Here is a 72089-nt window from a genome sequence, read left to right as displayed (position 1 = left end):
TTCTCCCTTGATTAGTCTGTTTGACCGGGCGGCCAGCTCTAGGAAGAGTCTTGGTGTTTCCAAACTTCTTCCATTTAAGAATGATGGAGGCTACTGTGTTCTTGGGGACCTTCAATGCTGCAGAAATTGTTTGGTACCCTTCCCCAGATCTGTGCTTCAACACAGTCCTGTCTCAGAGCTCTACGGACAATTCCTTCACTCTCATGGCTTGGTTTTTGCTCTGACATGCACTGTCAACTGTGGGACCTTATATAGACGGGTGTGAGCCTTTCCCAATCATCTCCAATCAATTGAATTTACCAGATGAGACTATGGACTTACTAGTAAAATGCACAAGGGGGTACTTCAGGGGTACTCCTGGCAGAGCAAAATTCAGTTGTTGGTACAGTAACCGAAAAAGGTTTGGAATCACTGGTCTAAATGATGAATATTGTTTATCCCCTTCCTGGTCTGAGGTCCAATTTGTTTGTTCAGTCTTTTGGCAAAATATTCCATCTCAGATATAGTAAGTCAGTGAACTTGTGTTGACTCTGTTAGACTGACAGGGCAAATGTAATAATTGATGTGTACAACATTGATCCTGTATAATGTGAAGTGAGCTGCCATCCTTTTAATCAGAGCAGAACAACAGAAATGTGTTTGTTTTTGTGGTCAGAGTAGCCAGTCCAACCACACAATTTCTAAGTCACCTGTAGATGCATGCAGGAGATGTCTCTGACCACGTCATGGAGAGATCCGACCAACGGTTATAAGCAGAGGGGGGCCGTGGTGTGCTAGCAATCAACTGATACGTAGTGACGAACAGTGGCATTTCAACATGTAGAATCATCTGGAAATGTACAGAAAATGACGGCTGGTATTCTGATTCAGAGACAATAGCACGCCAACCTGCACCTTCTAATCCTTTTACTCTATGATGTGGTTTCCAAAATGTTTGTCCCTTCAGAACTCGGGCATAGAGAAGGCCATTCTGTTTGACGCGGTCAGCAAGATCTATATCGCTTCAGACAGTCTTGTGGACATGCAGACCTACGAGCTGTGCTGTGACATGATTGACTTGGTCAGAGACATCTCCTGCATCTACAGGTGACTTAAAAGTTGGGTGGTTGGACTGGCTACTCTGACAGCAAAAACTAACACATTTCTGTTGTATCCTACATATAATGGACCAACAAAGATGGTGTTGTCTTGAGTCTCACAGTCACAACCAGACCTTCACACAAGGCAGAGAATTTTAGTTCTGGTCTTGGGGACCCCAGGCTTTGCAGGGGTTTGTTCCTGTGAGGTGGTACGGTTGGACCCAGATACAGAGAAGAGACCAGATGAGGAATCATTGGTTAAGGAGAAACACAATACTTTCCTGAGAAACGGTAGCAGCAGGATCACAGTACACCTAAAAAAAACAAAAAACAAGTAGGCTTGAATACCAACAATGATGAGACAGCCTACAGGGAGGAGGTGAGGGCTCTGGGAGTGAGGTGTCAGGAAAATAACCTCTCACTCAACGTCAACAAATCAAAGGAGATGATCATGGACTTCAGGAAACCACTCACTCAGGAACCGACTGCACACGGTAAACAATTCACACTTCTGCAAAGGACAATGGAAAACACACCTCTTTTAACAGGGAAATCATAATGAGTAAAATTGGACACACCTCCGTGTCGTTAATGTCTCTAGGATGGTCTCTGCCGCCCTCTGGTGACAGGTGGAACCATGACAGTACCAGACAAATTCTGATAATAAAATGAGCATTTATTCAAAGTGACTGAAGGCACTGTCAAAACAGACAGTAGATGGGACCCATGCAGGCATTAAACCCACCACCCTGGAATTGCCAGCAACACTATGCCCCAACCCAAGCCATTTGAGCAATCTGACCCATCAGTATATGTATAGCCGACCTCCAAAATGGATTGTATATTCAAAATCATTTGTCTTCCATCCGGAAGTTGATGAAAATTGAACTCTATGTCTTATTCAGAGATACCCAGGCAGGGAGTGTGTGTGAATCCTGGTCTGTGTGATCTGTGTGTCTCTGTTCAATTTCACTCCAGCTGAGACACTAATTAGAACATAATCTTAAATCCCAGTCTGTTTTAGTAGAGTTATTGTCTGTCTGTCTGTCTGTCTGTCTGTCTGTCTGTCTGTCTGTCTGTCTGTCTGTCTGTCTGTCTGTCTGTCTGTCTGATACACACCCGTCTGAAATGAAAAAATCATGAGTACAAGCACATCCTCATCAATATTATTACTCTCACGAATGACTACATTCGTGTTGACATTTCTATTCTCTAAATCCAGCCTTTATTGATATTGGGTAAAAGAGAGGGAGTGTGTGTGAATCCTGGTCTCAGACTCTGTGTGTCTCTGTTCAATTTCACTCCAGCTGAGACACTAATTAGAACCTAATCTGAAATCCCAGTCTGTTTTAGTAGAGAGTCGTCCTCTCTCTCTCCTATCTATCTATCTATCTATCTATCTATCTATCTGTCCGTCTGTCCATCCGTCTCTCTCTCTCTCTCTCTCTCTCTCTCTTTAACTCTCTCTTTCTAGCTCTGTCTTTGTCTCTGTCTCACACAAACACATCTGAAATGAAGAAATCATGATTACAAGCACAACTCCATCAAAAGTATTTATCTCACGAATGACTGCATTCTTATTTGACATTTATTTTCTATAAATCTAGCCTAAATCTCTAAATCTAGCCTTTATTGATATTCAGTGTCTCCCCTATATTCAATTATTTAAAGATAATGGAGCTAAGACATCTTTGAGAACTACAGTAACAATCACCAAAATAAAAACTAGACAGATATCTAAAATTTTAAAAAGTAATGGCATGATTGATTTAGTTATAATGTTTGAATCACTGAGCTAGCATAAGAACACTGCATAAGCCATGGGAAAATGTGTAGAATTGTATGAAATTAGCTTTAAAACAACAATATCTTGTCTCTGCAGCAAAGAGGAGGGCTTATAAAAATGTTGTCTCGGAGACTGTGACATTGGCCACGTCCACTAACACAACCCCCACCCCACTACGCTAACTTTGCCACCGCTGATGAAAAGAATCCTAGGGAAAACACATCATGTTGGGAAAGAGACCGAACAGGTACATTTAGGTCCTTCTTATCCAGTCACTTACAGTTAGTGCATTCCACTAAGGTAATTAAGACAATCACATATCACAGTCATTACAAGTAAAAGACAAACACACCTTTGCACTCTCAGATTTGATTTACATCAAAGCAAGTCACATTTTATTTGTCACATGCACCGAATACAACAAGTGTAGACCTTACCGTGAAATGCTTACTTACAAGACCTTAACCAACTATGCAGTTCAAGAAATAGTATTACGGAAATATGTTTTTTAAAAATTATAAAACATAATAAAATAACAATAATGAGGCTATATACAGGGGGTGCCGGTACCGAGTCAATGTTAGTCGAGGTAGTTTGTACATGTAAGTAGGGGTAATGATGAATAACTGTGAGTAATAGCAGTGTAAAACGAAAGGGAGGGAGGTGTCAATGTAAATAGTTGGTGACCATTTGATTATTTGTTCAGAAGTGTTATGGCTTGGGGCTAGAAGCTGTTAAGGAGCCTTTTGGACCTAGACTTGGCGCTCCGGTACCGGTTGCCATGCGGTAGCAGAGAGAACCATCTATGACCTGGATGACTGGAGTCTTTGACAGTTTTTTACACTATCTTCTGCCGAGCAGTTGCCATTCCAGGTGGTGATGCAAATGATCAGGATTCTCTAGATAGTGCAGCTGTAGAACGTTTTGAGTATCTGGGGACCCATGCCAAATATTTTCAGTCTCCTGAGGGGGAAAAGGCATTGTTGTGCCCTCTTCGCAGCTGTCATGGTGTGTTTGGACCACAATAGTTTGTTGGTGAAGTGGACACCAAGGAGATGTTAATGGGGACCTGTTCGGCCCGCCTTTTCCTGTAGTCCACGATCAGCTCCTTTGTCTTGATCACATTGAGGGAGAGGTTGTTATCGTGGCACCACACAGCCAGGTCTCTGACCTCCTCCCTATAGGCTGTCTCATCGTTGTTGGTGATCAGGCCTACCACTGTTGTTTTGTTGGCAAACTTAATGATGGTGTTGGTGTCATGCTGGGCCATGCAGTCGTGGGTGAACAGGGAGTACAGGAGGGGACTAAGCACGCACCTCAGAGTGGCCCCCATGTTGAGGATCAGCGTGGTGGATGTGTTGTTACCTTCTCTTACCAACTGGGGGCGGCCCATCAGGAATTCCAGGATCCAGTTGCAGAGGGAGGTGTTTAGTCCCAGTGTCCTTAGCTTAGTGATGAGCTTTGTGGGCACTATGGTGTTGAATACTGAGCTGTAGTCAATGAGCAGCATTCTCACATAGGTGTTCCTTTTGTCCAGGTGGGAAATGGCATGGTGGAGATTGCGATTGGGATTGCATCATCTGTGGATCTGTTGGGGCGGTTTGCGAATTGAAGTGGTTCTAGGGTTTCCGGGATGATGATGTGGATGTGAGCCATGACCAGCCTTTCAAAGCACTTCATGGCTACCAATGTGAGTGTTACGGGGCCATAGTCATTTAGGCAAGTTACATTCGCTTTCTTGGGCACAGGGACTATGGTGGTCTGCTTAAAACATGTAGATATTACAGACTCGGTCAGGGAGAGGTTTAAAATGTCAGTGAAGACACTTGCCAGTTGGTCAGCGCATGCTCTGAGTACATGTCCTGGTAATCCCTCTGGCCCTGAGGCCTCGTAAATGTTGACCTGTTAATTAAAGGTCTTTCTCACATCGGCGATGGAAAACGTGATCACACAGTCGTCCGGAACAGTTGGTGCTCTCATGCATGCTTCAGTGCTGCTTTCCTCGAAGCAAGCATTAAAGGCATTTAGCCCATCTGGTAGGCTTGCGTCACGGGGCAGCTCGCGTCTGGGTTTCCCTTTGTAGTCCGTAATTGTTTGCAAGCCCTGCCACATCCGACGAGCATCAGAGCCGGTGTAGTAGGATTCAATCTTAGTTCTGTATTGACGCTTTGCCTGTTTGATAGTTCGTCGGAGGGCATTGCGGGATTTCTTATAATCTTCAGGATTAGTGTCCTGCTCCGTGAAAGTGGTAGCTCTAGACTTTAGCTCAGTGCGGATGTTGCCTATAATCCATGGCTTCTGGTTGTAATATGTACATATGGTCACTGTGGGGACAATGTCGCTGATGCACTTATTGATGAAGCCGGTGACTGAAGTGCTATACTCCTCAATGCCATTGGATGAATCCCTGAACATATTCCAGTCTGTGTTAGCAAAACACTCCTGTAGCTTAGCATCCGCGTCATCTGATCATTTCCGTATTGGGTGAGTCACCGGTACTTCCTGCTTTAGTTTTTGATAATAAGCAGGAATCAAGAGGATAGAATTATGGTCAGATTTTCCAAATGGAGTGCAAGGGAGAGCTTTGTATGCATCTGTCTGTGTGGAGTAAAGATGGTCTAGAGTTTTTTTTCCCTCTGTTTGCAAATGTGACATACTGGTACAAATTAGGTAAAACATATTTAAGTTTGCCTGCATTAAAGTCTCCAGCCACTAGGAGCGCAGCTTCTGGATGAGCATTTTCTTGTTTGCTTATGGCCTTATACAGCTCGTTGAGTGTGGTCTTAGTGCCAGGATTGGTTTGTAGTGGTAAATAGACTGCTACGAAAAAATAGATGAAAACTCTCTTGGTAGATATTGATGGGTACTCATGAGGTGCTCTACCTCAGGCGAGGAATATCTTGAGTCTTCCTTAATATTAGGCATTGCGCACCAGCTGCTATTGACAAATAAACACACACCACCACCCCTCGTCTTACCGGATCACCACCCCTCGTCTTACCGGATCACCACCCCTCGTCTTACCGGACGTAACTGTTTTGTCCTGTATGGAAAACCCAGCCAACTGTATATTCTCCATGTCGTCGTTCAGCCACGACTCGGTGAAACATACGAAATTACAGTTTTTAATGTCCAGTTGGTAGGATAGTCTCGAACGGAGCTCACCCAGTTTATTCTCCGGTGATTGCACGTTGGCCCATAGAACAGATGCAGAGGCACGTTACCCACTCACTGACAAATCCTCACAAGGCTTCAACACCAAAACAGCAGGTGATCAACCCTTTCTTCTGTTCTTCCTCACATTCTTTACCCTAGCCCTAAACACACAAGCGTGCACACACGCACGCATACACACACACACACACACACACACACACACACACACACACACACACCCACACACACACACACACACACACACACACACACAGAGAACTAGGCCTAGCCTCACCTCAGTCTACCCCTCTGTCCTGTCCTGCCTGCATGAATCTTGTTCTGGAGGCAGCTCTGCAGAGTGGTCACTAGCTGGCACAGCCATAAAGTAATACAATCTGTTTTTAAACCTTAACCCTAACATTAACCACACTGCTAACCCTAATGCCTAACCTTAAATTAAGACCCAAAAGCTCTTTTTTTTTTTCATGCATTTTTACAATATAGACAATTTTGACTTTGCATTTGGCCTATCTAGCTAGAGTGGTGTAAAGTACTTAAGTAAATACAGTTGAAGTCAGAAGTTTACATACACCTTAGCCAAATACATTTAAACTCAGTTTTTCACAATTCCTGATATTTAATCCTAGTAACAATTCCCTGTCTTAGGTCAGTTAGGATCACCAATTTATTTTAAGAATGTGAAATGTCAGAATAATAGGAGAGAGTGATTTATTTCAGCTTTTATTTCTTTCATCACATTCCCAGTGGGTCAGAAGTTTACATACACTCAATTAGTATTTGGTAGCATTGCCTTTAAATTGTTAACTTAGGTCAAACGTTTCAGGTAGCCTTCCACAAGCTTCCCACAATAAGTTGGGTGAATTTTGGTCCATTCCTCTTGTAACTGAGTCAGGTTTGTAGGCCTCCTTGCTCACACACACTTTTTTAGTTCTCTAGGAGACAGAATTAGTCTCTTTCCTGAGCAATATGACGGCTGCGTGGTCCCATGGTGTTTACACTTGTGCACTATTGTTTGTACAGGTGAACGTGGTACCTTCAGGTGTTTGGAAATTGCTCCCAAGGATGAACCAAACTTGTGGAGGTCTACCATTTTTTTGGGGGCTGATTTCTTTTGATTTTCCCATGATTTGATATGATTTGATTTGATTTGATTCGGATCTCTTTTAGTCCCCATTTGGACTAATCTTCCAAGAGTCCTTAAACATTAAAATACAATTTATAATACGAACACATTTTTACATGTAACACACTGTTACAAACATACATAATATAGTACTAACATAATAGCCCAATAAATACTCAATCTAAAAAAAATCTACTATAGTCCCACAACATTTCTATGTATTATATTTAAATGGTTTAAGAATAATGTTTACATTTATATATTGAAAGGTTTCTGATTTGATGATGATGTCAAGCAAAGAGGCACTTAGTTTGACGGTAGGCCTTGAAATACATCCACAGGTACACCTCGTCTCAGATGACGTCAATTAGCCTATCAGAAGCTTCTAAAGCCATGACATAATTTTCAGGAATTTTCCAAACTGTTTAAAGGCACAGTCAACTTATTGTATGTAAACTTCTGACCCACTGAAATTGTGATACAGTGAATTATAAGTGAAATAATCTGTCTGTAAACAATTGTTGGAAAAATTACTTGTCATGCACAAAGTAGATGTCCAAACTATAGTTTGTTTACAAGAAATTTGTGGAGTGGTTGAAAAACGAGTTTTACTGACTTCCGACTTCAACTGTATACTTAAAGTGCTACTTAAGTAGTTGTAATTTACTTTACTATTTATATATATTTTTTACTACTTTTCCTTTTATTACACTACATTTTATTTATTTATTTATTTGTTTATTTGTTATTTTACAAGGTAAGTTGACTGAGAACACGTTGTCATTTGCAGCAACGACCTGGGGAATAGTTACAGAGGAGAGGAGGGGGATGAATGAGCCAATTGTAAACTGGGGATTATTACATTCATAAAGAAAATAATGTACTTTTTACTCCATACATTTTCCTTGACACTGAAAAGTACTCATTACTTTTTACTCCATACATTTTCCTTGACACTGAAAAGTACTCATTACTTTTTACTCCATACATTTTCCTTGACACTGAAAAGTACTCATTACTTTTTACTCCATACATTTTCCTTGACACTGAAAAGTACTCATTACTTTTTACTCCATACATTTTCCTTGACACTGAAAAGTACTCATTACTTTTTACTCCATACATTTTCCTTGACACTGAAAAGTACTCATTACTTTTTACTCCATACATTTTCCTTGACACTGAAAAGTACTCATTACTTTTTACTCCATACATTTTCCTTGACACTGAAAAGTACTCATTACTTTTTACTCCATACATTTTCCTTGACACTGAAAAGTACTCATTACTTTTTCAATGCTTAGCAGGGCAGGAAAGTGCTCTAATTCATGCACTTATCAACAGATAACAGTTCATTCCTACTGCCTTTGACAAGGTAAAAATCTGTCGTTCTGCCCTTGAACAAGACAACCCACTGTTCCCCGGTAGGCCGTCATTGTAAACGACAATTTGTTCTTAACTGACTTTCATAGTTAAATAAATGTTACATTTGACATTTTTTTTAATCTGTCTGACTCACTAAACACACATGCTTCGTTTGTAAATTATGTTGAAATGTTGGTGTGTGCCTCTGGCTATCCGTAAAATAAGAAAATTGTGCCATCTGGTTAGCTTAATATAAGACATTTAAAATGATTTACACTTTTACTTTTACGTTTGATACTTAAGTATATATGAGTAATAACATTTACTTTTGATATTTAAGTATATTTTAAACCAAATTCTTTTCGACTTTTTCTCAAGTAGAATTTTACTGGGTGACTTTTACTTGTTGTTCTCAATTAAGTTATCTTTACTTGTACCCAAGAATGATAATTGGATACTTTTTCCACCACCGCCTATCTAAACTAAACTGGAACATTATTAAAATCCCAGCTATCCTACAATCTAAGCTTGATGCCCTCAATCTCACACAAATGATCAATGAACCTACCAGGTACCACCCAAAAGTCGTAAACACGGGCACCCTCATAGATATCATCCTAACCAACTTGCCCTCTAAATACACCTCTGCTGTTTTCAACCAAGATCTCAGCGATCACTGCCTCATTGCCTGCATCCGTAATGGGTCAGCGGTCAAACGACCTCCACTCATCACTGTCAAACGCTCCCTCAAACACTTCAGCGAGCAGGCCTTTCTAATCGACCTGGCCGGGGTATCCTGAAAGGACATTGACCTCATCCCGTCAGTAGAGGATGCTTGTTGTTTGTTTTTTTAAATAAATAAGCATGCCCCATTTAAATAAGCATGCCCCATTCAAGACATTTAGAACCAGGAACAGGTATAGCTCCTGGTTCTCTCCAGACCTGACTGCCCTTAACCAACACAAAAACATCCTATGGCGTTCTGCATTAGCATCAAACAGCCCCCGTGATATGCAACTTTTCAGGGAAGCTAGAAACCAATACACACAGGCAGTTAGAAAAGCCAAGGCTAGCTTTTTCAAGCAGAAATGTGCTTCCTGCAACACAAACTCAAAAAAGTTCTGGGACACTGTAAAGTCCTTGGAGAATAAGAATACCTCCTCCCAGCTGCCCACTGCACTGAGGATAGGAAACACTGTCACTACCGATAAATCCACTATAATTGAGAATTTCAATAAGCATTTTTATACGGCTGGCCATGCTTTCCACCTGGCTACCCCTACCCCGGTCAACAGCACTGCACCCTCCACAGCAACTCGCCCAAGCCTTCCCCATTTCTCCTTCTCCCAAATCCAGTTAGCTGATGTTCTGAAAGAGCTGCAAAATCTGGACCCCTACAAATCAGCCGGGCTAGACAATCTGGACCCTTTCTTTCTAAAATTATCTGCCGAAATTATTGCAACCCCTATTACTAGCCTGTTCAACCTCTCTTTCATGTCTTCTGAGATTCCCAAAGATTGGAAAGGGGGGGGGACACTCTTGACCCAAACTGCTACAGACATATATCCTTTCTAAGGTCTTCGAAAGCCAAGTCAACAAACAGATTACTGACCATTTCGAATCCCACCATACCTTCTCCGCTATGCAATCTGGTTTCAGAGCTGGTCATGGGTGCACCTCAGCCACGCTCAAGGTCCTAAACGATATCTTAACCACCATCGATAAGAAACAATACTGTGCACCCATATTCATTGACCTGGACAAGGCTTTCGACTCTGTCAATCACCACATCCTCATCGGCAGACTCAACAACCTTGGTTTCTCAAATGATTGCCTCGCCTGGTTCACCAACTATTTCTCAGATAGAGTTCAGTGTGTCAAATCGGAGGGCCTGTTGTCCGGGCCTCTGGCAGTCTCTAAGGGGGTGCCACAGGGTTCAATTCTTGGACCGACTCTCTTCTCTGTATACATCAATGATGTTGCTCTTGCTGCTGGTGAGTCTCTGATCCACCTCTACGCAGACGACACCATTCTGTATACTTCTGGCCCTTCTTTGGACTCAATGTTAACAACCTTCCAGACGAGCTTCAATGCAATACAACTCTCCTTCTGTGGCCTCCAATTGCTCTTAAATACAAGTAAAACTAAATGCATGCTCTTCAACCGATCGCTGCCTGCACCTGCCCGCCCGTCCAACATCACTACTCTGGATGGTTCTGTCTTAGAATATGTGGACAACTACAAATACCTAGGTGTCTGGTTAGACTGTAAACTCTCCTTCCAGACTCACATCAAACATCTCCAATCCAAAGTTAAATCTAGAATTGGCTTCCTATTTCGCAACAAAGCCTCCTTCACTCATGCTGCCAAACATACCCTTGTAAAACTGACCATCCTACCGATCCTCGACTTCGGCGATGTCATTTACAAAATATCCTCCAATACCCTACTCAATAAATTGGATGCAGTCTATCACAGTGCCATCTGTTTTGTCACCAAAGCCCCATATACTACCCACCACTGCGACCTGCATGCTCTCGTTGGCTGGCCCTCGCTTCATACTCGCTCCAGGCCATCTACAAGACCCTTGTAGGCCATCTACAAGACCCTGCTAGGTAAAGTCCCCCCTTATCTCACCTCGCTGGTCACCATAGCAGCACCCACCTGTAGCACGCGCTCCAGCAGGTATATTTCTCTGGTCACTCCCAAAACCAATTCTTACTTTGGCCGCCTCGCCTTCCAGTTCTCTGCTGCCAATGACTGGAACGAACTACAAAAAACTCTGAAACTGGAAACACTTATCCCCCTCACCAACTTTAAGCACCAGCTGTCAGAGGAGCTCACAGATTACTGCACCTGTACATAGCCCACCTATAATTTAGCCCAAACAACTACCTCTTTCCCTACTGTATTATTTATTTATTTTGCTCCTTTGGACCCCATTATTTCTATCTCTACTTTGCACATTCTTCCACTGCAAATCTACCATTCCAGTGTTTATTTTTTATTTTATTTTTTAATTGCTATATTGTATTTACTTCGCCACCATGGCCTTTTTTTGCCTTTACCTCCCTTATCTCACCTAATTTGCTCACATTGTATATAGACTCATTTTTCTACTGTATTATTGACTGTATGTTTGTTTTACTCCATGTGTAACTCTGTGTTGTTGTATGTGTCGAACTGCTTTGCTTTATCTTGGCCAGGTCGCAATTGTAAATGAGAACTTGTTCTCAACTTGCCTACCTGGTTAAATAAAGGTGAAATAAAATATAAAAATAAAAACATTAAAGGGGAAATCACTTAGTTCTGCCTTCAGGACAAGACCCATGACAATATATGTAAACCTGTGTCCTGTCCTGCTCTGCCATACCCTGCCATGGTCTGTCTTGCCCTGCCTTGTCCTGACTCGCCCTGTCCTGGCCGTCAGGCTGACTGTAGCAGACCCTTCCTCGTAGCCATGAGAGGATGATAGTAAACAAGCCATGTGGTAACGTCAGCCCCCTCTGGGTTGCCCCAATATTACCCAAGTCTGCTGTTGGACTGCTGTGCCCTGGCAGAGAGGCTGCTGCTGGGGATGTAGGCCTGTCCCTGGGCACTGTGGGTCAGAATGGAAGAGGATGGAGATATGCAACACTAGGCCTTAGGAGGGCTGAGCTAAGGAAGGCTGTTGACTGTGTTTACGCCTCAGGGCAACTACACTCTAGATGAAATGAGCTCTGACGGTATATCAGACTGGCACACTGTGCAGGCTTTAGGATACTTTATTTTCTAGTGTGTGTGTGTGTGTGTGCGTGTGTGTGTGTCATGTGTGTCATGTGTGCGTGTGTGTGTGTGTGTCATGTGTGCGTGTGCGTGCGTGCGTGTATGTTTTCTTGTAAGTAGGTAATTGTGTTTGAGTGATTATGCAAATCGAGTGAGGAGCTCTCAAGGTTTCATTGGACCAGTTGATTGAGCTCTCCCCCAAATACTGGGATTACTAACATGAGGTTGGACATCATTATCAGGGTCTGCTTCCCAAATGGTGCTCTATCTCCTTCATAGTCTAGACTATGTATGGAATGGGTGCCAAAGATGGTGGATAAATTAAGATAGTTCACTCAAGCCGTTTACCATTGTAAAGAATATTCAATGTTCCTGTCTGTGTAAGTAGACGTTTCCTCTCTCGTGTGAGCATGCTTTTCCGCATGAGTCCAATGTAACTCCATAATATCTGGCATGTTCACGAGAAGGAGGGAATTGCTGGCTCTGGTCTACTTATTGTCCCTCCCTCCCCGCTCGCCACACCCACCCTGCCTGACCAGAAAAAAATTGCCAGTGAGATGTTTCGCTCTGGGGCGCCCCCTCAGTAGGGCAGAGCCAATAAGTAGACCGGAATGGCCTCGCCCTGATTATAAAAAATGAGGGAGTGGGACGTCTTGCTTTCTCTGTCTGCGTAGTGCTATTTGGGATGCAGCCCATGACAAAACCGCTGGGTTATTAAAATTAATTAGAGGTTTTAGCAAATGGAGAATTTTTCACCTCATTTAGTTAATGAAGCTCTCTGGTATAGTGTGCAACTTGGCATGCTAATCATTTGGCTTGCTGCTCAGATGGCACTGAAATGTCCCCTGGCCACCACATTGAATGTCCGCTTTTTTCGTAATTACATTTGACATTTTAGTCATTTAACAGATGCTCTTATCCAGAGCAACTAATAGTCAGTGCATTCAACTAGTAGTGGAAACATCCACATATCAGTCATTGAAGTAGGCCATTATTTGAAAGGGTCTTTCTTGATTGGGGTTATCTTTTTGCTCTTTTCACAAATCATAACTACTTGTTGTATCCCCTCAGTGACATGCAGTGAGAAGCTATTCTTAACTTGTAGAACGCATGTCAATGCATTTCCTCCTAGAGCTCACGAAAGCATGGGGTTAAGTTTGTTTATGTTCATTTGGATTATTCCCATTTGATCCAGCATCTGTATATGTTGCGGGCAGGGATCACAAAGGTAGAAATGTATTTCATTGTTTTAATGCATGGGGGAATATACCGTATTTCTATCCGTACATCATTTGGGCCATAACTGCTGATGCTACAGTATGTACATCACTTTCTCAGTGGATAAATCAAGATGGATGCCTAAATTGTTCTTTTTGTTCGCACTGATTACACCGATACTGTCTATTTTAAAGGTTTTACTGTACTTGCAATGATGGTGATATGTGGTTGCACTTATTGTCAGTTGCTCTGGAAAAGATGCGATGAATTACCTAAATGAGTTTAGGCATACATGTAGTGCCTTCCTCCCCCAAAAATACTTATTAAAAATGATAATGTACTTCTAAATCTTCTAAACTTGAAATATGAAATATCCTTGTTCATGGTACTGAGGGAGAGAGGGGACATTTTGTCAGAACATGTTATTGTTAGACATCAGGTATCCTATGGAAGGGTTTGGGTTGTAATTTGAAATACTTGCTACACCAGAAGTGAATGGTTATCTGTTGGAGGAATGTATGTGGTGGGGTCAATTAAGGTTGGATATGAGCCAGCGGCTTGGAATGTTACTGAGTAAGGGAAAGGCCATCACATGGTTATGGTCACTGATAAGGGTGGGGGGCTGTGGATTAGTGAGGAATGGGGGCCCAGGTCAGGTCACATTAAGGGAGAATGAACAGTTTATTACACACATCACTTGCCCAGCAATAAAGATGTGATGTTTAGAGGAAGGGAGGAGACTCCATCTAAAGTGGGGTATACAGTATATGCTCGTGCTGGTTGGAACATGTCTTTGCCTTATGCAGCTGTGTGACCCAGGGAGTGAATAAACTTGGTTTGAGCTTTACTAATCGTTCGTGAGTTTTTACTCTGTTTATTTAGAACCAAACAAAATGCAACTATTGTATTCAACAACGTGTGGGTGGCTACTGTCTTTTCTGGTTGTTCTTTGGTTAACGAAATAAGACGACAAGACGAGACAGAATTACTTGACACATTGGAAAGAATTTACTAATTAAACTGAGCAAACTAGAAAGCTATTTGGCCCTGAACAGACGGTACACAGTGACAGAACACCTGACCACTGTGACTGGCCCAGAATTAAGATAATCTTTGACTATGTACAGACTCAGTGAGCATAGCCTTGCTATTGAGAAAGGCTGCAGAAGGCAGACCTGGCTCTCAAGAGAAGACATGCTACGTTCACACTGCCCACAAAATGAGGTGGAAACTGAGCTGCACTTCCTAACCTCCTGCCAAATATATGATCATATAAGAGACACATTCACTACCGTTCAAAAGTTGCTGATAATGGGCCTCTGTACGCCTGTGTAGATATTACATTAAAAATCAGCCGTTTCAAGCTGCAATAGGCATTTACAACATTAACAATGTCTACATTGTATTTCTAATCAATTTTAATTTCTTTTAAAGTACAAAAAATGTGCTTTTCTTTCAAAAACAAGGACATTTGTAAGTGACCCAAAACTTTTGAACAGTAGTCTATTTCCCTCAGATTACATAGACCCACAAAGAATTCAAAAAACAAATTCAATTTTGATAAACTCACGTATCTAGTGGTTGAAATACCACTGTGTGACATCACAGCAGCAAGATTTGTGACCTGTTGCCACAAGAAAAGGGCAACCAGTGAAGAAGAAACACCATTGTAAATACAACCTATATGTTTATTTATTTTCCTTTCTGTACTATTTGCACATCATTACAACACTGTATATAGACATAATGTGTTATATATGATATTTGAAATGCCTTTATTATTTTTGAACTTTTGTGAGTGTAATATTTACTGTAAATGTTTTGTTTATTTCACTGTTGTTTATTATCTGTTTCCCTTGCTTTGGCAATGGGGAGGGGGGTAGAGAGAGACACACACACACAGGGGAACAAACACCTACCTGGAGATGCCCATACTGAAAATAATCCCCCCTCCTAACGAACAACAATGACCCACTTTCAGAAGTTATAAACATGTTTAAAGAGTAGATTTTTGTGGTTCTTATTGTATTATAATACTTGATATGACAATGAGTCTGTGAAAATGAGTAGTCTCCAGAGGGACAACAGAGAATACAACATAGAGAAGAACAGGAAATATACTTATACTTATATATTGAACAGAATAAAAAAATACGTTTTTTTTAAAGGTATTAACTATTGAATATTAATTGAATGGAAATACTCCTACAGTTCCTTGGTCGGAAATTTAAAAACACAAACAGAATGCATTATTAAAACGAACAACAACTTGGTTTCGTTGACATCAGGGCTGGTAGGTAGCCTAGTGGTTAGAGTGTTGGGCCAGTAACCGAAAGGTTGCTGGATTGAATCCCTGTGCTGACAAGGTAAAAATCTATTGTTCTGCCCTTGAGCAAGGCAGTTAACCCTGTGCGGCGTGGATGTCAATTATGGCAGCCCCCCGCACCTCTCGGATTCAGGGGGATTGGGTTAAATTTAATCTGCTTATTAACTGGTGCCTCCAGAGATGAAACCTCTCTCATCGTCACTCAACGCCTAGGTTTACTTCCACTGTACTCACATCCTACCATACCCTTGTCTGAACATTATGCCTGGAATATATTCTACCACCCCCAGAAATTTGATCCTTTTATTATCTGGCACCCTCATAGATATTCCTGACCAACCTGCCCTCTAAATACACCTCTGCTGTCTTCAACCAGGATCTCAGTGATCCCTGCGTCATAGCCTGCGTCCGTAATGGGTCCACGGTCAAACAACCACCCCTCATCACTGTCAAACACTCCCTAAAACACTTCTGCGAGCAGGCCTTTCTAATCGACCTGGCCCGGGTATCCTGGAAAGATATTGACCTCATCCCTCATGCTCTCTCTAATTCTCTCTTTCTTTCTCTCTCTCGGAGGACCTGAGCCCTAGGACCATGCCCCAGGAATACCTGACATGATGACTCCTTGCTGTCCCCAGTCCACCTGACTGTGTTGCTGCTCCAGTTTCAACTATTCTGCCTTATTATTATTCGACCATGCTGGTCATTTATGAACATTTGAACATCTTGACCATGTTTTGTTATAATCTCCACCCGGCACAGCCAGAAGAGGACTGGCCACCCCACATAGCCTGGTTCCTCTCTAGGTTTCTTCCTAGGTTTTGGCCTTTCTAGGGAGTTTTTCCTAGCCACCGTGCTTCTTCACCTGCATTGCTTGCTGTTTGGGGTTTTAGGCTGGGTTTCTGTACAGCACTTTGAGATATCAGCTGATGTACGAAGGGCTATATAAAATAAATTTGATTGATTGATTGATTGATCCCGTCAGTAGAGGATGCCTGGTCATTCTTTAAAAGTGCTTTCCTCACCATTAAACAAGCATGCCCCATTCAAAAAATGTAGAACTAGGAACGGATATAGCCCTTGGTTCACTCCAGACCTGACTGCTCTTGACCAGCACAAAAACATCCTGTGGCATACTGCATCAGTATCGAATAGCCCCCACGATATGCATATTTTCAGGGAAGTTATGAACCAATATACACAGGCAGTTAGGAAAGCAAAGGCTAGCTCTTTCAAACAGAAATTTGCATCCTGTAGTAACAAACTCCAAAAAGTTCTGGGACACTGTAAAGTCCATGGAGAACAAGAACACCCCCTCCCAGCTGCCCACTGCACTGAGGCTAGGAAACACTGTCATCACTGATAAATCTACGATAATCGCAAATTTCAAGAAGCATTTTTCTAAGGCTGGCCATGCTTTCCACCTGGCTTCCCCTACCCCAGTCACCAGCTCTGCACCCCCCACAGCAACTTGCCCAAGTCTCCACCATTTCTCCTTCACCCAAATCCATATAGTTGATGTTCTGAAATAGCTGCAAAATCTGGACCCCTACAAATCAGCTGGGCTAGACAATCTGGACCCTCTCTTTCTAAAATGATCTGCCGCAATTGCTGCAACCCCTATTACTAGCCTGTTAAACCTCTCTTTCGTATCATCTGAGATCCCTAAAGATTAGAAAGCTGCTGCGGTCATCCCCCTCTTCAAAGGGAACGACTCTAGACCCAAACTGTTACAGACCTGTATCTATCTTTTTCTAAAGTCTTCGAAAGCCAAGTTAACAAACAGATCACCGAACATTTCGAATCCCACCGTACCTTCTCCGCTATGCAATCTGGTTTCCGAGCTGGTCATGGGTGCACCTCAGCTACGCTCAAGGTCCTAAACGATATCATGACCGCCATCGATAAATGACAATACAGTACCGTCTTCTTTGACCTGGCCAAGGCTTTCGAATCTGTCAATCACCACATTCTTATTGGCAGACTCAACAACCTTGGTTTCTCGCTTGGTTCACCAAATATTTCTCAGATACAGTTCAGTGTGTCAAATCGGAGGGCCTGTTGTCCGAACCTCTGGCAGTCTCTATGGTGGTGCAACAGGGTTCTGTTCTCGGGCTCTTTTCTCTGTATACATCAATGATGTCGCTCTTGCTGCTGGTGAGTCCCTGATCCACCTCTACGCAGACGACACCATTCTGTATACTTCAAGCCCTTCTTTGGACTGTGTTAAAAAACCTCCAGATGAACTTTAATACCATACAACACTCCTTCCTTGGCCTCCAACTGCTCTTAAATGCAAGTAAAACTAAATGCATGTTCTTCCACCGATCGCTTCCCGCACCCACCCGCCCGTCTAGCATCACTACTCGGTTCAGACTTAGAATATGTGGACAACTACAAATACCTAGGTGTCTGGTTAGACTGTAAACTCTCCTTCCAGATTCACATTAAGCATCTCCAATCCAAAATTAAATCTAGAATCGGCTTCCTATCTCGCAACAAAGCCTCCTTCACTCACGCTGCCAAACAAACCCTCGTAAAACTGAATATCTCATCGATCCTTGACTTCGGCGATGTCATTTACAAAATAGCCTACAACACTCTACTCAACAAACTGGATGCAGTCTATCACAGTGCCATCCATTTTGTCACCAAAGCCCCATACTCTACCCACCACTGCGACCTGTATGCTCTCGTTGGCTGGCCCTCGCTTCCTATTTGTCGCAAAACTACTGGCTCCAGTTCATCTAGAAGTCTTTGCTAGGTAAAGCCCCACCATATCTCAGCTCACTGGTCACCATAGCAGCACCCACCCATAGCACGCGCTCCAGCAGGTATATTTCACTGGTCATCCCCAAAGCCAACTCCTACTTTGGCCATCTTTCCTTCCAGTTCTTTGCTGCCAATGACTGGAACGAATTGCAAAAATCACTGAAGCTGGAGACTCATATCTCCCACACTAACTTTAAGCATCAGCTGTCAGAGCAGCTTACAGATCATTGCACCTGTAAATAGCCCACCCAACTACCTCATCCCCATATTGTTTTTTTTCCTCCGTTGCACCCCAGTATCTCTACTTGAACATTCATCATCTGCACATCTATCACTCCAGTGTTAATGCAATGCTAAATTGTAATTATTTCACCACTATGGACTATTTATTGCCTTACCTCCCTAATCTTACTGCATTTGCACACACTGTATATAGACTTTTCTATCGTGTTATTTATTGACTGTACGTTTGTTTATCCCATGTGTTGTTTGTGTCGCACTGCTTTGCTTTATCTTTGCCAGGTTGCAGTTGGGAATGAGTTGCAGTTGTGAATGATCCTGGCTCTCGTCTGCTTCCTCTGAGAGGAGAGATAATTAGGGAAGAGAGTTTCAAGACAAAAGGTGAGAGAGAGTTAGGGAGGAGCGCTTCAAGAGGAAAGGTGAGAGAGAGTTAGGGAGGAGCGCTTCAAGTGGAAAGGTGAGAGAGAGTTAGGGAGGAGCGCTTCAAGAGGAAAGGTGAGAGAGAGTTAGGGAGGAGCGCTTCAAGAGGAAAGGTGAGAGAGAGTTAGGGAGGAGAACTTCAAGAGGAAAGGTGAGAGAGAGTTAGGGAGGAGCACTTCAAGAGGAAAGGTGAGAGAGAGTTAGGGAGGAGCGCTTCAAGAGTAAAGGTGAGAGAGAGACAGTCTTCGTCCCAAATTGCACCTATTTACTTTATAGTGCACTACTTTTGACCAGGACCTGGCCCAAGAAGAACCCCTAGCCTTACAGGGGATTTGTGCTGTGACTTTGTAGGGATGAATCCTAACTTTGGACATCATGCGCTTGTACTAACGCAAAGTTTCACTTTTCAAATCTCATTTTTAGCTTTGTCATCTGCGATACAAAAGGTTTTCCAGGAAATTAGGTGATTTTCATGCATATCTCCAGTTGACACCAATGCATGATTTATGCAAAAATCCGAATGACATCAATGCATGATTTATGCCAAGATCTGAGTTAGCAGAGGTACATGCACATATGTCAAGTTCAGATATCACGACGACACATCATGACATGACAAGTACAGTACTGAATACATGCTGATGCTAGTACTCCTGCTGCTCTACATGGTTCCAAAGACTAACAACTGAAAAACATGTATTTATAATCCAACCGTCCGCATCTAACGTGTGGTGTGATCTAAGATTAGCACAGTGATGGGTGTTAATTGACAGCTGGCAAAACATAATATCATGATGAAATTAAGGTACAGCGAAATGTTGCCTGACATTCTCCAGAGACTACATACAGTGAAATGTTGCCTGACATTCTCCAGAGACTACATACAGCGAAATGTTGCCTGACAATCTCCAGAGACTACATACAGTGAAATGTTGCCTGACATTCTCCAGAGACTACATACAGTGAAATGTTGCCTGACATTCTCCAGAGACTACATACAGTGAAATGTTGCCTGACATTCTCCAGAGAACTATATACAGTGAAATGTTGCCTGACATTCTCCAGAGACTACATACAGTGAAATGTTGCCTCACATTCTCCAGAGACTACATACAGTGAAATGTTGCCTGACATTCTCCAGAGACTACATACAGTGAAATGTTGCCTGACATTCTCCAGAGAGCTACAGTGCTTCGAGAAAGTATTTGCCCCTTTCCAATTTTCTCTACTTTTGCATATTTTTGATACTGAACGTTATCAGGTCTTCAACCAAAACCTAATATTAGATAAAAGGAAACTGAGTGAACAAATAACACAACAATTACATACTTATTTCATTTATTTCATAAACAAAGTAGTCAACACCCAATGCCTTTGTGAAAGAGTAAGTGCCCTCTTACACTCAATATCTGGTTGTGCCACCTTCAGCTGCAATGACTCCAACCAGCTGCACTTCAGTTTCAGCTCACAGGATGGCCTGACATTCTCCTGTAGAATCCTCTGATACAGAGCACAATTCATGGTTCCTTCTATGAAGGCAAGTCATCCTGAGGCAGCAAAGCATCCCCAAACCATCACACTACCACCACCATACTTGACCGTTGGTATGAGGTTCTTACTGTGGAATGTTTGTTTTTCGCCAGGTGTAATGGGACCCATCTGTCCATAGAACATTCTTCCAAGAGTCTTGATGAGCCGTTTATTTAGCCTGGATAATACCTGCCAGCCTCGGATTGTTTTTCTCCACGACAACGCCGGATTCCAGCCGTAAACCCTGGACCATTACTCCTGATCATCACAGCTAGCTAGCTGCCACCGAGTGACCCAGCCCCAAAGCTGGCCCTGAGCCAGCCCCACCTCCCAGCCTACTCTGTGATCACCCAACGACTCAGCTGATGCCCCCAACACGGCTAGAATCCACTACTCCACCGGATACTTGCCATAAACTCTGGACCTTTGCATCGGATCATCGCTGCTAGCTAGCTGCTACCGAGTGGCTATGGCCCCTGCCCCGAAGCTAGCACCAGTTAGCCACGAGTCAGGCGCATCTCCCGGCTAGCAAACAAAATTACTACAATACCTCTTTCACCATCTGGCCCGGACGCTTTGTCGACACAGGGCCCTGCCGGACCATCACGACTGGTCTGCAGATGTAATTCCATCCGCTGTGCTCTCAACCGGCAGATGTCGGAGCAGACGCTTCTCCTTACTCCGGACTGCTAACTTTAAACGCCGTGTCTCCTTGGTGCTAGCGTAGTAACGACTACCCTGCAGCTTCCCTGTTCCATCTATTGATGTTCACTGGACCCTATGATCACTTGGCTACATAGCTGATGCCTGCTCGACTGTTCATTTATCACGGTACTCCACTTTGTTTATTTTTTGTTTATCTGTCGGCCCTAGCCCCGAACTCAGGCCCTGTGTGTAGTTAACCAACCCTCTCTGCCCATTCATCACCATTTTACCTGTTGTTGTTGTCTTAACTGATTATCTGTTGTTGTCTTACCCGTTGTTGTCTTAGCTAGCGCTCCCAATCAACACCTGTGATTGCTTTATGCCTCGTTTTATGTCTCTCTCAAATGTCAATATGCCTTGTATACTGTTGTTTAGGATAGTTATCATTGTTCTAGTTTACTGCGGAGCCCTTAGTCCCACTCTGCATGCCTCAGATACCTCCTATGTCCCACCTCCCACACATGTGGTGACCTCACCCTGTATAACCAGCGTGTCCAGAGATGCAACTTCTCTTATCATCACTCAGTGCCTGGGCTTACCTCCACTGTACCCTCACCCCACCATACCCCTGTCTGCACATTATGCACTGAATCTATTCTACCACGGCCAGAAATCTGCTCCTTTTATTCTCTGTCCCCAAGCACTAGATGACCAGTTTTGCTAGCCTTTAGCCATACCCTCATCCTACTCCTCCTCTGTTTCTTGGGTGATGTAGAGGCTAACCCAGGCCCTCCGTGTCCCCAGGCACTCTCATTTGTTGACTTCTGTCATCGAAAAAGCATTGGTTTCATGCGTGTTAACATCAGAAGCCTCCTCCCTAAGTTTGTTTTACGCACTGCTTTAGCACACTCCACCAACCCCGATGTCCTTGCCATGTCTGAATCCTGGCTTAGGAAGGCCACCAAAAATTATGAGATTTCCATACCCAAATACAACATTTTCCATCAAGATAGAACTTCCAAAGGGGGGGAGTTGCAATCTACCGCAGAGATAGCTTGCAAAGTTCTATCACACTTTCCAGGTATATGCCCAAACAGTTCGAGCTTCTAATTTAAAAAATGAATCTCTCCAGAAATCTCCCAGCTGTGCCCTGGACACCATATATGAATTGATTGCCCCTCATCTAGCTTCAGAGTTCGTTCTGTTAGGTGACCTAAACTGGGATATGCTTAACACTCCGGCAGTCCTACAATCTAAGCTAGATGCCCTCAATCTCACACAAATGATCAAGGAACCCACCAGGTACAAACCTAAATCCGTAAACATGGGCACCCTCATAGATATTATCCTGACCAACCTGCCCTCCAAATACACCTCTGCTGTTTTCTATCAGGATCTCAGCGATCACTGCCTCATTGCCTGCATCCGCTATGGGTTCGCGGTAACATTACAACCCTGTCAAACGCTCCCTAAAACACTTCTGCCAGCAGGCTTTTCTAATCAACTTGGCCCGGGTATCCTGGAAGGATATTGACCTCATCCCGTCAGTCGAGGATGCCTGGTCGTTCTTTAAAAGTAATTTCCTCACCATCTTAAACAAGCATGCCCCTTTCAAAACACATAGAACTAAGAACGGATATAGCCCTTGGTTCACTCCAGACCTGAGTACTTTTGACCAGCACAAAAACATCCTTTGGCGGACTGCAATAGTATCGAATAGCCCCCGCGATATGCAACTGTTCAGGGAAGTCAGGAACCAATACACGCAAAGGCTAGCAAAGGCTAGCTTATAAAAACAGAAATTTGCATCCTGTAGCTCTAACTCCAAAAAGTTCTGGGACACTGTAAAGTCCATGGAGAACAAGAGCACCTCCTCCCAGCTGCCCACTGCACTGAGGCTAGGTAACACGGTTCCCACCGATAAATCCATGATAATCAAAAATGTCAATAAGCATTTCTCTACAGCTGGCCATGCTTTCCTCCTGGCTACCCCAACCCCGGCCAACAGCTCCGCACCCCCCGCAGCTACTTGCCCAAGCCTCCCCAGCTTCTCCTTCACCCAAATCCAGATAGCTGATGTTCTGAAAGAGCTGCAAAACCTGGACCCGTACAAATCAGCTGTGCTAGACAATCTGGACCCTCTCTTTCTAAAATGATCCGCCGGCATTGTTGCAACCCCTATTACCAGTCTGTTCAAACCTCTCTTTCGTATTGAATGCCATATGCTGCATTTGCTATAGGCCCCTTGTTTACCTTCTTGTTGGTGACGCTTTGATATCTTGATAATATGCAGCTGTTTAAAGTGCAAATCCACAGATGAAACAATAACAAAATGGGGCAGCCTAGTGGTTAGAGCGTTGGACAAGTAACCGAAAGGTTGCAATCGAATCCCCAAGCTGACAAGGTAAAAAAAAAAATGGAAGCCCCTTCTCTGTTTTGGTAAAAACACTGAGGGATGGGCCTTGAGAAATGTAACCACTCTCAGATTAATAGGCAGAGCTATGGATGCAAGGACTTACCATCCATGATATCAAAATGACTGTTTTAACCGTGTTATGAGGCTATACCTTGTTTGTTTACATTTACGATGTTTACAAACATTAGAGAAAAACAAGCTTATATTTTGGGTTCTCATGGAGTGTGACAGTTGAACTTAGCTCATAAGTTATATTCTTCAGGAATCAATGGATATACAGTATATATTTAGAAGTCCAAAAATTGATGTAGCAGCTAAAGATTGCCCCTTTAATTAAGTCTATGGAAAGTGTGTTCGTTTGAGCATGGTTCCATTAGGCCCATGGATTTTTTTGTTTTCAACTTGAATTAGATTGAGCAATAAAAAAACACTTTTATTCCATAGGCTGGTATCCACACTGTGCAGGTGTTGCAAGAGCGAATTTTCACTGGCTGTCCACTGGTTTCAAAAACAATGATTGATAGGCAGCTTATATTCAACCATTATTGTGTTCAAATACACATTTAGATTTGTGAACAGCCATCCACAACAACTACAATCCATAAGGCGTAAATAGCTAAATGAGAGAGCAGCAGTGTGATTCAGGTCAATGCGCTATTTATATATAAATATAAGTGATAATAATAATAATAAGTGATATCCGTGTCTTCTGAGACTACACCACTGCTGTCATCATTACCTCCAGGTGTTTATTCAAGTTGGATATTCTTTGGATGCCGACAACAGTTGCACCATTGGAAGACATACTGTAGCTTGGACTGTAGCCTACAAAAACCTATTCCTGCTCTTTTCCCGCGATCCATCCAACACATCTGGTGTGACATCATAGTGGTCTCTGACTTGTGGTCAGACTCACTCAAGTGAAACAAACTTAAACATTTTCAATGCTGATTTGAAAGTTATTGAAAACACAAACATTTCTTACAAACATCATTTCTGAATCTGTGATCTGAGTTATAGTTACTGTTTGTTGTAATCCCTTACATCTAACGGATAACATCTTACCCAGCTTGCGACAGAGCTGTAGGAGTTGTGACCTGTTTTTGTTAATTATGGTGTCGTAGTTATGTCTAGAGGGCATATGGGGGAGGGAATGCTGTCACTTCCAGGTAGGTGTTTGTCCCCCTGTGTCTCTCTCTATGTCCCTTACTCACTCCCCCAACTCTCTCTTTCTCACCCCCCCCCCCCCCCCCCCAATTCAATTTAATTCAAGGGGCTTTATTGGCATGGGAAACATATGTTAACATTGCCAAAGCAAGTGAAGTAGATAATATACAAAAGTGAAATAAACAATACAAATTAACAGTAAACATTACACTTACAGAAATTCCAAAATAATAAAGACATTACAGTGTATATATTTGAATCTCTCTCTCTCTTTCTCATAACGAGTAGAGTATGGTTACCTTGGCACCCCTGATCAAAGGCTCTAAGCTTTCTTTCAAGTTGTGAACTTGTGAATTCCTCCCCGCTGGTTAGATTGAGCCTTGGCTGTCTGTGACAGCTCCTCTGCTAGGAGACAGCTGACACACCCCTTGTGACAATAGAAAAGGATTTCTTTTTTTGGTACACTACATGTATGGCACCCAAACTATAGGAGCAAAGTACTGTCATCTTATTGTGTGTATTCTATTCAACAGTATGGCCTTCAACTTTTTTGATGTATCACATTTTAACATTTGCATTGGCATTGACAGCTTTGCTTTCCCCCTCCATTGTCTCTTTGATGGACAAACAAAGCTGTAATAAATGTTGTCAGCAGAACAAAAGCATGGAAGCTTTGTACATCTGGCAAACAGTTTGTCAATGAGTCACACAATTTCATTTTTTTTTAAAATTATTATTATTATTATGTTGAATGTATTCATTAACATCAGTGGTCTTACACCAGGTTAATTCATACACAAGATATTACTGAAGGTCGCATCATGCTTTCTTTTCACCTGCGGTTTCGAATAACTTTACCCTCCAAAACTCAATAGGAATGGAGGTAAAAGTTGTCTTCAAAGCATGGAAATGTTCCCTTCAGTTGTAAAATAATATTTAAGTCTTCATTATGTGTTTTGAGAATTTCAACTCTCTAGACAAATACCACTCAACAATGGTACATTTAGCTTCTCTTCAAATTCAGTGACATAAAAGACAGTAAATTCTCATGGTAATAGTCAAATATGCACATTCAGAGCAACGCTATCGAAATAATTAGATATAGCTTTGATAATTTGGCACATAAATTCAACCTTTATTTTCTATGTTAAGCTAACAAGCGTAAATGAGACACGAGATTTAAGTTATGAAATTAAGTTGTCTGATTCTTTAGGGTATTTTTGCTCATAATTGGAATGAAATGAATTTCCAATATTCACATGATAATGGCTGGCTTTGGTAACTGCTCGTACCGTCTGAATAATGATCTCATCCTATCTTCAGTGGATACAACAAAGATCTCATCCTATCTTCAGTGGATTAAACAAAGATCTCATCCTATCTTCAGTGGATACAACAAAGATCTCATCCTATCTTCAGTGGATACAACAAAGATCTCATCCTATCTTCAGTGGATTAAACAAAGATCTCATCCTATCTTCAGTGGATTAAACAAAGATCTCATCCTATCTTCAGTGGATACAACAAAGATCTCATCCTATCTTCAGTGGATTAAACAAAGATCTCATCCTATCTTCAGTGGATTAAACAAAGATCTCATCCTATCTTCAGTGGATACAACAAAGATCTCATCGAATGGACGTTTATTTGGAAGACTCCTCATGAATGATGCTGAATACATGTGTTATAAATGTTGTTATGAAAAAGACTATGACACTCATAAAGGTGTTGTGAATGGTTTCATAAAAGGGTTATGAACGCCTTATGTATACCCCCTTTAAGTAAAGTGTTACCCATCTGTCTCCCACAGGGCTTATAGACTGCAACTTCCACTGTTTCAAGAACGCTTTTCAGGAGGTGTTTGATGTACAAGCGAAGATGCAGGAAAACAGAAAGCTCCTTAGTCAGAGGAGGTGGAGCAAACTGGCTGAGAACACCCAATGATGTTCTCAGCAACCCGCACTGAATGCCGCCCCATTGGTGTCCTCACATGTCAATCATCCATCTTTAATACAGTAACTTGTAGGTGTTATGTGAGCAGACTTGTGCCTTTCTACTTCTGGGCTCAAAGAGCAAGTGTAAAGGTGGTAAAAGTATGGTAACTTTCCATAAATCCTGGTTGGAAGATTCCTGGAATCAGGAGGGAATAAGCAGGAAATCGGGAAATCCACCAATCAAGATGCCTGGAAAACCTGCCAATTTCAGTTTCCAGAATTTGTAAACCCTAGCAAGTGTACACAACTGTGCACAACAATAATTTGAGGTTGAATTTCAGTCATAACCTATCTATAGCCAATAACTAGGCAGTGGTATAAAGTACTTAAGAAGTACTTAAGAAGTACTTTAAAGTATTTTTACTTAAGTCATATTTTGGGGTATCTGTACTTTACTTCACTATTTATATTTTTGACAACTTTTACTTCACATCATTCCTAAAGAAAATAATGTAATTTTTACTCCATACACTTTCACTTACACCCAAAAGTACTCGTTACATTTTGACAGGAAAATGGTCCAATTCAAATACTTACCAAGAGAACATGCCTCGTCATCCCTACTGCCTGGAGGACTCACTAAACACAAATGCTTAGTTTGTAAATTACGTCTGAATGTTGGAGTGTCCCCCTGGCTATCTGTCTGGTTTGCCTAATATAAGGATTTTGAAATTATTTATAATTTGACTTTCACTCTTGATACTTAAGCATATTTAAAACCAAATACTTTAAGACTTTTATTCAAGTAGTATTTTACTGGTGACTTTCACTTTTACTTGAGACATTTTCTATTAAGGTCTCTTTACCTTTTACTTTTTCCACCACTGTAACTAGGGGGCCAGAAGACGTTCTTAATCACAAGACCTGGCAAGGGAAATCTCTATGTGTGCCCCAATCATATCATTGCATATTTTAAATGACTAAATGTGTTACAGTTGAGCTGTATGTTGATAATAAGGAAGCTAACATTTTACAGTTTCGTAATAACTAAGGGAAAAACAAACCACAATGTCATTTGATTGTATTTATTATGGATCCCCATTAGATGCTGCCAAAGCAGCAGCTACTCTTCCTGGGGTTTATTATGGATCCCCATTAGCTGCTGCCAAAGCAGCAGCTACTCTTCCTGGGGTTTATTATGGATCCCCATTAGATGCTGCCAAAGCAGCAGCTACTCTTCCTGGGGTTTATTATGGATCCCCATTAGATGCTGCCAAAGCAGCAGCTACTCTTCCTGGGGTTTATTATGGATCCCCATTAGATGCTGCCAAAGCAGCAGCTACTCTTCCTGGGGTCCAGCAAAATTAAGGCAGTTTACACAGTTTTAAAACATTACAATACATTCACAGATTTCACAACACCCTGTTGTGTGTGTGTGTGCGCGTGCGTGCGTGTGTGTGTGTGGTGTGTGTGTGTGTGTGTGTGTGTGTGTGTGTGTGTACGTGTGTGTCTGTGCCAATGTTTGTGTTGCTTCACAGTCCCCGCTGTTCCATAATGTGTTTTTTTATTTATCACTTGTAATAATGCATGGCCATAGTCAAATTAATATGGATGGGCCTTTTAAATACTGCAGATGAAGGACGGATACAGAAACCACACCGGCTGTTTCCCAAATGGCACCCTATTCTCTTTATAGTCTATAAGCCCCATAGTCTCTGGTCAAATGTAGTGCACCATATAGGATGCCATTTGGGATACAGACATTATCTTTATGAAAGCAGCCTACCAAAGAAACAGATTGTAAGAACAGATGTTCATAGAGCTAGCAGACCGGGTTCCAAAACAATTTGAAATCATTTAAATAATTTTACAATTTCTGTTTTTGATTTAGCTTGCCTGTTGCAATGGATTCAATAGAAACGTCCCATTAAGTGTGGCAAGTAGGCCAGGGGTTAGAGCATTGGGCCAGTAACCGAAAGATTGCTAGATCGAATCTCCGAGCTGAAAAGGTACAAATCTGTTGTTCTGCCCCTGAACAAGTCAGTTAACCCATTGTTCTTAGGTCGTCATTGTAAATAAGAATTTGTTCTTAACTGACTTGCCTAGTTAAATAGAGGTAAAAAAATAATAATAATAATAATTAAAAGGGAAACCCCCGTCCACCTGGCACTCTAGGCAGACTGAAGCAAACTCTCAAAGTATTTATTCACAGGCACTGAATGTCAGCTCACTGAATGTCAGCTCACTGAATGTCAGCTCACTGAATGTCAGCTCACTGAATGTCAGCTCACTGAATGTCAGCTCACAGAATGTCAGCTCACTGAAGCAATGCTCACTGCATGTCACCTCACTGAATGTGACCTCACTGAATGTGACCTCACTGAATGTCAGCTCACTGAATGTCAGCTCACAGAATGTCAGCTCACTGAAGCAATGCTCACTGCATGTCACCTCACTGAATGTGACCTCACTGAATGTGACCTCACTGAATGTCAGCTCACAGAATGTCACCTCACTGAAGCAATGCTCACTGCATGTCACCTCACTGAATGTGACCTCACATAATGTCAGCTCACTGAATGCAATGCAAGCAATGCTCACTGAATGTCACCTCACTGAATGTCAGCTCACTGAATGTCACCTCACTGAATGTCACCTCACTGAATGTCAGCTCACAGAATGTCAGCTCACTGAATGTCAGCTCACTGAATGTCACCTCACTAAATGTCACCTCACTGAATGTCACCTCACAGAATGTCACCTCACTAAATGTCAGCTCACTGAAGCAATGCAAGCAATGCTCACTGAATGTCACCTCACTGAATGTCACCTCACTGAATGTCAGCTCACTGAAGCAATGCTCACTGAATGTCACCTCACTGAATGTGACCTCACTGAATGCAATGCAAGCAATGCTCACTGAATGTCAGCTCACTGAATGTCACCTCACTGAATGTCACCTCACTGACTGTGGAAAATTCAGTTGATTGGACATGATTTGGAAAAAGCACACACCTGTCTATATAAGGTCTCACATTTGATAGTGCATGTCAGAGCAAATACCAAACCATAAGGTTGAAGGAATTGTCTGTAGAGCTCCGAGACAGGATTGGGTCGAGGCACAGACCTGGGGAAGGGTACCAAAACAATTATGCAGCATTGAAGGTCCCCAAGAACACAGTGGCCTCCATCTTTCTTTAATGGAAGAAAATTGGAACCACCAAGAGTCTTCCTAGATCTGGCCGCCCGGCCAAACAGAGCAATCTGGTGAGAAGGGCCTTGATCAAGGAGGTGACTAAGAACCCGGTGGTCTCTCTGACAGAGCTCCAGAGTTCCTCTGTGGAGATGGGAAACTCTTCCAGAAGGACAACCATCTCGTCAGCACTCCACCAATCAGGCCTTTATGGTAGAGTGGCCAGACGCCACTCCTCAGTAAAAGGCACATGACAACCCACTTGGAGTTTGCCAAAAGGCACCTAAAGACTCTCAGACAATGAGAAACAAGACTCTCTGGTCTGATGAAACCAAGATTGAAGTCTTTGGCCTGAATGCCAAGCGTCACGTCTGAAGGAAACCTGGCACCATTCCTACGGTGAAGCATGGTGGTGGCAGTATCATGCTGTGGGGATGTTTATCAGTGACAGGGACAGGGAGACTAGTCAGGATCAAGGGAAAGATGAAGTATAGAGAGATCCTTGATGAAAAGCTTCTCCAGAGTGCTCAGGACCTCAGACTGGGTTGAAGGTTTACCTTCCAACAGGACAATGACCTTCAGCACACAGCCAAGATGCAGGAGTGTCTTCGAGACAAGTCTCTGAATGTTCTTGAGTGGCCCAACAATCGAACATCTCTGGAGAGACCTGAAAATAGCTGTGCAGCAACGCTCCCCATCCAACCTGACAGAGCTTACTGTACTGTATATTGTATATGTACTGTATACTGTATATGTAATATATATTGCAAATGTGTACTGTATATTGCATATGTACTATATATTGTATATAGGTACTGTATATTGTATATGTACTCTATATTGTATATAGGTAGTGTATATGTACTGTATATGTACTGTATATTGTATATGTACTGTATATTGTATATAGGTAGTGTATATGTACTGTATATGTACTGTATATTGTATATGTACTGTATATTGGTTATACTGTAGGTACTGTATATTGTATATATACTGTATATTGTCATCGTTTTTTAAATGGAACACCAAATCTAAATTACTAGCAATTACAATCAAAGGTTTCTATCAGAAATGTGGTGTCTTACAGTTGTTCTGTCAAGGCATCAATGCTATCATTTTCACCATTCTAAAATGTTCTACCTGCAACTTGTTGACTTGACTTTGGAAGCAGTTTTGATCTTGAAGTCTGTTTCTTTTTACCCATCATTTTATTACTTCACTCATTTACTGAAACATTTTAATTGTTTCAAAATGTAATTAATTTTTTGTATTTGTCAACAAAACTGTGTTTACGTTGATGAATCTCAATGTTACCCTAATCACAAACCATTCCAAAAAATGTATGCATGCACAACATGTTTCCACGTCGTGTGTGTGTGTATGTTGTTTCCAGCTTCTGCATCCAATGCATGTGACATACATTTAGATTTTGTGTGTGCGCTTTCCCGTGTGTGCGTGCATACGTGTGCGTGTGTTTGGCAAGGTCAAACATGGATTGCGTAACAGCTGCTCCATGGCTGGTCGTCAGCAGTGTGTTATCGTCTACACTACTATGTATTACATAAGACAATTTCATGTTTTGAATTGTAATCCACCACGCAGCACAGGGCCAAAAGCCTCTACCCGGCTGGAGCACAACCCTGTCACTCACTCACTCACCCATCACTAATTGTTACAGCATAGGAGTTGAGCAAGAGACACACACACACACACACACACACACACACGCACAAACTGTTTGCGGTCTGAAACGTATTATATCTTTGCAGAGAAATGGAGAGCGCTTTGCTTTGTAGCCTGCTGCTGGTTGGGAGGTGTGTGTGTGTGTGCGTCTGTTTGTGTCCCCGTGTGTGTGTGTGTGTGTGTGTCTCCGTGTGTGTCTGCGTGTCCGTGTGTGTACCTAGCAGGTTGTGTGTCAGAGACTGTCAGTGTAGATCAGGCTGTTTCTAAGGCATAGCTAGCTGTCACACACACAGTGGGGAGCTCTGTAGGGTGCTCTACACACAGAGAGAGAGAGGGGGTTTCCTGAGTGGGTTTCGACAATGCAATATTTGATTGATTTAACCTTTATTTATTCTGGTTAGTCTCATTCAGAATAAACATGTTTCAATAGAGACTTGAACCAATAAAACAAAATATACTATATGTACAGTATAATATATATACACTACTGTTCAAAAGTTTGGGGTCACTTAGAAATGTCTTTGTTTTTTAAAGAAAAGCAATTTTTTTGTACATTAAATAACACCAAATTGATCAGAAACACATTGTCAATGTTGTTAATAACGATTGTAGTTGGAAACGGCAGATTTTTTATGGAATATCTACATAGGCGTACAGAGGCCCATTATCAGCATCCATCACGCCTGTGTTCCAATGGCACGTTGTGTTAGCTAATCCAAGTTTAGCCTTTTAAAAGGCTCATTAATTTTCTTTCAAAAACAAGAACCTTTCTAAGTGACCCTAAACTTTTGAACGGTAGTGTGTACATATACAGTGCCTTGCGAAAGTATTCGGCCCCCTTGAACTTTGCGACCTTTTGCCACATTTCAGGCTTCAAACATAAAGATATAAAACTGTATTTTTTTTTAAGAATCAACAATGTTATGAAGTTAGCTTTAGCTAGCCCAGATAGGTTCCCAATCTCCCAACTTCGTAAGTAGCTACCAAGAAGCCATTTCAGTCTATCAATCAAGTTTGAGTAGCTAGCTTGTCTAACTATCTTAGCTGGCATGCCTGCTGGCAAGGTTGATAGACTTTACAAAGCAAGCAATAACTAAATGTACTGAATATGACTCACATTCCTTTCAATCTTTTACCCAGATTTTTTGCAGAGATGCAGAGAAGCATATTTAGTTTCTTTGAAAAAAGAACCACCAGGATAGAAACAGACTGCTTTGGGATGCATGACGCCCCTGATTAGATACACATGTCTTATATCCTCCAGTCTTCACCTCTTCTGACGCCCAGATACTGCACACACGGTACACATCCACTATAACCCAGTGAGTGTCTTGACTGTGGATACTGCACACACGGTACACATCCACTATAACCCAGTGAGTGTCTTGACTGTGGAATGATTGTGATGGAACATCAAGAGCGTTTGTGAAGAGATATGTCCAGGGGTCTGGTTATAGTGGAATGGAAGTGCATCCTTTCATCATCATCATTTCTTCACAGCAGCAGATATTGAATTTCACACATCTATCTTGAAGATGAATATAAATGCTGATTTCCTGGAATTGCAGGGGGCATTCAAACCAAACAGGCTTCAATAAAATATTATTTTGTCATGGGCACCCTTGGAAATAATCAGTAAAGAAGCCCCCATTGCAGATAAATGGAGTTCTCCAGTGACAATATCACCATAGTACAAACAATGACATATTAATTGTCAAGGAGACCCTTGGAAATACCTGGGAAAGTCCCAGGTGCAGAAAGATAGAGAAATGCAAGGAGAATAACTGTACATGAAAACAAATGAGGGCACAATGTTCAGAATGTTTTAGGTAGATATAGAAATGCATTAAACATTCAGAAGTTCTCAAGTGTCCATTTCACAAGAGAATACCAGTCTGTTTCTATTCTCTATAACTCCTCATCCTGCTAGAGTTTTATGCCCTGCATGGATTCCAGTCTGTTTCTATTCTCTATAACTCATTCTAGAATCGTCATGTTTGGTGTGACAATGAGTGACAAGGAGTTGGCAAGATAGCATAAATGGATCTGAACCAGTCTGTTGTATGACTATGATTCCATTCCCTTTTCCTCTGCAACATAGTAACTGTTAATCCCTGCTGAGTATGGCCCAGGTTTAAAGCGCCCTGTGCCAAAACGCTGCTCCAACTCCAGCTGTAATGCCCCAGCCGGGGGAGTAGTGATTTAACACCAGATCACAGCCAGTAGCTCTGTGTCAATGACCCATGCAGCTGGATGGCACTATTGCTAAATCTGTCATGGAAATAATTCCAGTTCTTTAGGGGGCATCCCTAGTTACTGGCTAGCATGTCCCATTATGTAATTGTTGTTTACTCTGTCATTGTTAGGGCCAGGATTAGTTTACTACATAGGGAATACTGTACTATTTGGGATGCAACCCTTGTAGCTGTCTGGGGTTTGAAACCATTCAGTCACACCGGGGGGGGCGGTGTGCGTGCGTGCGTGCGTGCGTGCGTGCGTGCGTGCGTGCGATGCACCAGGGCACCCCTAGCTTAACAGCACAGCAACACAGTCTTTTGAAATCTGATATTAGATTGAACCTTGGCCTTTCATCTTTATCAAGCTTAAAGAGGCCATCTGCAGTTCAAACAATAACAAAGGGGGATTTGTTGAACAGCTGAAAGATGGGGTTGGTGGAAATGTAACCACTCTCTAATTCATAGACAGAGCTATGGATGCAAGGACTGACCATCCATGAGATCAAAATGGTTTACTAACATTGGAGTAAAAAAAGCTTATATTTTTGGGTTCTGATGGGGTACGACAGGTGAACTAAGCTCATTAGGCATGCGACTGGATATCACACAACAAATATAAATGTGTTGTGTAAGGCATTTATTTCCACAATAGAGGAAATATGTAAGGACAGGAAAGATGAACCGAGCCGTACTGAACTGATGCTCATCTGGCTGGTTTTATCCCTTGTTCAGTGATATTGCATTATGACTGTACAATACTGCTGTTCGTGTGGCTGTTGGAGGTTACATGCTATTCCCTGTGGTGTAGAGTGTATGGTTAAACCATGAGGAGCATCTGAGGACCTCTGCTACTGGAGTGTAAAGTCCAGCCAAGCATTTCTAAGGAACTTTATAGAGATCGTCCTTTTTTTAACCTTTATTTAACTAGGCAAGTCAGTTAAGAACAAATTCTTATTTACAATGATGGCCTGATCCGGCCAAACCCAGACGACGCTGGGCCAATTGTGTGCCGCACTATGGGACTCCCAATCATGGCCGGTTGTGATTCAGCCTGGAATCGAACCAGGGTCTGTGGTGACGCCTCTAACACTGAGATGCAGTGCCTTAGACCGCTGCGCCACTCGGTAGCCCAATTCAAAGTCAATAAAGCTGCAAAAAAGATTAAAAAAACTATTGGATTGGCGTACTTACCTGCAATCCCATTTAGAGTAATTGTGGCTAGTTTGACAGTTAGATTAAAGTTTTTTTTGTTGTATTGTTTATAGTGTTACTATCCTCAGGTTGTCAAAGGGGCCATGAAGATGTGTCTGGGGATGACATGTGATTGGGCTTGAGTCTCAAAAGTCCTCACTAGCTTCCTTGACATGTCCACATCACCTTTTCCACATAAGATAAATGTAAATAATATCCTATCCAGCCCTTTCATGTTTGAGTTCTAATAAGCCTCATATAAGAGCATTGAGACATGACAGCCACTGGGCACACACTGGTTGAATCAACATTATTTCCACGTCATTTCAATAAAATTTTGTTGAATTGGCGTTGGGGCCAGTGGGAAGCTTTGCTAAGAGACACTCACATCGAGCTAAAGGTCAAGCCTAGAGCATTTCCTGTTAGAACTCACACAGAGACGGATTGATGTCACCTGTAATAGCATAAACAATAGTAAGTTTGTGTCCAAAATGACACCCTATTCCCTATGTAGTGCACAACTGTTGACCAGGGCACATAGGATTCAGGTCAAAAGTAGTGCACTGTATAGGGAATGGGGTTCCATTTGGAATAGGATGCCATTTAGGAGGCACACTTATCTCTTCAATTAAATCAAACATCAAATCAATGCTTAATGTATGTTAATCTGTTTGCTTTGACCAATTCAATTTATAATTTTGTATTTCTATAAATATTGATAGAGCATTAACTGTGTTTGAGAAATAGAGCGGCAATCCAGACAAATAAACATAAACAGAATGAATTCATCCTTTTTAATATGGAAAGGCCATGCAGACTAACTTTCAAATTACATAACTGGGAACCAGCAGTGCAGCAGCCTATAGCTAGGTTGGCGTGAGTCCAGCGCAATGGCTTGCTTCGGATGACAGTGGGAGATCTCCGGGCGTACATGGCGGGGAGAATTGCACTGAAATCCCGGATAAGCTGCATTTCAGGGTCTGCAGTAGACTGGGAGCTGAGTGGGCGACGACAAAACCGCATTAAAAAAAGAGCCGTACCATCTGCTGCTGCTCCACGCTGCGCCGCGGCTGGGACAAGAGGTGCCCCAGGGACTCCGGTGCCTCAAACCCCCCAGCACCTCTAACCCCCCTGCGGATCTGAGAGCCAGGTCCCATCATGGAGCCCAGGACTCCCCTGGGAGTGGCCCTTATCTCAACTTGAGAGGAAGGAAGAATCATAGAGAGAATAGGCTACTAAGGGGCTAACCGTTGCATAGAGCAACTTTGAACTTTGTCAGTTTGCAACAAGTGATACATAATTATTATGTTTTTCTTCTAGTACAATTGCAGTTTTATCTTAACTTTATTGCGCAAGAAGTTTATCTCAAAGTCGGCTCCATCTAGCCCTATAATATAGCCTATGAACCACTCTTTACTACTCACACCCTCAGCATCTCATCTCCACTCAAAACCTCATCAGAACAAGATTAGTAGCTGCAACATGGTCTCAGAACATTCGTATTATTCTGTATTTAAATCCGAGACACTGAGGGAAGGCTGGTCGGGGGAGCTATAGGATGATGGGCTCATTGTAAAGGCTGGAATGGATCAATGGAACAGTATCAAACATATGGAAACCACATGTTTGACTCCATTCCATTAATTCCATTCCAGACATTTCAATGAGCCCGTCCTCCTATAGCTCCTTCCACCAGCCTCCATCACATATGTTACCTTCCATATGGAATGTATTCATTTGTGGATGTTCATCTTTCATTTCGTATGATATGTTATGAATTACAATTTGTGGCCAGCTCTCTAACGCTAATGTTAGCTAGGGTAGGGGTTTAGGTTAAGGGTTAAGGTTTGGGTTAGCTAACGTGCTAAGTAGCTAAAAGTAGTAAGCAGTTGAAAAGTTGCTAAAGTTGTCTGTGATGAGATTTGAACACTAGAACACCTGCTAGACATTCATGTTATACGCCTACCCATCCACCCTAACCATCCACCCTTCTTTCCTTTTGGCATAAGTAACCTTCTTTCTTATGTAGCCATACCAAATTTCATATACTTCACTTACAAGCATTTCGCTACTCCCGCAATAACATCTGCTAAACAAGTGTATATGACCAATACATTTGACTTGATAGCATACTAATTTGTCTATCCCGGAATTAGATTTACTATGTTACATCTAGTTTATGAGACCAGGCTGGATTAGTCGTAGGACAATCTCTGCGCCTCCTATGTGCTCTAGGCTACTTTGGTGTTATTTTGAGGTTACACTACATACTCATACATGGTTTCATCAAGCATGTTTAACATGCCAGTAGTGTAGACGCGGTGCTCCATACCTGCATGTGTGCTTGCTGTGAGTCTGCGTCTGCTACAATGACCAACAGTGTGGTTGCGACCGACTGCTGCGCGCATCGAAACAACTGTGTAGTTGCTAACCAATGACAATCGGAGGAAATCTTTCGGAGTATAGATTCCCAAGCAGCCGTATTTATACACAACCTACACATCATCAAACCCTTTTGCAATGCCTGTCAGAACGCTTGGTTGTCCGTGAGCGAGAAGATGCGTTGGTATTCAAAGCCGTATACCTGTAGGACAAGTCATGGACTGAACGGGCTTTTGGACTCACTTGTGGAATTTTATGCTTGCCCGTGGCACGATGCCTTATCTGACTAAACCGCTGTTTTTACTCTTCTGTTTGGTCGTCACCGGGGAATGCCGTAGGCTTGGACACCGAGTACGGAGATGGACGGAAACCGTGGAGACGGCAAAGCATGGACCAGAGACCACAAAGCATGGCCCGTAAGTGGTACCCGAATATTGATCACCCAGGTGTGGGTTTTTGGTGCGCAATGGTTCAAGATCTGTTCCATGTCTGTCTGTCAACATGGTTCATTGCTATGATGTGTCTGGTCATCTGAGGGGTACACAATATTATTTTTCATCAAAGGTTTAATTTCACTAAACTTGATATCACTCTTTCTTGATGCAGTAGATTGGAACATCATGATAAACGTTGATGATGATGAAGTAGAAAAATTGTTGATGATCATTGCGACGAAGATGATGATTATAAACATAGTGATTGTGATGATCCACGCAGACAATCAAAATGCAGTGTTAATATAGCCTAATCATTCATTGTGCACTGCAGACAGAATTGGACATGGAAAAATATTAAATAACTACAGTCATTATAAGGGATATATGAGAAAGAGCTCTATCTGGTAGCAATTGAGCCTGAGGATGAGGTTAAAGAGTGACAGAAAGCAATACAAATGCATCATGACCCAGACAGAAGGTGGTCGTTTCAAGTTTTACACTAGACAGCCAGGTTAGAACCTATAGGTAGGTACTTGTTGTTCCTACTCATCAATGACAGGTTAGCAGCTGGTTGCCAGTGGCTCCAGTACGATCAAAGCACGACCACGTCTCTCAGGCACGTTTTGTCTATCTGTCAAAGATGGGAGCGTGCTGCAGATAACATGTTACTGTTATCATCAGGGCCAGCTCCAGGCATAAAGGCAGGCATAAAGGCACTGGGAAGCTTGATAAGCTAGCTCACATTGCTAATAATAACGCTACCTAGATTGCTTACATTGACATATGGTCAAACTAACTACATTCTCCATATTGACAAGTTCTAATTGTCTAAAAATGATTTGTAATCATCTTTTGATTGAAAAGGTGAAAGGTCGGTAGTTAAACATCACAGCTTAGCTACTCCAGGAACATCATTTTCTCAGAGTTTCCCATTTGGAGGGTCGTTCAAGTGCAATTTCCCACTGGGAACTATGAGCTTCTAGTACCACATGAAAACAGTAATGGCCAAACATGTAGAATAGCAGGAAATTTGCTTTAAAATTAATTTGAAAAACTTTTAAAAATGATCTCCACCCCAAAATTTGTTCTCATTTTAATTTTCTCTCCGCCCCATGGCAAAATGTGTAGAACTTCAGAAAACTTGCTTTAAAACTGGAACATTTTCTCTACACCCACCCGATGGCAAAATGTGTAGAATTGCAGGAAATTAACTCTAAAATAAAAAATGTTCTCTCCACCATCAATCCGGGGGGGAACTAAAATGTCTCACTTAGGGCCCCAAAAAGCTAGAGTTGGCCCTGGTTATCATTGAAAAGCAACATTTCCCATTCAGCTTTGATTGTGCTTGATATATATGTTTTTTATTTAACCTTTATTTACGCAGTTCTATTGTAGTTCTATTGTTCCCATAGAGACCAAGGTCTCTTTGGCAAGGGAGCCCTTTACAAGAATAGGCACATTTGTAACCAGATCATTTAATGGAGTCAAAGGCTTCCCAAATAGCACCCTATTCCCTATATAGTGCACTACTTTTGTGCACGACCAGAGCCCTATTACATTATGCTCATAAGTAGTACACTAGGGAAAAGGGTCCCGTTTAGGACACAGACACATTCAGATTCCTAATGGCTTTCGCAATAACGCTCATTTAGAATGTCCTTTGTGTAAATCATTCCACCGATTATCAACTCATCATTCATTAATATGGTGTTGTCTTGTTTTGTCATCTCCCAGTTCCTTGACAAAGAAACCTCCAGATGTGACCAAGAATCGCAAGCTGAAGACAGAGCAGCTTCTGAAAGTAGATGATCATGATTTCACCATGAGGCCGGCATTTGGAGGTAGGGATCACACACACGCGCACGCACACGCATGCACACACACTGGCCGAAGAGACCAGATATGCTCTTATTGGATGGTTTTGGGGGACCCCATTTGTATGTAAGATGTCATGTAAAACACAACATGCAGGAACTGCTGTTAGATTTCCCATTCGTAGTATTTACTTACCTTAGTTGAATGCACTCACTCTAAGTCACTCTGGATAATAACATCTGCTGAATGTGAAATGGTAATGCCACGTATGCCATTTCCATAGTGCTAGTTCACTTCACTTAGTTACTGATTTCAATGGTTTAGCTGTTAGTTCATTCAGAGTACTGTCCAGCATGACAGGTCAATTACACACCTTCAGTAAAGGGAGAGAATGTGCTCAATTCTTATCCTCCAATTACATAAAATAAAACGTTATTTATACAGCACATTTCAGACATGGAATGCAACAAAATTATCTTTGCAGGGGAAAAAACTAATTAAAAACATGAAATATTTACCACAAAACAAACATAACAGGATAAAAAACGAAAGAATAACAATAAAACGATGAACGATTAAAAAGCACACTAAGGAAAAGCAAAGCTAAAACGGTGTTTCAAGATTTAAAAAAAACAATTATCCACCGTTTTGCCCCGCTCAGGATCTCTTGGAAGGCTACTCCAGAGGCTGGGGGTATAGTAACTAAAGGCTGCCTCTCCATGCCTCTTGGTCTGAGGCTTTGGGAGAGTTAAAAGGCCAGAGGACCTGAGGGACCTACTGGGTACGTAACTTAAAAGCATGTCTGACATGTATTGGGGTGCACAATCGTGGGTTGATTTAAAAACTAGATTGGTTAAATAGATCCTAAACCAATTTAGAACTCGACCGGAGAGTGCAACCCACCTCTCCAGTCTGTCAAGAAGGACATCATGGTCAACAGTGTCGAATGCATCACCTTAAATCCAAGAGTACAAGGACAGAGAAATGTTTGGCATCTGTGTTTGTCTTGCTTGACTGACACCCAGCCTATTGTTGGTTACTTATCTCTGAAATATGCTGCAAACTCATCACATTTAGATGTGGAGGAAAGTTCACATAGGTTTGTGGGGTTAGGATTTATCAGGCCATCAATGGTCAAGAAGACAATTGTCAAATTATTCTGATTATTAGTGATCAAGTTAGAAAAATGAGCCCGTCTGGTATTTCTAATCGCCTTGTAATAGTTTTATTTTTATTTTTTTAAATTTTATTTCACCTTTATTTAACCAGGTAGGCTAGTTGAGAACAAGTTCTCATTTGCAACTGCAACCTGGCCAAGATAAAGCATAGCAGTGTGAACAGACAACACAGAGTTACACATGGAGTAAACAATTAACAAGTCAATAACACAGTAGAAAAAAAAGAGAGTCTATATACATTTTGTGCAAAAGGCATGAGGAGGTAGGCAAATAATTACAATTTTGCAGATTAACACTGGAGTGATAAATGATCAGATGGTCATGTACAGGTAGAGATATTGGTGTGCAAAAGAGCAGAAAAGTAAATAAATAAAAACAGTATGGGGATGAGGTAGGTAAAATTGGGTGGGCTATTTACCGATAGACTATGTACAGCTGCAGCGATCGGTTAGCTGCTCAGATAGCAGATGTTTGAAATTGGTGAGGGAGATAAAAGTCTCCAATTTCAGCGATTTTTGCAATTCGTTCCAGTCACAGGCAGCAGAGAACTGGAACGAAAGGCGGCCAAATGAGGTGTTGGCTTTAGGGATGATCAGTGAGATACACCTGCTGGAGCGCGTGCTACGGGTGGGTGTTGCCTTCGTGACCAGTGAACTGAGATAAGGCGGAGCTTTACCTAGCATGGACTTGTAGATGACCTGAAGCCAGTGGGTCTGGCGACGAATATGTAGCGAGGGCCAGCCGACTAGAGCATACAGGTCGCAGTGGTGGGTGGTATAAGGTGCTTTAGTAACAAAACAGATGGCACTGTGATAAACTGCATCCAGTTTGCTGAGTAGAGTGTTGGAAGCTATTTTGTAGATGACATCGCCGAAGTCGAGGATCGGTAGGATAGTCAGTTTTACTAGGGTAAGTTTGGCGGCGTGAGTGAAGGAGGCTTTGTTGTGGAATAGAAAGCCGACTCTAGATTTGATTTTAGATTGGAGATGTTTGATATGAGTCTGGAAGGAGAGTTTACAGTCTAGCCAGACACCTAGGTACTTATAGATGTCCACATATTCTAGGTCGGAACCATCCAGGGTGGTGATGCTAGTCGGGCGTGCGGGTGCAGGCAGCGAACGGTTGAAAAGCATGCATTTGGTTTTACTAGCGTTTAAGAGCAGTTGGAGGCCACGGAAGGAGTGTTGTATGGCATTGAAGCTCGTTTGGAGGTTAGATAGCACAGTGTCCAAGGACGGGCCGGAAGTATACAGAAGTCGGTATATAGTATAAAGTCGGTATAAAGTTGAAGTCGGAAGTTTACATACACCTTAGCCATTTAATCCTAGTAAAAATTCCCTGTCTTAGGTCAGTTAGGATCACCACTTTATTTTAAGAATGTGAAATGTCAGAATAATAGTAGAGAGAATAATTTATTTCAGCTTTTATTTCTTTCATCACATTCCCAGTGGGTCAGATGTTTACATACACTCAATTAGTATTTGGTAGCATTGCCATTAAATTGATTAACCTGGGTCAAACATTTCGGGTAGCCTTCCAGAAGCTTCCCACAATAAGTTGGGTGAATTTTGGCCCATTCGTCCTGACAGAGCTGGTGTAACTGAGGCAGGTTTGTAGGCCTCCTTGCTCGCACACGCTTTTTCAGTTCTGCCCACAAATTTTTTATAGGATTGAGGTCAGGCCTTTGTGATGGCCACTCCAATACCTTGACTTTGTTGTCCTTAAGCCATTTTTCCACTACTTTGGAAGTATGCTTGGGGTCATTGTCCATTTGGAAGACCCATTTGTGACCAAGCTTAAACTTATGTCTTGAGATGTTGCTTCAATATATCCACGTAATTTCCCTTCTCATGAAGCCATCTATTTTGTGAACATGATGCTGCCACCCCTATGCTTCACGGTTGGGATAGTGTTTTTTAGCTTGCAAACCTCCCCCTTTTTCCTCCAAACATAACAATTATTATAACATTATGGCTAAACAGTTCTATTTTTGTCTCATCAGACCAGAGGACATTTCTCCAAAAAAGTATGATCTTTGTCTCCATGTGCAGTTGCAAACCGTAGTCTGGCTTTTTTATGGCGGTTTTGGAGCAGTGGCTTCTTCCTTGCTGAGCGTCCTTTCAGGTTATGTCAATATAGGACTTGTTTTACTGTGGATATAGATACTTTTGTACTTGTTTCCTCCAGCATCTTCACAAGGTCCATTGCTGTTGTTCTGAGATTGATTTGCACTTTTCGCACCAAAGTACGTTAATCTCTAGGAGACAGAACGCGTCTCCTTCCTGAGCGGTATGACGGCTGCGTGGTCCAATGGTGTTTATACTTGCGTACTATTGTTTGTACAGATGAACGTGGTACCTTCAGGCATTTGGAAACGCCCAAGGATGAACTAGACTTGTGGAGGTCTACAATTTTTTTTCTGAGGTCTTGGCTGATTTATTTTGATTTTCCCATGATGTCAAGTAAAGAGGCACTGAGTTTGAAGGTAGGCCTTGAAATACATCCACAGGTACACCTCCAATTGACTCAAATGATGTCAATTAGCCTATCAGAAGCTTCTAAAGTCATGACATAATTAACTGGAATTTTCTAAGCTGTTTAAAAGCACAGTCAACTTATTGTATGTAAACTTCTGACCCACTGGAATTGTGATACAGTGAATTATAAGTGAAATAATCTGTCTGTAAACAATTGTTGGAATAATTACTTGTGTCATGCACAAAGTATATGTCCTAACCGAATTGCCAAAACTATAGTTTGTTAACAAGAAATTTGTGGAGTGGTTGAAAAACGAGTTTTATTGACTCCAACCTAAGTGTATTTAAACTTCCGACTTCAACTGTATATGCCAAGTTACTCACTCAGAATATCCTAATGGACCTGCAACTTCTCCTGCTTGTTAGAAAAGCAAAGCACAAAGTTAGGTTCTTACTGTCTGGAACCTATAAATACTTTGCCATAAGTATAATTATTCAGTAGTTGCGTAATCAATTAGATTTGCTGTCTTGGACCTGAGTTTTAAGCATAGATTTAGAGTAAGTAGAGCGGACATCCCCATTCAAGTCAATGATGCCATAACGGGTGCACTGATTCTATCCTATTCTACTCTATTTTAATTCTATGGTTTTAAGCCTCTTTTTCGGTTACCTCCGAATAATTACATTTCTGACAACCAGCTACCCCACTCTAAAGCATCTGAAAATGAATTTTTCAAGCTGTCTACTAAGTTGGCACATACTGTAAACTTTAGCTTGTTATAGCCTACAAACTTGACTCCTCGTGTTCTTTGTGCAGTAGCGTGTTGAGAACAGTTCATGAGATGCTTCATGGATTTCCTGCTCAAACTGTAAGTGAATTTAGAGAGTATTTCTTAGTGCTTTGAGTCTTTGAAATCTAAGCAGTAGACTTGTATTATTGGATGTGTTCAGATGAGACTGTTGCTCAGGGCTAGTCTTTGTGTTGATGCACATAAAAGTTTGCTTCGTTCGTCGCAGCCGAGAAATCTACCACCCCAAACTTTAGGATTGTTTTCTTTGTGACAAAGACAGCTTTTTTAACGATGTTTGGAGATGCTGCATTTGAAAACGAGAGAAAAGAGAGGACAGAAAGAAAGAGCATGCGCAAGTCTTCTTTCCTTTTGATGTTATCTTCTCAACTTGTTTCTTGTTTGGAGCCGATCTGATGAAAGTTTCTGTTTTGGGGGGTGTAGAGGGGCTTGTCTCCTCTCCTCGACTGTGACAGGGATCATTACTGCAGGGGAACGAATGTGTGGCACATCGATCAGCAGGGGGTCACACACACACACACACACACACACACACACACACACACACACACACACACACACACACACACACACACACACAAGGATACATGGAAACTCACCCAGGCTCAAACAGTAACAGTATTCTCCTCTCCTCTCCTCTCCGCTCCTCTCCTCTCCTCTCCTCTCCTCTCCTCTCCTCTCCTCTCCTCTCCTCTCCTCTCCTCTCCTCTCCTTGAAGAGAAACACGCCTGTGGAGTTACACAGGACTAGTACAGAGGATCTAGTGGTTTGTAACTTAACTTTCTGCATGCAAATGGCCCAGTAAAGGAGATTTTCCCTGTACATGTTTGGCTTATTTTAGCCCCTCTCCTTGCATTTTAAAAGGCTGTGGGAAGTTTAAGGCTAATGTGTGCATGTCTTGGGACCCATACAGTTATTAGGCTTACATTATGAAACTGTTGCCCTCCTACCCTTAGACTGTATAGTCATATAGTTTGACATTTCAGGTGTTTCATGCGACAAAAGTGAAAAGGTCTAATCTAGTGCATTGGTAGGATGGATTCATTGCTATTAATCCTGGGTAAAATAGTGCATTAATGCATTAATCTTGCTTATCCATGAAAAGGGGAGTAGTCTGGTATCATGTGATGCATGGAGATGTAGAGAGAGAGAGCACTGTGCAAGATTCACATGATAATGGGTACTGGATGTTAAGTGAAGCCACAGTATGCATGCTTTTCAGAAATGTGCTGGTTTAGTGGAATTAAGGATTTATCTCAGTCCACAAGGTCAACAGTGAGGTTCACTCTACTCTTTAACCACCACAATAAATCACACAGTGAAGTTCCCTCTCACAGCTGAGGAGTGGTAAGGAGAGGAGAGGAAGGAAGATGAGAGCAGAGCAGAGCAGAGCAGAGCAGAGGAGAGGAGAGGAGAGGAGAGGAGAGGAGAGGAGAGGAGAGGAGAGGAGTGGAGAGGAAGGGAGTGGAGAGGAAGGGAGTGGAGAGGAGAGGAGAGGAGAGGAGAGGAGAGGAGAGGAGAGGAGAGGAGAGGAGAGGAGAGGAGAGGAGAGGAGAGGAGAGGAGAGGAGAGGAGAGGAGAGGAAAAGAGAGAGAGGAGAGGAAGGGAGATGAGAGGAGAGGAAGGAGATGAGAGGAGAGGAGAGGAAGAGAGAGGAGAGGAAGGGAGAGGAGAGAAGAGGAGAGGCCAACACATTGTAAACACTTTTGCCACTGTGTACACAGAGACATTACTTCTCTATGGCTGGAATATGACTATGCTCTGCTGTGACATTCATGAATCTGCCAACTCAGAAGTGTCATGAACAGCAGTGGTCGTTAACATAATCCTGAACCACCCAAGTGGCGTGCTCTCCCGTGTATGTGTGTACTGTTTTATGTGTGTGTGTATTTGTGTTTTTGTGTCTGTCCGTCCGTCTGTCCGTCTGTCTGTCTGTGTGTTAGAGGTCGACCGGCATGGCCGATTAATTAGGGCCGATTTCAAGGTTTCATAACAATCGGTAATCAGCATTTTGGACGCCGATTACATTGCATTCCACGAGGAAAATGTGTGGCAGGCTGACCACCTGTTACGCGAGTGCAGCAAGGAGCCAAGGAAAGTTGCTAGCTAGCATTAAACTTACCTTATAAAAAACAATCAATATTATTATAATTATAATTAATAATTATATTATAATTAAGTCTATGATTTGATATTTGATAGAGCAGTCTGACTGAGCGGTGTTAGGCAGCAGCAGGCTCGTAAACATTAATTCAAACGTCACTGTGTTTGCCAGCAGCTCTTAGCAATGCTTGAGTCACAGCGCTGTTTATGACTTCAACTCCTGAGATTCCTAAGACAACAACATAGCATGGCAGCAACACATGACGGTTGCGACACAACATGACAATAACATGGTAGCAACACAACATGGCAGCAGCACAATATGGTAGCAGCACAACACTGTAGCAGTACAAAACATGGTGCAAACATTGTTGGGCACAGACAACAGCACAAAGGGCAAGAAGGTAGAAACAACAATACATCACACAAAGAAGCCACAACTGTCAGTGAGTGTCCATGATTGAGTCTTTGAAGGAAGAAATGTAGCTAAAACTGTCCAGTAAAATAGCTCTGCAGTGGCTGCTATAGCCTTAAGGCGTTCGCATGCTTCCCAGCTGAAATAGTTCAGAAGAGTTTGTGCATATATTATGATTACATTTTGTGACATTTTTGTTCATTTTATACTTCGGTAAGTTTTTTTTGGGGGGGGGGGGGGGCTGTTCGAGCACACACATTTTTTTCTCAAGGCTAGCCAAAGTCAGTAGCTGAAGTCTGTAGCCGAAGTTTACGCCTCTTCGTCGGTGATTGGTCAACAGTAGGGATTATTTTTTTAGTTTTCAGTATTTCATTGAGAAATACTGCACCAGACATTATTGTTATTATTAGTATTTATTTTTTATTAACCCATACACCACCTGCTAAACCTCTTAGTTAGATGTCAAATTGAGCGACTAAGATCTCCTTGAGTTATTTTAGATTCATTCAGACTATTCTGTCTATGGTGTCTCAAGATGGACAAACTGTACTATTGCCACGTTTTTCTAATTGTTCAAGCAAATGTCTTTTAAGGAAGTATGCGAGCACCAGCCGAACTGAAGCATGCTGACGCCTTAGCCTAGCCTACCCATAGCATCTAGATTGGTATTGCCCGCTGTAGCTAGCTGCTAGCCTTAGTTTAGCTTAGCCTAGCCGGAAACATGGCTGGATTTGGGGCAGAGGGAAAAATGTGCAGTTTATCATCCCATTCTACACATTTTGTTATGAGGCTAAGAGAACATTTAGCAGATTCAAAGCTAATTTCCTGCAATTCTGCACATTTTGCCATGTCTAGAATTGAGACTTACAGATGGCCCTCAACCAAAAAAATCATATATATATATATATATATATATTCAGGTCGGAGCCCCGGGGCACATGCACTTCGTGCCCATTCGTAAATCCAGCTCTTGCCGGAAATGCTAACGATCATGACCAGATTAAGATGGCAGGGGTTTCTCCTGCTGACCGCGTGGATTAGCACATGATGCACCAGGGACTTCTGCCGACAGCTGTTTACCATCCATAACTCTCTTTCCCAACAAACAGACGAAATGGGCTGCAAGCCTAGCTCAGTTTAAAGGACACAGTTAAAAGTACTGAGTAGTACTGAGATTTACAGTACAGACAGTAATGAGAAGTACTGAGATTTACAGTACAGACAGTAATGAGAAGTACTGAGATTTACAGTACAGACAGTAATGAGAAGTACTGAGATTTACAGTACAGACAGTACTGAGTAGTACTGAGATTTACAGTACAGACATTAATGAGAAGTACTAAGACTTACAATACAGTTAGTACTGAGTTGTACTAAGACATACAGTACAGACAGTAATGAGTATAAGTATTACTGTAACATACATAACACTAGTAGTGACATCGTCTTACTGAACAACATTGTTGGGGTGATAAATATATTTAAATTTAGACTTTTTCTGAATTCCAAATGGCATCTTATTTTCTACATAGTGCACTGCTTAGGAATAGAGTACTGTATGTGATGTAGCCTCAAGACATTACCAGTTTGCAAATGTTTTCTTTTTTTCAAGTGAGACCCCATGTCTGTAGGCCTATTTCACCCAAACTTTGCTCCACAAAGCACTAAAAGATGGCAACATGAGGTCCTTGGACAGAAGTGCATGGGGTTTGCATCAGTGCATTTTTTATTTAGTCACTCCAGGAGGTCTTTTTACCCTCAGTTGATGTCCTTTAAAGACATTTTATGTGCAATATGCTGCCACGTTTCTGATGTGGAGTTGGAGTGTCAATATTATGAGTTTTTCATTAATTCATAGGCCTACTATTAAATCATTCATATCATCCTTTAATGCAAATTGACTCCAGACAACTTCTGTCTGTACACAATGTAGAGCCCTGGTGTAAACAGTGTAATACTCCTGATAAGAGTGTCTAGACTGCTGCACTATTACAGTCGCCACTTAGTTCAATGAGTTGAGATGTCACCAACACAGTAAATGTTTTTAACTTTCCCTACCAAAGGAGTGCTTTTGCTGTTTCAACTAAGGCTCCATACATACTTAAAGGGGAATGGTAACACTCTCCTTAAAATTACCCCTTTTTGCAATTATTATTTATAGTAAAGTAATGCATAAAGATGAATAAAATAAATACATTTGTCTATAGAGTTTTATTATAATGTAACTCTAAACAAAAATTAAATGGAGTGTTCAAATCCTTTTTAACTTTTGACATTTTGAAATCCCACACATCCCAGTCAAGTCATGGTATCGATATTATCATTATTTTTTACATACTGTAACTCTAAATCAGCATGTTTGTTTTGAAATAGAAATTCAATGTACCAGCCATCACCATGCTGTTAATGTATTTATCTCAAGTTGTAAAAAGAGAACATTGTATTGATGACTACTATGCAGAAACAGTCAGAAACTATTGATCTCCTGGGTCTCTTTTAGTCCAAATGTCAGAACTGGGACAAATTTAGGGCAAATCGAACCAAGGTCAGAATGAAAGGATGCAGATTGGCTAACTGTGTGTGTGTGTGGGGGGGGGGCTTATCTGATATCCATAAGCCTGATATACACACACGCACACACACACTGAGTTAAAAACCATAGGGAAATGAAAAGGTTTGCCCAGTGGGGAGTGGGGGGTGTTTATTCCAACATTGTACCAGCATGGTTCACCCAACACAGAGTCGTATGAATGTGGATCTAACCCGATCACAGATTCCCCAGGAGAGATATGTACATACATTGTACCAGCATGGTTCACCCAACACAGAGTCGTATGAATGTGGATCTAACCCGATCACAGATTCCCCAGGAGAGATATGTACATACATTGTACCAGCATGGTTCACCCAACACAGAGTCATATGAATGTGGATCTAACCCGATCACAGATTCCCCAGGAGAGATATGTACATACATTGTACCAGCATGGTTCACCCAACACAGAGTCATATGAATGTGGATCTAACCCGATCACAGATTCCCCAGGAGAGATATGTACATACATTGTACCAGCATGGTTCACCCAACACAGAGTCATATGAATGTGGATCTAACCCGATCACAGATTCCCCAGGAGAGATATGTACATACATTGTACCAGCATGGTTCACCCAACACAGAGTCGTATGAATGTGGATCTAACCCGATCACAGATTCCCCAGGAGAGATATGTACATACATTGTACCAGCATGGTTCACCCAACACAGAGTCATATGAATGTGGATCTAACCCGATCACAGATTCCCCAGGAGAGATATGTACATACATTGTACCAGCATGGTTCACCCAACACAGAGTCATATGAATGTGGATCTAACCCGATCACAGATTCCCCAGGAGAGATATGTACATACATTGTACCAGCATGGTTCACCCAACACAGAGTCATATGAATGTGGATCTAACCCGATCACAGATTCCCCAGGAGAGATATGTACATACATTGAAACAAATAACCAACAGGTTGTAGGATGTGTTGCTGCGTAATATACAGTACTATCTATGGCAGAGTGAAACAACCATGCAACTCCAGTTCTAGATCGTTCCTCTGGCTATAGTTATGTGTCCACATGATGTTAATAGATGTCATTTAGAGTGAGGATGTAGCACTTAGGTTAGTTACAGTATTGTCTGTGCTAGTTATCCCAATTAACGAAAGCCTTTATTTCACCCAGTGATGCAAACACAAATAGGAAGTTGCATCATGTACATCATATCGCATGTAGTGGCAAAGCTGGTTTGTTCTATAATTGCTTCCACAGACAAGCTAATAACCATGCATCTTATTAGGGGAAAGAGAGGCACATCTCTGCAATTCCCAAATGGCACCCTATTCCCTAAATAGTACACTACTTTTGACCAGAGTCCTATGAGCCCTGGTCAAAAGTAGTGCACTATAAAGGGAATAGGGTGCCATTTGGGATGCTCTTTCTCAGCCCATATACTCTGATTGATGAAGAAGACGGATTCAGAAGCAAAACACTTGGAATACGTTCCTCATTAAGAACTTGGAATACGTTCCTCATTAAGTGATTTTGAACCACATAAAATCTAAAAGCAGCTGGCAGGCAAATCCACATTTACAACCTCTTCTGAAATGTCAGCTATAATTTATATTTTCTGTAATCATGTCTTCGCTGCAGTGAATCTGTCTCCATACATCAGTAGATGCTATTCTATCCAGATAATATTTAGGGTTTGTACCCCTCTGCCTCTCACAGACAGTGTATGTTTAGATCCCAAATGTCAACCTATTCCAATGGCTGTGGTCAAAACACTATAAATGGAATATGATGCTATTTCAGATGCAGACAGTGATAATTCCTTTATCATTTTAGTAATCCCAAAGTGCCATAAAGACCCCTCCTCTGCTGCTGTCTCAATGGCTTTGGAAGGCACTGACTCTAATCTGGCATTTATCGTCTCCTCTAATCTCATCAGATTGCAGACTGTATTGATACATAAAGTGTATGACATAGAGGTATGCAGGACAGTATTTGCTGCTGCGTGACAGTACGTGTTATACATACTGCACCAGACTGGCAATGTGAAGTGGTCTGATTAAAATTATACTCATTTTCAGGAGGTCGTAGGTTGTCTGAAACGTAACGTGTTGCATCAGGTCAGAGAAGTGAGTCCAGATGTCATTCAACTGTGTGCTGTAACCTATGTTCTTCATCCTGGGCTCGTATTTCTCAAGCGTCTCAGAGTAGGAGTGCTGATCTAGGATTAGCACCCCCCAGTCCTTTCATTTTTTAAAATATATATATAAAAAACAAAACTGATCCTAGATCACCACTCCTACTCTGAGACGCTTGTGCCGAGTTTCCATCTGAGATTTTACCCCATTGTTCTACCCAAAAGGCTCAGACTTTTCTGCTTCCATCTATGCAGGCCAGCACCCCATGTCTCACTGGGCCACGGCTCCAACGGACCTGCTCTGATTTAGATTCACTGATACTTTTCAGATTGTATTTACATAACAATGACTAACTGTGAACTTTAACACTTACTTACAAAGCGTTATGCTTGCCACAAGTCTTTAGTGTCACACTCCTGATAGAAGCACCATAATACTAGAGATCACATTATCATTAAACACTGATGACAAGCTGGTGTGGGGTAAGTCTTAGGTGGAAGTGCAACATGGATGAATATTGAATATGGCCCTGTGGGTCTCGTATGGTCCTCCTTTGAATTACACAGATTTAAAATGTACTTACTGGTGGCCCCTGTGGGTGTAACAGGGATACTGCAAGTCCAGTTATTACATGGAAAGGCAGAGAAGACAGAGGCTTTTCCAGAACTTGGCCTAGTTTTTGTTGTCAGAGTGCAGTTGCGTAATGTGGGCTTGATTCTTTGCTCTTCTGCCCCCGAACTGCTGAATTGGTTCTAAACCCTATCGTTTCCGCTCCCTTTAAGTCTACAGTACTAGACTTGAGTCAGGTTTTGACGAGTGAGTCATTGCCGAGCAACAATTTCGCTGTAAAGTTCAAAGCTGAATCATTGACTTATTTGCCTGTAAGGAAATACGGTACAGAAGCTGTAACTAGGTGTCGCAGTCTATGAGCCACCTGATACTTTAAATACGGTACATCCGCTGTAACTAGGTGTCGCAGTCTATGAGCCACCTGATACTTTAAATACGGTACAGAAGCTGTAACTAGGTGTCACAGTCTATGAGCCACCTGATACTTTAAATACGGTACATCCGCTGTAACTAGGTGTCACAGTCTATGAGCCACCTGATACTTTAAATACGGTACAGAAGCTGTAACTAGGTGTCACAGTCTATGAGCCACCTGATACTTTAAATACGGTACATCCGCTGTAACTAGGTGTCACAGTCTATGAGCCACCTGATACTTTAAATACGGTACAGAAGCTGTAACTAGGTGTCACAGTCTATGAGCCACCTGATACTTTAAATACGGTACATCCACTGTAACTAGGTGTCACAGTCTATGAGCCACCTGATACTTTAAATACGGTACAGAAGCTGTAACTAGGTGTCACAGTCTATGAGCCACCTGATACTTTAAATACGGTACATCCGCTGTAACTAGGCGTCGCAGTCTATGAGCCACCTGATACTTTAAATACGGTACAGAAGCTGTAACTAGGTGTCACAGTCTATGAGCCACCTGATACTTTAAATACGGTACATCCGCTGTAACTAGGTGTCACAGTCTATGAGCCACCTGATACTTTAAATACGGTACAGAAGCTGTAACTAGGCGTCGCAGTCTATGAGCCACCTGATACTTTAAATACGGTACAGAAGCTGTAACTAGGTGTCACAGTCTATGAGCCACCTGATACTTTAAATACGGTACATCCGCTGTAACTAGGTGTCACAGTCTATGAGCCACCTGATACTTTAAATACGGTACAGAAGCTGTAACTAGGTGTCACAGTCTATGAGCCACCTGATACTTTAAATACGGTACAGAAGCTGTAACTAGGTGTCACAGTCTATGAGCCACCTGATACTTTAAATACGGTACATCCACTGTAACTAGGTGTCGCAGTCTATGAGCCACCTGATACTTTAAATACGGTACAGAAGCTGTAACTAGGTGTCGCAGTCTATGAGCCACCTGATACTTTAAATACGGTACAGAAGCTGTAACTAGGTGTCGCAGTCTATGAGCCACCTGATACTTTAAATACGGTACATCCGCTGTAACTAGGTGTCACAGTCTATGAGCCACCTGATACTTTAAATACGGTACAGAAGCTGTAACTAGGTGTCGCAGTCTATGAGCCACCTGATACTTTAAATACGGTACAGAAGCTGTAACTAGGTGTCACAGTCTATGAGCCACCTGATACTTTAAATACGGTACAGAAGCTGTAACTAGGTGTCGCAGTCTATGAGCCACCTGATACTTTAAATACGGTACATCCACTGTAACTAGGTGTCACAGTCTATGAGCCACCTGATACTTTAAATACGGTACAGAAGCTGTAACTAGGTGTCACAGTCTATGAGCCACCTGATACTTTAAATACGGTACAGAAGCTGTAACTAGGTGTCGCAGTCTATGAGCCACCTGATACTTTAAATACGGTACAGAAGCTGTAACTAGGTGTCACAGTCTATGAGCCACCTGATACTTTAAATACGGTACAGAAGCTGTAACTAGGTGTCACAGTCTATGAGCCACCTGATACTTTAAATACGGTACAGAAGCTGTAACTAGGTGTCGCAGTCTATGAGCCACCTGATACTTTAAATACGGTACAGAAGCTGTAACTAGGTGTCACAGTCTATGAGCCACCTGATACTTTAAATACGGTACAGAAGCTGTAACTAGGTGTCACAGTCTATGAGCCACCTGATACTTTAAATACGGTACATCCGCTGTAACTAGGTGTCACAGTCTATGAGCCACCTGATACTTTAAATACGGTACAGAAGCTGTAACTAGGTGTCGCAGTCTATGAGCCACCTGATACTTTAAATACGGTACATCCGCTGTAACTAGGTGTCACAGTCTATGAGCCACCTGATACTTTAAATACGGTACAGAAGCTGTAACTAGGTGTCACAGTCTATGAGCCACCTGATACTTTAAATACGGTACAGAAGCTGTAACTAGGTGTCACAGTCTATGAGCCACCTGATACTTTAAATACAGTACATCCGCTGTAACTATGTGTCGCAGTCTATGAGCCACCTGATACTTTTAGTACGGTACAGAAGCTGTAACTAGGTGTCACAGTCTATGAGCCACCTGATACTTTAAATACGGTACAGAAGCTGTAACTAGGTGTCGCAGTCTATGAGCCACCTGATACTTTAAATACGGTACAGAAGCTGTAACTAGGTGTCGCAGTCTATGAGCCACCTGATACTTTAAATACGGTACAGAAGCTGTAACTAGGTGTCGCAGTCTATGAGCCACCTGATACTTTAAATACGGTACATCCGCTGTAACTAGGTGTCGCAGTCTATGAGCCACCTGATACTTTAAATACGGTACAGAAGCTGTAACTAGGTGTCACAGTCTATGAGCCACCTGATACTTTAAATACGGTACAGAAGCTGTAACTAGGTGTCGCAGTCTATGAGCCACCTGATACTTTAAATACAGTACATCCGCTGTAACTAGGTGTAGCAGTCTATGAGCCACCTGATACTTTAAATACGGTACAGAAGCTGTAACTAGGTGTCACAGTCTATGAGCCACCTGATACTTTAAATACAGTACATCCGCTGTAACTAGGTGTCACAGTCTATGAGCCACCTGATACTTTAAATACGGTACAGAAGCTGTAACTAGGTGTCGCAGTCTATGAGCCACCTGATACTTTAAATACGGTACAGAAGCTGTAACTAGGTGTCGCAGTCTATGAGCCACTTGATACTGGCATACTTTAGTTTGTTTAAAGCAAAATGAACACAGACGCTGCCTCGCTCCAAAACCAAGGTGCATGACTTGAGGAGCTAACTAAAGAGAAGAGGAAATATAGCAACTTGGAGAACATTGGAAGTGGATCAAAATGCTTGTTCATTGTTAAAACCAACACTTTTTGTCCCATAGTCTTCATACGTGTTTCTGTATGTTGTATATCAATATGCTGTAGTTTGTTCAAATCATTTTTTTCTGTGGTTTCTTTCTTTTTGTTTCCCAGGCCCTGCTATCCCAGTCGGAGTGGACGTACAGGTGGAGAGCCTGGATAGCATCTCAGAAGTCGACATGGTAGGTTGAAGCTATCCCATTTCTGTACTCTGAAGTTATGACGCAACAGCTTCAACTCCGCATTGTGGAAATTTTGTGAGAGTAAAATCACCACATCATTAACATTTAAGTCATTATTTCCTGTATCCAAATTGACACGGTTTGTTGGAGTATTTTTGTGCTAGCTAAATCCCTTGAGATCTAACAGACTGTAACATATTGATAGTCGTTATTGACCATGCAGATGGGCATCATAATGATGGGTACTCCCAACTGTTGCTATTATTATATAATGAGAGTGGGCTGAAAGAGGGGGTGAGAGGAAGAGGAGGAGGAGGGGTAGTAGGAGGGGGTGGAGGTGTGGAGGAAGAGGTGTAAGTGGAGGAGGAGAAGGCGTAATGGGAGGAGGAGTAAAAGGAGGCAGGGGAGGAGGAGGCGTAAGTGGAGGAGGGGTAGTAGGAGTGGGTAGAGGTGGGGAGGAGGAGGAGGAGAAGGCGTAAGTGGAGGAGGAGGCGTAAGGGCAGGAGGACTAGAAGTAGGAGGGTTGTAGGAGTGGATGGAAATGGAGAGGAGGAGGCAGAGGAGGAGGCGTAAGTGGAGGAGGAGGAGGAGGAGGAGGGGTAATAGGAGGGGAGGAGGAGTAGGCTGAGGAGGAGGCGTAAGTGGAGGAGGAGAAGGCATAAGGGGAGGAGGAGGAGGAAGAGGCAAATGAGGAGGAGGAAGAGGCAGAGGAGGAGGCGTAAGTGGAGAAGGAGGAGGAAGAGGCAGAGGAGGAGGAGGAAGAGGCAGAGGAGGAGGAGGAAGATGCAGAGGAGGAGTAGGCGTAAGTGGAGAAGGAGGAGGAAGAGGCAGAGGAGGAGGAGGAAGAGGCAGAGGAGGAGGAGGAAGAGGCAGAGGAGGAGGAGGAAGAGGCAGAGGAGGAGGAGGCGTAAGTGGAGAAGGAGGAGGAGGAGGCAGAGGAGAAGGAGGCAGAGGAGGAGGAGGAAGAGGCAGAGGAGGAGGAGGCGTAAGTGAAGAAGGAGGAGGAAAAGGCAGAGGAGGAGGAGGAAGAGGCAGAGGAGGAGGAGGCGTAAGTGGAGGAGGAGAAGGATAAGGTTTCAGTTTCTTTGTAGTAGAGCTCAACCCCAGAGGTGTGAGAGGTTGAAAAGAAATCAAAGATACTGACCTGAACTTATCTGCTCTGTCAGTTGACTTTCAGCCTACACTTAATTTCAGCCCCAACAGGATTTGAACCCAAAGTTCTATAAGCTCTGACAGCTGGGTTTAAGACTTGCATTTATATAATATAGTACTTTTTGCAAAGTCATAGCTTTATTTTCTGGGTATAATTCACTCATTGGATAACTCAACCCCAAATGTCCTCAGTAGCATAGTTACTATGCTTGAGTATGATGATTCACTGGACATAGTTACTATCTTAGAGTATGATGATTCACTGGACATAGTTACTATCCTAGAGTATGATGATTCACTGGACATAGTTACTATCATAGAGTATGATGATTCACTGGGTGTAGTTACTATCATAGAGTATGATGATTCACTGGACATAGTTACTATCCTAGAGTATGATGATTCACTGGGTGTAGTTACTATCCTAGAGTATGATGATTCACTGGGTGTAGTTACTATCCTAGAGTATGATGATTCACTGGGTGTAGTTACTATCATAGAGTATGATGATTCACTGGGTGTAGTTACTATGCTAGAGTATGATGATTCACTGGGTGTAGTTACTATCTTAGAGTATGATGATTCACTGGACATAGTTACTATCCTAGAGTATGATGATTCACTGGGTGTAGTTACTATGCTAGAGTATGATGATTCACTGGGTGTAGTTACTATGCTAGAGTATGATGATTCACTGGGTGTAGTTACTATCTTAGAGTATGATGATTCACTGGGTGTAGTTACTATCCTAGAGTATGATGATTCACTGGACATAGTTACTATGCTAGAGTATGATGATTCACTGGGTTTAGTTACTATCCTAGAGTATGATGATTCACTGGGTGTAGTTACTATCATAGAGTATGATGATTCACTGGGTGTAGTTACTATCATAGAGTATGATGATTCACTGGGTGTAGTTACTATGCTAGAATATGATGATTCACTGGGTGTAGTTACTATCCTAGAATATGATGATTCACTGGACATAGTTACTATGCTAGAGTATGATGATTCACTGGACATAGTTACTATCCTAGAGTATGATGTTTCACTGGGTGTAGTTACTATGCTAGAGTATGATGATTCACTGGGTGTAGTTACTATGCTAGAGTATGATGATTCACTGGGTGTAGTTACTATCCTAGAGTATGATGATTCACTGGGTGTAGTTACTATCTTAGAGTATGATGATTCACTGGGTATAGTTACTATGCTAGAGTATGATGATTCACTGGGTGTAGTTACTATGCTAGAGTATGATGATTCACTGGGTGTAGTTACTATCATAGAGTATGATGATTCATGATGATTCACTGGGTGTAGTTACTATCCTAGAGTATGATGATTCATTGGGTGTAGTTACTATGCTAGAGTATGATGATTCACTGGGTGTAGTTACTATGCTAGAGTATGATGATTCACTGGGTGTAGTTACTATGCTAGAGTATGATGATTTACTGGGTGTAGTTACTATGCTAGAGTATGATGGTTCACTGGACATAGTTACTATGCTAGAGTATGATGATTCACTGGGTGTAGTTACTATCCTGGAGTATGATGATTCACTGGGTGTAGTTACTTTCCTAGAGTATGATGATTCACTGGGTGTAGTTACTATCCTAGAGTATGATGGTTCACTGGACATAGTTACTATCCTAGAATATGATGATTCACTGGGTATAGTTACTGTCCTGTTTCCATTTTCCGGTCATCCACACGCTAGTTAGACATTAAACCCTTCCCTTCCTCTCCTCTCCTCCAATAGGACTTCACCATGACCCTGTACCTGAGACACTATTGGAAGGACGAGCGTCTGTCCTTCACCAGCTCCACCAATAAGAGCATGACATTTGACGGGCGTCTGGTCAAGAAGATCTGGGTGCCCGATGTGTTCTTCGTCCACTCCAAGAGATCCTTCATCCATGACACCACCACAGTCAACATCATGCTCAGGGTCTTTCCCGACGGACACGTTCTGTACAGCCTGAGGTGGAGCTGGGATGCTTTGGGGACTAGGGTTGCAAAATTCCAGTCACTTTTCCAAAATTCCCTTGTTTTCAAGAAATCCTGGTTGGAAGATTCCCTGAATCAGAGGTAGCAGGAAATCCAGAATCCTCCAACCAGGTTTTCTGGAAAATCTAGGCATTTTTGCAACCTTACTGGGGACATTGTGCAGGTCATTCTTTGTCATGCAGGGTTGGGATCAATTCAGATTTCAATGAACTTTCTAAATTGACTGGTGCTAGTGCTGGGCTGAAACAAAAACCTACACACGCTGCTCCAAAGTGATTGACTGCTCATATTGTCAATACTTGGAATGATGTACTTAGCTGTTGACTTAAGAATTGTAAATGTATTCAGTTTGGAATATTAATAGTATCCTAACTTTTTATACTAAACATAACATGCTCCTGTGCAGGATGTAGGTATGTTGACACCTAGACAAGAAGATACATTTGCATTTTGCTCCTGTTGTTAGTTAAAATTAGAAATGTGCTTCTGGCTGGTGATGTTTTTTTATTTATTTTTTTACCTGTTTTTGAAAACTAGGCCAAAATGTGAAGGTACTACTAAGTTGTTGTTTAATGCCAGATAGTTTGGTCTTTTATGCTGCTCAAAGTCATTCACCAGACTATAGATGCACAAATTGTGTTTTAATGGCTTGAGAACATGCTCATTGTTATTCATGACAGTTTTTTTTCACATCGTCTACTACATACAGTTATAGTCCGTGTTGAAGTTTTGAATTGGTGTGTGTGGAACAGTAAGGACAACATAATGGACCAAATGTATTTGGTGTTGTGAACATGTGATCCAGTGTAGCGAGACCGCACTCCAAAAAATGAGATTTTCCAAGTTCTTTGATGCTATTTATTTATTTCAGAAGGCAAAAAGAGCCTATAATATCTACAAGAACGTAATGTTATGTGTTGTATAAGGCTCATGGAGGAATCGTAAAGTTGTCGATGTCACATCATGGATCTGTGTTGTCCTTACTGTACAGGGTGACAGTGACAGCAGCCTGTAACATGGACTTCAGCCGCTTCCCTTTGGACACCCAGTCCTGCTCCCTGGAGCTAGAGAGCTGTGAGTAGGCTAACTTTCAGAGTTTCATTGAAAATCTTCATTGACCTTTAGAAAATATGTCAGGGCATACTATTTAGTATTTTTTTCGTCTACAGTATACACAAACAGAACAGTATTATTGAGAAAATCTAAATGTTTTTAAGCTTTGAATAATTAGATGAGTAGACAGGCAAAGAGTAGAGACCCACAGATGTCAATTTCATTGAAAACATCATTGATTCAACCAGTGGGGGATGTCAGAAAGACAGGGATTGAACTCTGGCCCACACAGGCACCACTTGTATCTCTAACGTTGGTTGTACCCCCCAGATGCATATACGGATGAGGACCTGATGCTGTACTGGAAGAGTGGGGATGAGTCCTTGAGTACGGATGACCGTATCTCCTTGTCTCAGTTCCTCATCCAGAAGTTCCACACCACATCTCGGCTGGCCTTCTACAGCAGTACTGGTAATAATCACCATAACCATGTGAGAATCACACATTCCCAGAAAAAATCTGGTAACTTTGCAAAAATTCTCTGGTTTTTCAGAAATCCTTGGTTGGAATAAGCAGAAAACCTGGAATCCTTCAACCAAAATTTCTGAAAAACCTGGGAATTTTTGGAATGCTACCAGCATTTTTCAAACCTACCAGTGATATTATTATTGATCCATACCTACCCATTGTGTTCCTCCTCATGTACAGGCTGGTACAACCGTCTGTACATCAACTTCACCCTGCGGAGACACATCTTCTTCTTCCTGCTTCAGACCTACTTCCCGGCTACCCTCATGGTTATGCTGTCTTGGGTGTCCTTCTGGATCGACCGCAGGGCCGTCCCAGCTCGTGTCTCCCTGGGTAAGATGCTAGCGCTACTATGGAAGATCAATATTCAGAAGTGGTACAGTTAATGCTGTTTCTAGTGCTGCTTAATCCCCTCATTGCCAGATGTCAGGCTTTCTGTAGTTTTTCAGTTATTACATTTTTATTTCAGAGGTTGGAACAATAAAGCCATCTCTGTCAGACCTTTTTAAAGTGCTGGTGGATGATGAAAGTAAACATATTTAAAGATAGTTTGATTCTTCGACAGGGTCTGACTGTCTTCTTGGAAAAGAATACAGAAGAGAGCAGTCTTGAACTCTTGTTATTTCCTTGCAGGTATCACTACAGTGCTCACCATGTCCACCATCATCACTGGAGTCAACGCCTCCATGCCCAGAGTATCCTACATCAAAGCAGTGGACATCTACCTGTGGGTCAGCTTCGTGTTTGTCTTCCTGTCTGTCCTGGAGTACGCTGCTGTCAACTACTTGTCCACTGCACAGGACCGCAGGGAACGCAAGATGAGAGACGAGATGAGGGAAAGGGCCAGGTCACAGGTAATAAATTGCTACCACAGTACTGTGTGTCTAAAACCTTTTTCCAAGACAAAATCGCAATATCTCTTGAGAATACAGTTTGCTCTTCATTTCATGCAGTTTGGTTGGATTAACAGACACTTCTGACGCTTATACTTCCTTGTCTCTTCTATGGCCAAATCTAACGTATGCCAACACATTCATTTTTTATCAAATCTCTCATTGACATGAATTCAAAAGTTCAAATTACAGGCTTTCATCTCAAGTTAGTTTAGTTCCATTTTCCCTGGCACAACCTCTGTCTTTCTCACCTTCTCTCCTGACCTGCAGTCGCTGCCCTGCACCTGTGGCATGTCCCAGACCAGGACCATGCTATTAGACGGGACCTACAGCGAGGCGGACACTAACAGCCTGGCCGGCTACACCTCAGGAACTATGGGGCCCGAGGAGGACATGGATATGCCCCGCGACATGATGACTGAGAAGCAGCCTCCTGGAGAACATACAGTGGTCCACCTGTCTGCCAGCAGCGAGTCAACGACAACCAAGAAGAAAGGCATCAGGGCCCTCAATATTATCCAGAATACACACACCATCGACAAGTACTCCAGGATGTTATTCCCTGGCTCCTATATCCTATTCAACATAATCTACTGGTGTTCATACTGTTTAGGAGCGTAGGGTCTACTGTTTAGGAGCGTAGGGTCTACTGTTTAGGAGCGTAGAGTCTACTGTTTAGGAGCGTAGGGCCTACTGTTTAGGAGCGTAGAGTCTACTGTTTAGGAGCGTAGGGTCTACTGTTTAGGAGCGTAGGGTCTACTGTTTAGGAGCGTAGAGTCTACTGTTTAGGAGCGTAGGGTCTACTGTTTAGGAGCGTAGGGTCTACTGTTTAGGAGCGTAGGGTCTACTGTTTAGGAGCGTAGAGTCTACTGTTTAGGAGAGTAGAGTCTACTGTTTAGGAGCGTAGAGTCTACTGTTTAGGAGAGTAGAGTCTACTGTTTAGGAGCGTAGGGTCTACTGTTTAGGAGCGTAGGGTCTACTGTTTAGGAGCGTAGGGTCTACTGTTTAGGAGCGTAGGGTCTACTGTTTAGGAGCGTAGGGTCTACTGTTTAGGAGCGTAGAGTCTACTGTTTAGGAGCGTAGGGTCTACTGTTTAGGAGCGTAGGGTCTACTGTTTAGGAGCGTAGGATCTACTGTTTAGGAGCGTAGAGTCTAATGTTTAGGAGCGTAGGGTCTACTGTTTAGGAGCGTAGGGTCTACTGTTTAGGAGCGTAGGGTCTAATGTTTAGGAGCGTAGGATCGAATGTTTAGGAGCGTAGAGTCTAATGTTTAGGAGCGCAGAGTCTACTGTTTAGGAGCGTAGGATCGAATGTTTAGGAGCGTAGGGTCTAATGTTTAGGAGCGTGGAGTCTACTGTTTAGGAGCGTAGGGTCTAATGTTTAGGAGCGTAGGATCGAATGTTTAGGAGCGTAGAGTCTAATGTTTAGGAGCGCAGAGTCTACTGTTTAGGAGCGTAGGATCGAATGTTTAGGAGCGTAGGGTCTAATGTTTAGGAGCGTAGAGTCTACTGTTTAGGAGCGTAGGGTCTCTTGTTTAGTAGCGTAGGGTCTAATGTTTAGGAGCGTAGGATCTAATGTTTAGGAGCGTAGGGTCTAATGTTTAGGAGCGTAGGGTCTCTTGTTTAGGAGCGTAGGGGCTAATGTTTAGGAGCGTAGGGTCTACTGTTTAGGAGCGTAGGGTCTACTGTTTAGGAGCGTAGAGTCTACTGTTTAGGAGCGTAGAGTCTACTGTTTAGGAGCGTAGGGTCTACTGTTTAGGAGCGTAGAGTCTACTGTTTAGGAGCGTAGGGTCTACTGTTTAGGAGCGTAGGGTCTACTGTTTAGGAGCGTAGGGTCTACTGTTTAGGAGCGTAGAGTCTACTGTTTAGGAGCGTAGGGTCTACTGTTTAGGAGCGTAGGGTCTACTGTTTAGGAGCGTAGGATCTACTGTTTAGGAGCGTAGAGTCTAATGTTTAGGAGCGTAGGGTCTACTGTTTAGGAGCGTAGGGTCTACTGTTTAGGAGCGTAGAGTCTACTGTTTAGGAGCGTAGGGTCTACTGTTTAGGAGCGTAGGGTCTACTGTTTAGGAGCGTAGGGTCTACTGTTTAGGAGCGTAGAGTCTACTGTTTAGGAGCGTAGGGTCTACTGTTTAGGAGCGTAGGGTCTACTGTTTAGGAGCGTAGGATCTACTGTTTAGGAGCGTAGAGTCTAATGTTTAGGAGCGTAGGATCAAATGTTTAGGAGCGTAGGGTCTAATGTTTAGGAGCGTAGAGTCTACTGTTTAGGAGCGTAGGGTCTAATGTTTAGGAGCGTAGGATCGAATGTTTAGGAGCGTAGAGTCTAATGTTTAGGAGCGCAGAGTCTACTGTTTAGGAGCGTAGGATCGAATGTTTAGGAGCGTAGGGTCTAATGTTTAGGAGCGTAGAGTCTACTGTTTAGGAGCGTAGGGTCTAATGTTTAGGAGCGTAGGATCGAATGTTTAGGAGCGTAGAGTCTAATGTTTAGGAGCGCAGAGTCTACTGTTTAGGAGCGTAGGATCGAATGTTTAGGAGCGTAGGGTCTAATGTTTAGGAGCGTAGAGTCTACTGTTTAGGAGCGTAGGGTCTCTTGTTTAGTAGCGTAGGGTCTAATGTTTAGGAGCGTAGGATCTAATGTTTAGGAGCGTAGGGTCTAATGTTTAGGAGCGTAGGGTCTCTTGTTTAGGAGCGTAGGGTCTAATGTTTAGGAGCGTAGGGTCTAATGTTTAGGAGCGTAGGGTCTAATGTTTAGGAGCGTAGGGTCTAATGTTTAGGCGCAGTATTGGCCCTGGTCAATTGTAGTGCACTATCTAGGAAATAGGGTGCCATTTGGGATGCATCCTATGTTCATCAAATGAATGTGTTTAACACACTCATCAAGGACAAGAGAGGCTGCAGTTGGTGTTTACATGGACATTTGGTACTAATGGCTAATATTTAGGATGGACTTTTGACTGCGGCACTGGCCTATATGAGACTGATCTATCCTGAAAAAATATATAAATGCAACATGCAACAATTTCAATAATTTTACTGAGTTACAGAAATCAACCAATTGAAATTAATTTCTTATGTCCTAATCTATGGATTTCACATGACTGGGCAGGGGCACAGCCATGGGTGGGCCTGGGAGGGCATAGGCACACCCACTGGGGAGCCAGGCCCAGCCAATCAGAATGAGTTTTTCTCCACAAAAGGGCTTTATTACTGATATAAATATTCCTCAGTCCCATCAGCTGCCTGGGTGGCTGGTCTCAGATGAAGAAGTTGGATGTGGAGGTCTTGGGCTGGCGTGGTTACACGTGGTCTGCGTTTGTGAGGCCAGTTGGACGTACTGCCAAATTCTCTAAAACGACGGTGGAGGCGGCTTATGGTAGAGAAATTAACATTAATTTTTCTGGCAACAGCTCTGGACATTCTTGCAGTCAGTATGACAATTGAACGCTCCCTCAAAACTTGAGACATCTGTGGTATTGTGTTGTGTGACACAACTGCACATTTTAGAGAGGCCTTTTATTGCCCCCAGCACAAGGTGCACCTATGTAAGTGTCATGCTGTTTAATCAACTTCTTGTTTTGCCTGTCAGGTGGATGAATTATCTTGGCAAAGGATAAATGCTCACAAACAGGGATGATATTTGTGCATATGGAATATTTCTGGGATCTTTTATTTCAGCTCATGAAACATGGGACCAACACTTTACATGTTGCATTTATATTTTTGTTCAGTATATATGGGTCTGTGCTTACTATGTATATTAAGGTAAGTGTGACTCACTCACGAAGGATGAAAGAGGTGGCGAGCATCTGAGAGACAGAGACAGTTCTATGTGGATATTTGGCACATGACAAGAGAGAGAGAGAGAGAGAGAGAGATGTTCTTCATCATCCCACTCTAGCTTTTGTGAATTCCTCTTAATGTATTCCACAGCGTGATTGATTGCTCTGCAAGTACGTATCAGCGGTTGTTTAAAAACTATTTTGTCCACAGAAGTCTTTTGTACAAATGTACAGTATGTCTACAATGTTGTTAACTTTGCATTCAGGTCTATTTGACCAAGTACCAGTTCAGCCTGGTGGTGGAGTATAATAGTTGTGTGTCAAATGTAGTGCACGGGATTATATAGAGAATGATGCCATTAGGGACACACACAGTAAATTGCTCTGGATTAGAGCGTCTGCTACTACATACAGTACCAGACAAAAGTTTGGACACACCTACTCATTCAAGGGTTTTTCTTTATGTTTACTATTTTCTATGTTGTAGAAAAATAGTGAAGACATCAAAACTATGAAATAACACATATGGAATCATGTAGTAATCAAAAAAGTGTTAAACACATCAAAATATATTTTAGATTTTAGACTCTTCAAAGTAGCCACCCTTTGCCTTGATGACAGCTTAGCATTGTCACAACCAGCTTCATGAGGTAGTCACCTGGAATGCTTTTCCAACAGACTTGAAGGAGTTCTCACATACTGTATGCTGAGCACTTGTTGGCTGCCTTCACTCTGCGGTCCAACTCATCCCAAACAATCTCAATTGGGTTGATGTCGGGTGATTGTGGCCAGGTCATCTGATTCAGCACTACATCACTCTCCTTCTTGGTCAAATAGCCCTTACTTTCATGACTCAGGATATGATCCAGATGCAGACACAGGAGGCAGATAGTACAGTTCTCAGATGATTTATTGTAAACATGGGGCAGGCAAAGGGCAGGTCGAGGACAGGCAGGGGTTCGTGATCAGGTCTGAGTCAGGCAGGTACAGGACGGCAGGCAGGCTCGGGGTCAGGGCAGGCAGAGGTTTGTAATTAGGTTCGAGCCAGGCAGGTACAGGATGGCAGACAGGCTCGGGGACAGGTCAGGCAGAGGTTCGTAATTAGAACAGAGTCAGGCAGGTACAGGATGGCAGGCAGGCTCGGGGTCAGGGCAGGCAGAATAGTCAGAACCGGGAAAACTAGGAAACAGGAGACATAGGGCTGTGAGATATAGGTTTAATTCTGGACACATGAAAAGTTGGATGTATACTGAGGGTACGGGGCAAAGGAAGACGAACAGCAGAGGGGCTAAGGATCTTGAAGATGGGGAAGGGCTGATCAAATAGGAGGGACAGTTTGCGGGACAGGTGGTGGGATTAGTGGAGACGAGGCAGCGAAGAGTCGTCTCCAGGTCCTGATTGGCTCTCTCCGACTGGCCGTTGGACTGGGTATGAAAACCAGAGGACAGGCTGGCCGATGACCCAATAAGGGTGCAGAACGCCTTCCAGAACTGGCACAAGAACTGGGGACCGCGATCTGAGATCATGTCGACTGGCAGTCCATGGTTCCGGAAGACGTGCTGCACCATGAGCTGGGCCGTCTCCTTAGCTGAGGGCAACTTTGGAAGGAGAATAAAATGGAAAACCGGTCCACCACCGTAAGGATGGTGGTGTTGCCATCAGACGGCGGGAGGCCCGTGACCAAGGACATATGGGACCAGGTGCAGTAAAGGACAGGAAGTGGTTGAAGGAGGCCAGCCGTAGCTTGCCGCAGAGTCTTGTTCTAGGCACACACACTACAGGCGGCAATGAATGCAGAAACATCAGGAACCATGGTGGGCCACCAAAACCGTTGTCGGTCCTTGGTCCGACGGGAGCCAGGATGACAGGTGAGTCTCAAGGAATGTACCCATTCCAGAACAGGAGCACGGGCAGAGTCCGGGACAAACATCCGGTTAGCTGGGAACACTGTGCCTTGCGGACCAGACTCTCGATTCCCCAGAAAATAGCAGCCGCTAGACAGGAAGCAGAGAGAATGATATTGGGGTCCGAGGGTATAGTAAAAGGGGCTGTACAGACGTGAGAGCGCGTCAGGCTTCACATTCTTGGACCCCGGGCGGTAGGAAAAAGTGAAATGGAAGCTAGTGAATTACAGGACCACGTCAGAGTTGAGACAATTGGCGGTGCGGAGATATTCCAGGTTCATATGGTCCGTCCACGTCAAAAATGGCTGTTCTGCCCCTTCTAACCAGTTCCTCCACTCCTCCAACGCCGTCTTGACAGCAAGAAATTCTCGATTTCCTACGTCGTAGTTCCTCTCGGCTGGGTTAAGGCGATGGGAAAGGAAGGTGCAGGGATGCAGCTTCTGATCCTTGGCAGAGCGTTGGGAGAGGACAGCCCCCACTCAAACGTCTGAGGTGTTGACCTCCACCACAAACTGACGGGACGGGTCCGGATGGATTAAGATGGCGGCTGTAGGGAATCGCTGTTTGAGGTCAGAGAATGCCCGGTCAGCTGCAGGAGACCATATGAACGGCACCTTGGGAGAGATGAGTGCAGAGAGGGGGGAAGCAAGGGTGCTGTAACCCCAGATGAAATGACGATAGTCATTGGCAAACCCCAGGAAAGGCTGCAGTTGCACTCTGGGCGTGGGTTGAGGCCAAAACACCACCGCTCTCAACTAGTCAGGTTCCATCTGAACACTCCCTGCAGCGATTCCTAGGAACGAGATGGTGGTGCGATGGAACTCACACTTCTCCGACCTTCATGGACAGCTGCTTCTCCAGGAGACGCTAGAGGACCTGTCGGACATGGAGGATGTGCTCTTGAGCTGACCGGAAATAGATGAGGTCATACAGGGGAAAAAAACACAAATCGGTTCAACATGTCTCGGAGCACATAATTGACCAGGGCCTGGAACACTGCGGGAACGTTGGTCAGTCCGGAAGGAATCACCAGGTACTCGTAGTGCCCACTAGCCGTGTTAAAAGCAGTTTTGCATTCCCTTCTCGTATCCAAATCAGATCAAATGAAATTGTATTAGCCAACACATGGCAAGCGGTGTAAAAGGGGGGGGGGGGGGAGGCAATGCAAATAGTCTGGGTAGCCATTTGATTAGATATTCAGGAGTCTTATGGCTTGGGGGTAGAAGCTGTTTAGAAGCCTCTTGGACCTAGGCTTGGCTTGCGCACTACCCTCTAGTGCCTTGCAGTCTGAGGCCGAGCAGTTGCCATACCAGGCAATGATGCAACTAGGCAGGATGCTCTCGATGGTGCAGCTGTAGAACCTTTGAGGATCTGAGGATCCATGCCAAATCTTTTCAGTCTCCTGAGGAGGAATAGGTTTTGTCGTGCCCTCTTCACTACTGTCTTGGTGTGCTTGGACCATGTTGGTTTGTTGGTGATGTGGACACCAAGGAACTTGAGGCTCTCAACCTGCTCCACTACAGCCCCGTCGATATCAATGGGGGCGTGCTTGGTCCTCTTTTTCCTGTAGTTCACAATCACCTCCTTTGTCTTGATCACGTTAAGGTAGAGGTTGTTGTCCTGGCACCACACGGTCAGGTCCTGACCTCCTCCCTATAGGCTGTCTTGTCATTGTCGGTGATCAGGCCTACCACTGTTGTGTCATCGGCAAACTTAACGACGGTGTTCGAGTCGTGTCTGGCTGTTCAGTCATGAGTGAACAGGGAGTACAGGAGGGGACTGAGCACGCACCCCTGGGGCCCCTGTGTTGAGGATCAGCATGGCGGATGTGTTGTTACCTACCCTTACCACCTGGGGGCGGCACGTCAGGAAGTCTAGGAACCAGTTGCAGAGGGAGGTGTTTAGTTCCAGGGTCCTTAGCTTAGTGATGAACTTCGAGGGCACTATGGTGTTGAACGCTGAGCTATGGTCAATGAATACCATTCTCACATAGGTGTTGATTTTGTCCAGGTGGGAAAGGACAGTGTGGAGTGCAATAGAGATTGCATCATCTGTGGATCTGTTAGGGTGGTATGCAAATTGGAGTCTAGGGTTTCTGGGCTAATGGTGTTGATGTGAGCCATGACCAGCCTTTCAAAGCACTTCATGGCTACAGACGTGAGTGCTACGGGTCAGTAGTCATTTAGGCAGGTTACCTTTGCTTTCTTGGGCACAGGGACTATGGTGGTCTGCTTAAAACATGTTGGTATGCATTCCGAAGGACCAACTTGGAGAAGATGGTTGCTCCCTGGAGTGGCTCGAAAGCTGAGGAGATGAGTGGTAGCAGTTAACGTTTTTTAACCGTAATGTCATTGAGACCCCGGTAGTCGATACACGGATGCAGGGTCTTGTCCTTCTTCTCCACAAAGAAGAACCCTGGGGGACCTGGGGAATAAGAGGGACGCATAAACCCAGCAGTGAGAGAGTCCTCAATATACCTTTCCGTTGCGTTGGTCTCCGGACACGACAGGGAATAAAGTCGCCCCGAGGAGGTGTAGTACCCAGTAGAAGGTCGATGGCGCAGTCATAGGGCCGATGTGGAAGAGGAGAGGTGGCACGGGCCTTGCTGAAAACCTCCCGGAGGTCCTGGTATTCCGCAGGAATGGTGGAGAGGTTCAGGACTTCTCCCAAGCCACAGGAAGACTTCCCGGGGCAGGCAGTGCCGACTTCAGGCAATGTGCATGGCAAAACGGGCTCAAACCCACGATAGAACCAGTCGATCAGAGGATTGTGCCTCTGGAGCCAGGAGAATCCCAAAACCACGGGTGCATGAGGGGATTCAATGGGCAGGAACTGCACACTTTTACTGTGTAATGTGGGCGACTCTGCCAATAGAGTGCCCTTACAAAGCTCTGATGTCCAAGGGAATCGAGACGGGTTGTGTGGGGATTCCCAGCTCCAACACCAGGGTAGCGTCTAAAAAGCTCTTGTCGGCCCCAAGAGTCAATGAAAACCTGATTAGACTTGGACTGGTCACCCCACAACAGGGAAGAATGGAGAGATGTACGAGAAATGGAGGATGGGAAACACACCGTACAGCTCACCAGCGTACTCGTACCTACTTGATGAGCGTGGGTTTTTAATGGGCAGTTAGCTAAGAAATGTCCCGTAGCTCCACAATATAGACAGCTCTGGGTGTTAAGTCTGCGTATGCGCTCAGCCGGAGACAATTTAGCCCAGCCCAGTTGCATGGGCTCCGAAGGAGCTTCCTACGTTCTCGTAGCCGCCCATCGATCCAGATGGTCAAGGCTATGAGGGAGTCAAGGTCCATGGGCAGCTTCCAGGCTGTGAGCTCATCTCTGATAATCCGTGAAGGAACATGTCGAACAATGCTTCCGGATTCCAGGCACTCTCAGCCACCAATGTGCGAAAATCCACTGCGTAGTCTGCCACACTACGGGAGTCTTGACGTAGCTGGAGCAACTTACGCGCAGCTTCTCTCCCGGACAACGGAGAATCAAACACCTTCCGTACTTCCGCCACAAACTCCTCCTCACCCCCGGACATCAGCGTTATGAGGTACGCTAGGTTATGAGGTACGGCAGGTTCCAGATTCTCCAGCGTAGCGCTCCGGAGGATGTGCGTGGGGTTCTCAGGACACTGGGGTAGGCTGGGAAGAAACGCCGCTGTTGGATGGGTTGCTGAGAATCTGTGGGATTACTGGTGTGGCCTGCTGCCGAATAGGGAATATGCAGAATTGCTCCAGCAATGTATCGAACGCCTGGTCATGGCGTTCTGCCATGGAGTCCCTCCATAAGGTATTGCAGTAACTCCTTGTGTCTTCCAATGGCGGCTCCTTGCTGGGAGACAGCATTGTGGAATTGGTCTGAGTCTGCTGGGTCAGTCATGGCCAGTTCGTACTATCACGACTCAGGATATGACCCAGATGTAGACACAGGAGGCAGATAGTACAGTTCCCAGATGATTTATTGTAAACATGGGGCAGGCAAAGGGCAGGTCGAGGACAGGCAGGGGTTCGTGATCAGGTCTGAGTCAGGCAGGTACAGGACGGCAGGGAGTCTCGGGGTCAGGGCAGGCAGAGGTTCATAATTAGGTCAAAGTCAGGCAGGTACAGGACGGCAGGCAGACTCGGGTCAGGGCAGGCAGAATAGTCAGAACCGGGAAAATAGGAAATAGAACATCAGAAAAAGGAAGACGGGAAAGCATGCTGGTAAGACCTGACAAGACAAACTGGCAACAAACAGAGAACACAGGTATAAATACACAGGATAATGGGGTGATGGGCGACATCAGAAGGGGGGTGGAGACAAGCACAAAGGCCGGTGAAACAAATCAGAGTGTGACACTTACACAGCCTGGAGGTGTGATTTGGGTCATTGTCCTGTTGAAAAACAAATTATAGTGCCACTAAGCGCAAACACGATGAGATGGCGTATCGAATGCTGTGGTAGACACGCTGGTTAAGTGTTTCTTGAATTCAACAGTGTCACCAGCAGAGCACCCCCACACCATCACACCTCCTCCTTCATGCTTCATGGTGGGAACTACACATGCGGACATCAGCAATTCACATACTCTGCGTCTCACAAAGACACGGTGGTTGGTACCAAAAATCTCAAATTTGGACTCATCAGACAAAAGGACAGATTTCCATCAGTCTAATGTCCATTGCTCATGTTTCTTGGCATAAGCAAGTCTCTTCTTATTATTGGTGACCTTTAGTAGTGGTTTCTTTGCAGCAATTCAACCACGAAGGATGGTTTAAGCAGTCTCCTATGAACTGTTGATGTTGAGATGTGTCACTTGAACTCTGTGAAGCATTTATTTGGGCTGCAATCTGAGGTGCAGTTAATTCTAATGAACATATCCTATACAGCAGAGGTAACTATGGGTCTTCCTTTCCTGTGGTGGTCCTCATGAGAGCCAGTTTCATCATAGCGTTTGATGGTTTTTGCGACTACACTTGAAGAAACTTCAATGTTCTTGAAATTTTCCAGATTGACTGACCTTCATGTCTTAAAATAATGATGGACTGTCATTTCTCTTTGCTTATTTGAGCTGTTCTTGCCATAATATGGACTTGGTCTTTTTCCAAATAGAGCTATCTTCCTAC

The 72089-nt window shown here is 43.1% G+C and overlaps 1 protein-coding gene and 1 pseudogene across 1 annotated transcript; both read left to right on the top strand.

Moving 5' to 3' along the window:
• Positions 1-1090, top strand: part of LOC110504228 — a 6025-nt pseudogene extending 4935 nt beyond the window's left edge.
• A 36578-nt stretch (positions 1091-37668) lies between these two features.
• Positions 37669-64644, top strand: LOC110505815 (gamma-aminobutyric acid receptor subunit rho-2-like). Its single transcript, XM_021585269.2, has 9 exons — positions 37669-38068; positions 39824-39930; positions 55589-55656; positions 58577-58800; positions 59816-59898; positions 60208-60348; positions 60586-60738; positions 61039-61259; positions 61569-64644. The coding sequence occupies exons 1-9, from the start codon at positions 37908-37910 to the stop codon at positions 61917-61919; spliced, it is 1509 nt and encodes a 502-aa protein (XP_021440944.2). The 5' UTR covers positions 37669-37907; the 3' UTR covers positions 61920-64644.
• The last annotated feature ends 7445 nt before the right edge of the window (positions 64645-72089 follow it).

This window comes from Oncorhynchus mykiss, chromosome 25 (genome assembly GCF_013265735.2).
Source record: "Oncorhynchus mykiss isolate Arlee chromosome 25, USDA_OmykA_1.1, whole genome shotgun sequence".
Lineage (NCBI taxonomy): Eukaryota > Metazoa > Chordata > Actinopteri > Salmoniformes > Salmonidae > Oncorhynchus > Oncorhynchus mykiss.
The sequence above is the reverse complement of the archived record's forward strand: the minus strand, read 5'-3'. Positions and strand labels throughout refer to the sequence as shown.

Excerpts from the sequence above, each read along its gene's own strand:
- LOC110505815 (XM_021585269.2), top strand. The coding sequence starts at position 37,908 with ATGCTTGCCCGTGGCACGATGCCTTATCTGACTAAACCGCTGTTTTTA. Across the intron at positions 39,931-55,588 it reads CATGAGGCCGGCATTTGGAG|GCCCTGCTATCCCAGTCGGA; the intron begins GTAGGGATCACA and ends TTTGTTTCCCAG. Across the intron at positions 60,349-60,585 it reads GGCCTTCTACAGCAGTACTG|GCTGGTACAACCGTCTGTAC; the intron begins GTAATAATCACC and ends CCTCATGTACAG.